This window comes from Diadema antillarum, unplaced genomic scaffold, assembly GCF_040938485.1.
Source record: "Diadema antillarum isolate AM-2024a unplaced genomic scaffold, OU_Dant_1.0 scf00000109, whole genome shotgun sequence".
Lineage (NCBI taxonomy): Eukaryota > Metazoa > Echinodermata > Echinoidea > Diadematoida > Diadematidae > Diadema > Diadema antillarum.
Genome location: NW_027270998.1, coordinates 1,485,010 through 1,555,778, shown reverse-complemented (window position 1 = coordinate 1,555,778; position 70,769 = coordinate 1,485,010). Strand labels below are relative to the sequence as shown.

At 40.0% G+C, this 70,769-nt stretch overlaps 1 protein-coding gene across 1 annotated transcript; it reads right to left on the bottom strand.

Annotated features, from left to right (window-relative positions):
• Nucleotides 1–10,223: 10,223 nt before the first annotated feature.
• On the bottom strand, nt 10,224–54,699 carry LOC139719363 (uncharacterized). Its single transcript, XM_071630778.1, has 6 exons — nt 54,569–54,699; nt 54,085–54,364; nt 50,354–50,423; nt 49,120–49,595; nt 39,860–39,928; nt 10,224–11,016 (listed from the first exon to the last, which is right to left on the bottom strand). Exons 1-6 carry the CDS (start codon nt 54,697–54,699, stop codon nt 10,891–10,893), a joined length of 1,152 nt encoding a protein of 383 aa, XP_071486879.1. The 3' UTR covers nt 10,224–10,890.
• Between the last annotated feature and the right edge of the window lie 16,070 nt (nt 54,700–70,769).

The window sequence follows — 70,769 nt, the reverse complement described above, 5'->3', positions numbered from 1 at the left end:
TGGCCGCGCGCACACGTGTGCATGAGATCCACTGACCTCCGTTAAAACGTAAGAAACCCTGACATGAGGTGCAGCGCCGATTGGGATCCAGCTGTTATTGTTGAGATATAATTGGGATGTTTTCGTAGCTCTTCCACCGTAGAATCTCTAAGCTCTGGTTCCCTTTCAACGTCTCTGCATCAGCAGCAGGACAAACAAATCATTAGCTGAAGTTCGACATTAAGGCATTAAAGTTCTTGACAGTAACACATTGATTTTTAAATGACACACTGCTTACCTTTACATTTGAAAGACTACTGCATTGAGATCATACATAATCTGAGTAGTATTAGATAGCTAAATTCAAGCAGAATGTCACATATGATTATATACATGCATGCTAATGATCAGAGCTCCAAACAAGTTCATGTTTTGTGAGAGATGTGCCATGAATGTCCAATGTCTTTCGTGCCACTAGTGTTAATATCTCTCTCAACTTTTTTGATCATCATATCTGGAGTTTTCAGTAATTGTTACTATCTAAAGTCTTCCAGGTGCCCAAATACCATGAAAAACTCATTCCATGTGATTGTACAATTACAGTTGTTGTTTGTTTGTTTTTTTTGTGGTGGTGGTTATTCAATTCTTGAGACATTTTGATACATGCCAATGACTAAGAGACCATGCAATAGTAGATGACCCTGAGTTGTTGTTTTCTGTTTAATTTTGATATGTGTGTTGTTGTTGTTGTTTGTTTGTTTGTTTGTTTGTTTGTTTAGGGTGGAGGGGAATGATCAGAGGGCAATACAGTATTCATCGCATAATCGGGACAGGTTGGGAGTAGCAAACACGGCCCCTTTAAGCGAGGTGCCCGATTTCGCGATGAGTACTCACCATACACTAACGGCATACGACATGTACATGTAGTGCACACACACACACACACACATGCATACTGACGTACTGTACATGTTCATGAATACACAACACGCTACCCCTCGGCGCGACCCTCCCGCTCTCCCTGCATTCTCGCAATGATGTAGAGTAATCGCAACCGGGTTCGATTCTTCTGTCAAACACGCGTGTACACGTAATCAATGTCAGCTCATAGTCTAGATTCATAAAACGTTACGTATTCGCACATACATTGAACCCTTCTCATCTTTCACGCTCTCCCTCCCACTCTCTCCCCCATTTCACTGAATACGTAACTGTTCATAGCCCATTTCAATCACGTAACTTTTGCCCAGTCACAACTGAGGAAGATTGTGACGTACACACAGATCACAGTGTACAGCTGTATTGAAAGTTGAAACCAAAGACAGTAGATAACAAGATACGAAGGCGCGCGATAACAATGGACTTTGCCCTCAGAGTGTATGACTGAGATTAAACAACGCACACAGCCTGGGCTGTATGAGCGAGGCATGTTTTTTATTAGATGTGAGTCGAGTAGGAATTGCAAGCGAGCACATGGCTTTGCTTATGTAGGGGAGAAGAATGTTCGCGAAGGCATGTGCTTTGCAATGGCATGGATACTTATACACGGCGCTTTCGTGGCTATGCATGTACATGTACTGGATGGACGGAGGTCAAAACACACCAATCCGAAGCTTGCTTTGTAAGTTTGTTGTAAACGACAACTGATACGGAATCTTTGAAATATTGTTGTGGTATTTTGGTAGATTTTTTGTGTAAAATATTAACAAAATCAAAGATCGCTTGAAGAAAAATTGTCCCGTTTATCAGAGGTCCCCGCCCGATTATCCAGTGAAAATAACGTGCGTTGGAAATGTTTCTGGGAAGCGTATATCATTTAAGCGAGGATCCCGATTATCAGATGCCCGATTATGCGATGAATACTGTACTGCCACTGTGTGTATTGCTTACACTCACAATGCTATTGATTGGAACTGAAAAGTCCCATGACAGTAAGATGAACAGAATCAGTCCATAAAAATTGCCCGGACATGTTCATCTCAAGTGAAAAGGATGTTGGCCTGCTAGTGTAATTGATATCAATGTTCACTCTTCCAAATCTCCTTACCCAGAGGCAGGCATGCACAAAGACACCGCACACATACACACACAAAAGAACAGACACACACATGTTATACACATTCACACACACACACACACCCATGCACACACACAGATACATACACACATACAAACATGAACATTTTAATATTAATAGACGCTCTCACCTGCTCCACAACATTCCAAGCAGCAATAAAATGCATTCATATCACCCCATTATTTTGGAGGCACGTTCAAACTCTTTTCTCATCAGTGTCCATTGTTTTAAAGGCTACATTTACCACGGAATCACATCATGTCAGCCCATTTAAAATCTATTTTGACAGAGCAGAGAAAAGCTTTCAATATTTTTTTTAAATTCTTGGTGTAGTTTTAGATGAGTGCTTGATGTATCTTCCATGTAATTACCCTACAAAGGACACGAGTCAAATTCCTGTGTACTTGTGGAATGATAACCACAAATTGGCATTTATTCTATGCCATTACCAGCCCCCTCTTCCACATTTTAATTTTTATATGCTTCATTATAACTGCAGTAATGTCAGAGCCCAGCATCAGTGACTCCTGTATACATCTTTTTTTTTTAATTCAACACTTTCTGTTCTGCAATTATGAAACAAAAGCAGTAAACACATTACAAAAGCAATGAACACATTACAAAATATGTTTTTTAAAGTGGTTTCAGTATACTCAACACTAAGGTAGAACTTTAATGAGTACCAATTTTTTTTTTTTTTTTTTTGTTGTTGTAAATGTCAGCTCTTTTATTCCCACGCATCTCTAAGTGGGTGGATGCTTAAAAAGTATTAAAAAAAAACTAAACAACACAAAAATGAGGCAAAACAGTTCCGCATTGTGTTGAGAAGAATCTGGCCAATGAGATATACTACGTGCCTTTTGAACATAGAGCTTCCTTGTGACGTACGGAAGCTAGATCGGACGAGATATCTTCTTGGCCTTGTGAATCTACCGGAGGGCCCCTCAGCGCTCCCTTATCTTATCGCCGCATCAATCAGAGGAAAGAATGCAAGCAATGACCTCTTGTGAAGTGGAAGATTCCTACGGCCTCTTTATCCTTCCCCCTACACAATATATGAAAGCCACGCTTCCTCTTTGTTTTTCTTTTTCTTTTCTTCATCTATTTTTTTTTTGGCCAAACTTCTCCATTATATAGGTTGAACCTCTCCAAAATGTGAACTCAGAAACAGATAATGCACTTATTGAAAGTTCCTGGTGAAAGTGCAGGCAGAAATGATGAATATGACTTCAGGAATGGTTGGGAACCTTCATGAATATAGATACAGGTTATGTTAGATGTAGCATGATTATATCACTTTGGTTGTGTTCATTTACTTTGCTGTGACATTTTCAGTCTGAATATGTTCAAAGATATATGTAAGTTTGAAAATCGCCTCTTGGCAAGTGGTAGATTGGTTTGTTTGTTTGTTTGTGTGTGTGTGTGTGTGTGTGTGTGTGTGTGTGTGTGTGTGTGTGTGTGTGTGTGTGAGTGGTGCATTTTCATTTCCATCTTGTTAAAACTGATTCACAGCTTTGAAATTCTTGTCATCTTGTGGTTTTAGAAAATTTTACAGGATCTTGAACATTTCTTTCTTAAGTCCAACAATATTAATTTCTTTTTATTTTCATTCTAACCTCTCTCATTCTATCTCTCCAACTCTCTTCATCTATCTATTTTTCTATCTATCTATCCACGTATCTATGTATCTATCTATTGCTCTTTCACTCTCTCAACTCAATGCATATACACTCCAAACCTTGCTAATTGAGATGGCCGGCTACGCTGTACATATTTCAAACTGATGGCCACTCTTCGTTCACTCTCTCCCCGCTCTCAAAAGGAAATTATTTATGGCGGCATGCAATGTTCTGGCCGCTTTCTCAGCTTTGGTTTGGTTGTTATTTGAGGGGACTTCAACTAGATCGACTGGCACCTCGATGAGCTTGGCTATGCAGCCCCAGCCCGACTGCATGCCTGAGGCAGTTTGCAAACAAAATATTATATGTATAATATATTATGCTTTTCAAGACTCTAGAGAACAAGTCTTCGGATAAGAGACTGGACTCTTGCTGCGTATTAATTCTTGTCTCGCATCGTATTCTGTCATTGGGCGTACCATAGAATTGTGGTTTTAGTAATTCAGATGGGAAATGGCTGTACTTCAAATTCTCTAAATCGCCTACCCACAGAAAGAGAGAGAGAGAGAAAAAAAAGAGAAAAGGATGAGGTGAGGAAGGGGGAGAGGAAAAAAAACGTAGCACCTTAGTTACATGTTTGTGAGGTCAAATCTCATAGCTTTAAAATGAAATCTATTTTTGTCGTTCTTCCTTCACACTTGTTGCACTGCTATAGTAAAAGGATTTTCAGGTGCTGATGGAAGAAGGAAGGGGCAAGGAGGGTTGGACTATCTATAAAGTAGGTTATGATGGCTTGTATAACACCCAATACACCCAACGCTATCGACAGCCATTCACGCTCTGAATAATGTCTTTGGAACTGGCTACTGATCGTTCAGCAGTGATACCATCCAGCATGTAATCCAATCACCAACCATGCACTCTGTTCCCCCACAGATCACAACCAGACACTACGACAGAGAGACATCACTGACCAGATGAGCAAAAATTTCATTAAATATTTCTTTCTTTATTTGTGACTTGCGTCACAGTTCAAACATATCTGGAAAAATAGGTTGATATAGTGACAAATCACTGTACCCACGCCCAAGTGACTGTCATCAGCTACACCAAATGACATCTCAGTACCATAGAAAACTTCTTTCATCTTTTATTTACTTTTTTTTTGTAAAACCTGAAGTAACGATTATGAAACATCTCGATCATTCTTCGGCTCTCCGCCATCAAAATCAATACACAACTGCTTTCCCTCACACACTATCACACACCCTCTTGTGTCGCCCTCTCGAGTTCAGGCACTGTAAAGCGTTGTTCTACGACATCTCCGCCGATATCAAACACAAAATATTCTCACCGGCAAAGACAAGATAAAAACAAAGAACAAGATATGCATTTATATATCTCCAATAACAATCTCCCTCCAAAGAAGTGACATAAAAAATATGAATGCAAATTCATTTTTGTCTTCTTTCATAAAAAATTTCAGCTCCAGACTGACCCACTGTCACTCCACGGTCGATCAGTTTAGAAGGGAGAAACTACACAAATAAATAAGATTTTCTCATCCAATGGCAGTATACAAACATCATTCACAATGTAAAATGCAATGTAGGTATTAACAGACCTATACCACATGTAGCTCATGTAGTCAATTCAAATGGATTGTTTGTTAGAATACACTGTGTGCAAGGAGCACTCTCAAAAATCTTCAGAAATTGGCACCAATGACACTCACACATACATTTGATTGTTAGTCAACTCGGAACACCATTGCCTTCCTTCCTTCAAAAACTTGATTGGAAAAAAAAAAAGTTATGCAAATTTCAACTCGTACAATAAATATATGATTCAACATGTTTTCAGTTATCACAAGAATGTGCCAAAAACTTGCCTAGAAATGTGATATTAAGAAACAAAAACAGACATCACCCAATTTGCACTGGTCAAATTGGACCACAGTCCCACAATTGGGCAGGTAAAACTGCACATTTCTGTGACTAAGAAGACTTGGAAATTGCCAAGATGTGTGAAGAAAAATAAGTACCAGTCTCTCCCAAGTACAGGGGAGCTGAAACTCCAAACAATGCATTGCTGCTGGCATAAATACAAATTGCAAAGCCTTGTGCTCGGTATTAAAGCAACTGCCTCAAAAAATGGAAAGCTTGGGCGTAATCAAACCCATGTGTGTCTGTCGCCTTCAGTCATACAAAATCGACAAAATAAGTCTGTATAATGCACAGCAAACTCTTTGACATGAATTAGTTCACTTGAACAGAGCCAGATGAAGTTAATCTTTGTACAGCGGATACATACTGAATGTACACTTCTTACAAGATTTGCAATTAAGTAATATAATAGGAATATCACGTGAGGCAGAGAGAAAGAACAGGCACTCCCTTCTCACACAGTAAATTTACTCTTGTACATAGCCAATTAAATGATTTGTAAAGATTTCTCTTAAAAACCTACGGTAGGTAATTATAAAAAAAAATACAGATGTCTTGCAAAACATTTTACCCACATCATAATTCAATCAGAAATAAGCACAGGTTTAAGAAGAGAAGAAAAAAATAGGGGAAAAAATGACATTGCCAAGTTAAGAGATAACGTAACAGCTGCAGGTTCTACACAGTAATAGCTTTCCTACAGAGAACATGCACTACGCACATTCTCTTGCGGCATTTAGAGTGAATACTGTCTCCTGTCAGAGAAGAGGAATTTACAGTACATCAGCTGTAGACCAGAAGTGTGGCCTCAAACAAAACTGTGCACATCAGACACCGACACAAAGTGACTAAATTCAACAGCAAAATACATCAACAAAACCACACCCAACTCGCACCGTCAGAGACCTCCCGATCAGAGGGATGTCGCCGGCTTGCATCATCGCCGACGGCAACGGGAGATGTGTGCATCCACATTTGCGAATCAAATAAATATTTTTGCTGCTTTCTTTTGAGGCTTCTTTACTCAACTCACACTGATATTATTCTTTAAAACATATTTCACACATCAAAGGAAAGTTTGCAAAGCATCGGTAGTCTACTCAACACAGAAACAAAACTTAATAGTTGGTCCTTGCTCACTTGCATCTACATAATAGTATTCGATGACCCTTCATTCTCTCTTTCTCTCTCCCTTTCTCTCTAGCTCTCTCTCTCCCCCTCTCACTATACATCAGCCTCACAGATTCAATACATAGGACACCACTCATGGTCAAATCATGTCTTGCAAAAATTTGTAAAATAATTCTTCAAACATTACAAAAGAAAAAAAAACTAACTGGAAACATCATAGGCATGGAATCTTTGCATTGCCACATGCATTTTGACATACACATATCCATGGGGGTTAAAAACAAAACAATGAAGGAACATTGCCTGCTATTATGTGCACAGAACCCCCATGCATTACTTAAATATATTTGTTCTAACATCTGCATATATAGCAAGCCATGTGTTGTGTAACGCATCATTTCGTCTTCACAAAAAGTCAGAGAACTCAACTTTGACGAGTCAAAAAGCTAGAAAATCATGGCATCGATTCGGCGATGCCACGGAATATCACGTTTCCATCTACGAAATCTCCTGCTTGATCACTACTCAATAGGGGCACTACCATTTCATCTTCAGGCACAATGGTACGTAAAATTTGGGGAAATACATTATACGAGAAACGCAAAGCACCACCAAGATCACTGTACAAGCCATGTTTGCTGTGCAGCAGTGGAATGAGAATCGTGTGCAGGTAACAGCGGTGCGGAATACTGACTGCATTGCTGCAGTCCACTCTCCCAAGAGCAAAACAAAAGCACAGACACAGTGAAAAAAAAAAAAAATGCAAATACAGCACAATAGGCACAAAAGGATTCTGGCCCTTGTCTATTAGTTATACCTCTTCTTCCCCCTGGGAAAAACTCCCATTTGGTGAGATAAGACATTTTTTAATGCTTTTCGTCATGCTCTACTTTTTGGCTTTCTGTTTTCTTTTTTAACTTCTCTATTTTCTGTCTTTGTTTTGTTGTTTCGGAGGGGGGGGGGGGTTAAAATCACCAATGCACAATAATAGTGATCCATACAATATGGAGAACACCAGAAAGCAAAATCCGTGATGGAAGTAAATAATACAATCAACAGGACACCATTACCCACTCATCTTTTACAATGTGCTCTCCCACAACAATTCAGGATTGAGCAATTTCTTTGGTGTCCCGTTTGGCTCTTTCCAGGTATGAGAAAAGCAACCAAATAAACAGAGCGAATTAACAAAGAACTCAATCCAGTGTCAAAGTTTCTACAAAGGGGCGAATACAGAATGGTGAGGTGCAGTTTCTCACACTGTAATTCCACGTATGCTTTGATGCTATGAATATGATATGTGAAGTGATAGAAAGACACACAAATATAATCAACAAGGACTTGGTTGGAGTCTCCTGAGACCATTACCGCCATTGCCTCTGAGAGAAAACAAAAAACAAACGAACCAGCAATGTGCCTGTGAGCTGTGTTACATTAGGATTATGCTGACACTCAAACGCATACAAAAGTTATCCAACCTTGGCAGAATGCAATGCTCTGCCTTTCCATACAACTGTGAAGTAGTCAGCATAAATAATGTGTGCTTTGTGTGCTCCTTGGAAGTGGGTGTTGTAGACTTTGAAATCCAAGAGAATGTTCCCATCATTCCACATCTACACAGGAAGCATGCCTCATTCCAGCCTTCACACACCACACCGTGCCCCATCAATGTTTCGCCCTTCAACAGGTCTCACATTCCGACACTCCCTGCCACCTTTCTGGTTGTCGGTATTTCTCATATCTTTGATGATTGCATCAAACAGACATTACCCCACTCACTTTATAAAAAGTTGCGATCCACCCCTTAATCAATCACAACTTTGCGACTGATTTCAGATCCATCATATACAAAAGTTGTGATTGATACTGATTACAACTCTTAGGACTGAATTGATTGCAGATCTGTCAAAAGTTGGGGTTAATTCTAAATCAGTAACAAAAAGTTAAAAATCAATCACAAATGTTAGGTTACCACGGAATTTGCAAGTAAGAGGTCATTGTTTACATCAAACTTATGAACAGGGTATTATCAATGGAGATATGACTCTTTACCACTGGGGTAATTTCAGGGTCACTGGGAATTCAGATTTGAAATATGAAGATACCAAAGTTAGGTTTAATTTTGGGTCAGAGTTATAAAATTAGTGCAATTCATACAGATTGATCACAATTTGAGTTTGATTTTAATATTTTGATGGATATTTGCTATAAATGCAAGTTGAAATCAATCCCAAGTTTTATGATATTTTAAATCGATTTTAATCACAACTTCTACAACACAGGACCAGATGCAAACATCCTTTCTGCCACAGATTTGGTTTTGCTCTAGATAGCACATTTCCTGCATCAGTCATGATGTGTACAGGACCCAAGCACAGCCATGGAGATTGGTGTGACTAGAGAGGCCGTCTCGGAAATTTGGGAAATATCTCAAAACTATTTTACAGGTCAACATGGGCAACAAAAACCAAATTTTGCACATTATACACGTAGGTCTTTAGGGATTCTTTGGAGATTACTTTGGGGATTCTTTTCAGGATCATTTTCCTTTCCAAATCTGCTGACACTTTCATCATTTCTTGTCCGATATTACCCAATCTTTCTACATTCCCCTGCATTTAACCAGTCCATGCCATCAACTTGCGCTTGCTCAATCACAGTGGAATGCCTTCTGATGAATGTTAAAAGAGTTAAGTTGGTAGAAACTTGGAGCACCCATTCTAGGCAAACCTGAGTCCTACTTGGTCTCTTAAGAAAGCCTTGCATCATATTTTGCAACAGATAAAAAATATGAAAATCATCACTTTTGCAATTTTGTCCCTCCAAGAAGTAGTGACATGCGAGCATGTGTGGACAGATGTAATGTATGGTGTCTGGGCTCTATTAGCCTTTTACATTTTCACTAGTTCGGGATACACGTTTGCATTCAAGAAATGTGCATATGATATCATTTTACGAAATATGTATGTATTGCTGGCTACAAAGGACCATAGAGGAGTATAGATTGTATTTCCAATTTGCTTTGTTCTACTGCCCAGGTTTTGGCCAGGATTTGCAATGATTTATCGGGCCCGAGAAACGTTGGTCGTTACCCTTCAATCCAAACAAAAATTCCTTGTACTTCCCAGGACAGAAAGGACATTCCAGATTGCATTTCACGAATCCCCTCGGAAACCAGTTCGGTCTCTCTCTCTCTCCCCCTTTCTTGCTCGTTCCCACCATCTCTCTTCCTGTTTTTCGTTCTTTCTATCTCTCTGATCCCTGTCCATCTGAAGAACAGGCTTAGCATGGCAAAGGATTGTACCATCTCGGTTATGCATCTAATCTGTCTCCTTCAGGATGTTGGCATCAATTTACCCTCTCCCATTACAAAGGGAAAAGAAAATAGGGAAGGATTTTCAGGAGATGGGTGGTGGGGGTGGGTTGGTGGGAGCAGGGGGTTAGGGACAGAGGTCAAGCAAATGAGTCAAGATCTAGGATATTCCAAAGGGGGGAGGGGAGAGGAGGAGGGGCGCTACTCAGGAGTGCTCTGAATGAAGACGTGACACAATCTACACAATGACATGAACCCGATTGTCAATAAATGATTAGAGGTCTGATGGAAGAACTACCAATATCACTCAGATATACCTGAGAGAGACTCTCTCGATGAAAGCTCTGTAAATCATAGTCAAGACGAAAAAGTAGAGGAAAAAAATAAAACCACAAAGCAATCAAATACACAAGCCACATTTTGAAATATGCGGCTGTTGCTTTCGCCACAATACAGGTGCATCATTCCAGAGTACATTGTAAAAAGATTCTCCTGTTACGACAAAAAAAGAGGTAGTTGAAAAGGTCAACTGCGTCTCGTAGTTGCTGCGATGCGTCGTCGACCACAGCGCTCGCGAGTGACATAAGAGGCGACCACATCTCATGCACGCATATTCGCAATGCAGCCACACCGAGGATGCCCTCCGTACCGCGCCACCTGGAAATAGCAGCACCACTATGTCTCTTCATGCGTCCGATGCAACGGAGTGGGATGGGAGCTCCACCTGGCTTTAGCGAGAACTTGGTGTTCACATCAAAGGACCACGGGAGACACGGCGGATAGCTCCTCCTTCCAGGGACCAGGGCCGGAGCCAGCAGCCAGGCCTCAGTATGCGGCCAGCGAGGGATCCTCCACTGGCGTCATCGGGTTGATGCTGATGGACCTGAAGGAGCAGATGGTGGGATCGCTCAGGAGCCGCGGGGGACCTCGGTTGTTGTTCAGCGCGATGCTCTGCACAATGTGGAAAGTGAAATAGGAAAAATATCGAAATGGTCAGACACAACTCAAAACTTACAAAATCAAAATCAGTATTTTTGATATTATAACTTGATATGGGAGGATTTTCAATACATATCCATTGAGATACAAGGTCTTGTCACCCCAGGGACGACATCATATATACAGAAACAAAATGCTACATATGAATATGGTACTGGTAGCATATAAAGTGCTACCTTGGAATGATGCTCATGTCTTTCATTGATGATCAGGTTCAAACATGTTTGGACAAATTAACCAAAAAGACATAAAAATATCCAAACAGTTTAAATATATGCAGACAATGTGATTTTCACATGGAAACATGCTTACTGTACCGGATGCATACTTCCTGTCATAGCAAGGACATGGTATGCGAGTTGTGTGAAGATAAAGGCACATTCATACAAATGTACCCCCCTCCAAAAAAAAAAATGAATAGATAAATAAAAGCAAAAAAAAAAAAAAAGAATGAAAATCACAGGCTTTATACGGCTCTACCAACACCACTATAGTGTATTCAAATTGTCTGTCATGCACACACACAGAATGTGCATTGACACACATGTATGGAGAGTAGAGTATATTCAGGACTATAATGATAATAAAGATCTATGCATCTTTCATTAAAGTCTTCATTCGCATTTTGTTGTTATCAATTGCACTCTTTAAAACTTCTCAATACAGCAATCAGTCCAGCGACAAAATTTGACGAGGGGAACGCGGGGATGTCAGTGTAAGATTGTTCACCCTTCAAACTGCCACAAACTTCTTCTCCATTTACATCCCTGGAGGGTCATCACAGGAACTGCAGGTATACAATCCTCAGGTTGAACAAGGTCAGTGTTACTTTCGTTGCACTCGCCCTACCTCCAACCCCACTCTCATTGGCTCTTGAACGAGCAAGTGAACCTGTTTGGACTACGTGCTATCCACTGGGGGCCCTCTGATTAAATAACAGACACAGGAAGGTGAATCCCAGTAAAAGTATATGACAATCTGCACCCAGGAATAGAATATAGTTTTAGGTTCAAAGGGACAAATACGGCTCTTGCAACTCTTGAAATGATAGGCCTATACCTAAATTTGCTCAATTGCAACTTCTCCCTCAGATTGTTCGAAGGGAGACAAGGATAAAAATCTCAGACATCCATGCAGTCAAGGCAATTTGCTTCAACAGGCAAAAATTACACTTTTTGCAAGTATTCCCACTGCAAGAGTGAGAATAGTCAAGCTGACATGCTAAATATCTCAACAACAGTTGACAACCAGTGCAGCAATCATTTCCATCCATCATGGCTACGTCGGAATATAATAGGCTATACAGTGACTTATGATCTTTCTTTCCCTCTCACAAACAGAGTCCTACACTTAAATATTGGCCCTACTGGCACTTGTTTGAAAAAAAAGTCCTAATTTTGAACCATCAATAGTAACTATTTTCACTGAAGTGAAAATTCAATTTTTTTTCTATTCTTCTTATTATTTTTTGTCAGATATGTAAGCCCCTAAATGAAAAAAAAATCTGATTATCAGAGTTATCAATTTTGATTAAAATTGGCTCTCCATCTAGACAAAGAAGGTTCACTTATTTCCTTCAATTGTCTTCAGAATAGAAATTGATATTAATGAGTGGGTGGTACGTGATTGGGTATCGGCTAACAAACACATCAAATTTAATGTGACAATGTTTTCCGGCCCTCTCATTTTGTTTCAATTTCTACTTTGTTATGTTCCATACTTGAGGCAGGCAGCAAGGGGGGGGGGGGGGGGGGGAGGGGGGAAGAAAGCAGTGAGCACTCACGATTCTGCACTGCCTGTAAACTACTACAAAAAACTGTACAGCCATGCCAGGCCTATACGTAGTGCCGAAACGACACTCTCAGGCAGGCGCAAGACAATAGGCGATTCCCTGCCCTGTCCACGTCCTGAATTGCAAATGGAAACCAGAATGAGGCCGTTTGCATCCTCTGCCCAGCGGACAAAATTCAATCCCTGTGAAAAGGTCTGCTCGTATCACATTACCACTTGATGTCATCATCGGCATATGGCCCCACTCACGATAATGAATACATAACAGATCTCTTCTCTACCCCCCCCCCTTTTTCTTTCACCTTTTCCAACAATAGGGCAATGGTATGAACATAATAGTGTTCTGATATGCCAAATCAACCAGGAAAACAATGGCGTCAGACCATTCTTTATGCATCGAATGCGTGTACAGTCCAAAAATCGTCTACAGGAGTAAAACGCAATTATGCTATAATCCACTGCAAGAATGAGTGATATTTCCTAACATTTTTATTCTTACCCCGACAAAATACAAAGGATGGAAAAAGAAGATGCACGATACAATGGTGATATTCACAGGCTACTCAAATCTTTGTTTATGTGGGAAGGGGGAACACTCTCATACAAAAATACTGAAGTTTTTTCTCAAATGAACCTCCTAATCATTTCTATTTCATTTTGCCCCCAAACTCTGAAACATTGTCATCTCAGGAAACTGTTGGGGTGTTTTTTTCACGGAAATTGCATAAGTACAACTTAAAAGATATTTCCTTTTTTTTTAATGGAACATTGCAAAACAATATGGCAACCTGATCTCACAACTTTAAGCACCCATGTTTCCGGTGCTGAAACTTTGCCGCGTGCTTGAGGTCGAGTCAAAGCCAGTCTCTTGGTTTTTTATCATGGCAACTAATTTCAAGGCAATGATCTTCCCCAAGTCCTTGGCAAACATACTGACACAGAACACAGTATTTTGCTTTCTCGTACTGTGCCTAGTATACACATTAACCTCTGGATTGTGCCCAAATATACACAGCCACCAAGCAAGGAATTAGTCTCCATCCTGTTGTTTTGAAGAAGACCAAAAAAAAAAAAAATGTTGCACAAACTGAACAAAAAAAATTTAACAAATGCTTTTGTGTAGAAAGGTTTGGGGAAAGTACAATGCACCTTTTAAAAGCACCTCAGCCACAAACATACTACCACGAGTGGTCATGATTTGCAGCCTATTTCCAGCTTGTAAATCAGACCAAAAAAATAAAAATAAATAAAATAAAAGCGGATGCTGTACGGACAATCGCATATGTTTCAGTTATTGGATCTGGGGAAGTACCAGTAAGTTGGTCTGTTGGCAATAACATGATGTATCATGTTTTGTCTATTACCTGGTATTTAATGGTTTGTGGATACAAGAAGGGGCCCACACACAATACTAAAAAAATATTGTGGGCAAAACTGTCAAGGTTTTTTTGAGGAGAACTGCCCCATGTGAAGAAACTGTGACAAAGATAAAGGTAAAATCATGGTTTATAAACCCACAAGTATTCTTTCTGTTCACAAGAGCTTTTTTCTTTGAATGAAGCATTGATTTTTTGTACCCCTCTAAATCCCTTCCTCATACCTTTCCCTCGTCCCTTACCCTCCTTCTTCACCTCTAAACCTCCCTCATCCCTTATCCTTCCTCCTTCATCTCTCTCCCTCCTCCATTCACCGCATTACTCCTCCCCCTCTCCCCTCTCCCCTTATCCCACCCACTTCACCTCCCCTCCCCCTTATCCCACCCCCATATCCATCTCCCCTCTTCCCCCTTCCTCATACTCACTGACATTATAATCATGCTATCACCAAACGTTAGTCAAATTAAATTGGTATACGACATGCTACTACTGCAATTTTTTTTATGCAATATCTATAAATGGGATAGATTTCGCCCGGAAACCTCATAAATTTGCACATAATACAAATTTCTTAAAGATGAACATTGTCATGGATATAAGGCTGTATGGTACCTTTTATCATCAATGAACTTTTTCATGCTAAATTGTTATACACATGACAATGAAATGCCTTAACACTGATGAGAAAAAAAAAAGTTCCCTCAATACATGTCACTGTAATCATATTGCTACATAATACCACAGAATGTAAAGCTAGCAGGTTGAATGTTTCAAAATGTACACGGTACACATATCTTTGAAGTACTATAGCATTGCAAGGGTATTGTTCCTTCTTCCTGACATACTTGCACTGTGTGCGAGGCTGTTGAAACTGGCAATCAAAACTGATAACAAACATCAAAGGGATTTTAATTGCATGCAGGAAGCAGTGTTAGCATTCACTCGCACGAAACAGCACGAAGGGAGAGAGCTCTGCTCTGCTTCGCATAATGACAAGATTCGGGCATCGCGAGTGAAATATTTGCTATGCACTTCATAACAACTAAAAAAAAAAGGGCCTACTGTAAACCCCCCCTACACACACACACACTCACCACAATTCTGGCAGCTGACCATTCATTCAAGCTGTTGCTTCCACACTTGCCACTCAATCACCACAGTGTACACACACACACACACACACACACATATATGCACTCAAATGCACATAAACCTACACACATACAGAAATACACACTTACACACATACATACATACACACATAATGGTACCCAGAGAAGAGCACAATGAAAATAGGTTGCTAGGATTAGCCACTATCCCTGGGCTGCTGCCAGGCTGCCAAGAAGAGAATGTAGCGGGGATAGGAATTGGGACCTGGGAGATAGCTCTGTGCCAAGGTGTTGCCAGTTTATCAAGGAGATGAGAGTGGTAGTAGGAGTGTGTGTATATGTATGGGGGTGGGGGGGGGGGGGGGGGTAAGGGAAAATGATAATTGATAAAGGGCTATTACATACAGTATGTCTGTGTGGGTGTCTGTGTGTACAAGAGAATACACACAGACTTGTATGCTTGCTTCTGTGTGCATCTGTGTATACGTGTGTACAAGGGTTTCTGCTTCTTTGTATTATAAGCCTTATGCTTGTGTAAATTGCATCTGAGATGTGACTTCATAGTGCATACAGGTCTGTGTTTGTGTGTTTGCTTTAGAATGTGTTTCAAGGATGCTGGTCAATGTATCTTTGCGTGGCCTAGTTTCATACGATCTGTCCGAGTCATTCTGTAAATCTAACTTCCTGGGAAATTATCTAAATCTGCCTCACCGATTCACCTCTATCTCAACCAACGCATGTCTTTCATTGATATGTTTTGCTCTGATCAATCATTGCGTGCAGCACAAAAGTTAGTTCTTTTGAAGTTGACCAAGCTTTCACTTCAGCAATTCGTATGGATAGCCTCCTGTCGAGGCAACAGCAAAAGTTTACATACAGACTGAAAATTGTTCATTTAATCTATGCTCAAAAGGAAAACAGAATATGGATAGACCACCTCATATCTAGAATGCAACCTCCTTTTCAGGCACCAAGTCAAGAATACTGTAAATAGCAGAAACGGGCAGGCACTTCTTCGAGGGAAGGGCAGCATCCAACACCTGAAAGAAAGACTAGTTCTGTCAGTGATGGTCTCCTTTAAACAAGTCTTTGGAGGACAAAGGCCAGGATGTGCCAATTGTAAAGCAAGTTGTCAGGGCACCCACTGATCCCCTACCCAGCCACAACACAATGCGCTGCCATGTCACAGCACCCTTGCCCATTCTACCTGCCTTTTGTACATTTTAAGATGCCATAATCTAGATGCCACAATAAAGAGGGGCACTACATCAAATCATACGTGTTTATGATCAATGCCGCTAAGAATTAAATCCAGGATTCATTTTGTACGTACGGAAATGCTTGCCATGTGACCCACATACAGCTTTTTCTTTCCTTTTTTTCAGTGGAAACATTGAAAAAAGATGAGACGAGAAGAATGAAAAGTGTTTGTGGTGGCTTATAGTTGTTCCTCATCCCCCCCCCCAAAAAAAAAGGTCACAAAACTCAAACTAAAATGACTGAATCTTTCAAGCAAATACAAAATTGGCAAAGAATACAGTAAGTACAGGAAGTACCAGTGTGGCAGTTACCTGCTATGTTTAACCTAGGGTGGCTTAAAGCATAATAATGCAGTCACGGGCGTAACAGTACGACATAATCCCTTGGAGGCCAGTTAGTGGCTCATAGTATTAATGGAAATGAATGCATTTAACCTGTTGAGGACTAGCAGACTTTGCTACAACACATATTTCCCATAGACACCTATCTGAATATAAGAGGGACTAGTCTTCAAAGGGTTAACATACTAGCCTTCGTGGGTAGGCCCTACAGTGTGATGCCTGTTGAAAATTCTGCTCCACTGTACCTGCCCTTTCTCTTTCTTTTCTTGGTATTATTATTTTTGAGGAGTTGTTAATGATTCATATGTCTTCTTCTTTTTTTTTTCCTTTTTTTTTTTGGGGGGGGGGGAGAAGGTCATTCTGTCACAATTAAAGTTTTAGGCCCAATCAGAGTATGACTTGAATGGCAAGATGTAGATAATAATCCATGGTGCAACAATATGTGAATGGCTGAAAGCCTATATAGTGCATATATGGAATACCATATAAAGCACAAAAAGAATTGACCCACACTGTAACATAGGGACACACTATGACTATGTACACAAACTCATACATACACACACACAAACAAACATGCAGTGTGTATGAGAACATACAGCTGACTTCACTGCAAACCATTTCGCACTGAAAAGCACAGTGGTTTAAACAGCCTAAGGATGACAGGAAAAGACACTACTTCATCAACTGCCAAGTTTTATTTGGCTATTACTTTTAATGTGCCTGGGTTGAGAAAGGAGTCATATATACAGGAAATGGAAGAATTGTGAACACACGCACACACACACACACATGCATACAAACACACACTCATACACTAGCTAGCAGTGGATGAGTACGTGAGCCCTTGCTCATGATGCACTATCAATAATTATGGCCCTGGCATAATGTTTACTTCAAGGCACACTCCACCAGTGAGCCAGAGGGCACAGGAGTGCACTTTAGCTGCTTTTCAATTGCTGCACATCCCTCCCCTTACACACATACAGCAAGCACACACACACGCACACACACACACACACACACTCAATTTAAAAGCATAAAGAGAAATGAATCCCCCCCCCCCCCTCCTTTAAACACACATGCACACACTTACACACTCGCTCTGCTTCGTACAGTAAAGTACTCGGTACAATGAAGAGTTGCTTAGCACTTCTGCTTCTCACACTGGCATTGGGCAAGCATCAATTGTGACTATTGATTTATACAAGACCAGGAGGTTTACCGAAGCCTCTGAGGAAGACTGAGCAAAAGAAAGGAAAAGTGTGGGGGGGGGAGGGGAGGGGGAAGGAACGGTAAAAGCGACAAACCATGATGGCAGGGAGGAAAAGGCTAATAAGATGGAGTGGCAAACAGCGCTCATAGGAGCACAAAGCAATTTGATGTCCATGTGGCCCCTCTCTCAAAGCTCCTAATGGCTGGGGAGCCTGGGCTGAACAGGCCAATAGACAAAGAGACAGCAAATCTGATTACTACAACCATCTTCAACTACCCAGAAGAAGGCAAAAAAGAAAATAAAAAAAAGAGAGAAAATCACTTCAGAGCCTTGCTGCAAAATGTAGGCCAGTAACACCCATCCTTGGCGAAAATGAAATCATTTTAAAGGGTCACAATCACTAATTCAGTTGTACAGTATATGACCGTATAAACAGAATTTTTTTTTTTCGCGAACTTCACGAGTCAGGTGCTATTTGCGAAATTAAAGACACATGAAAATAATGACTCTGATCCGGATATGAATGTGACACACACGTATACATTTCTCCATTCAGTACAGTATTCCATTATCGTGACTTTAACCGCTCTGAAATAGTCAAGAAGTTCCTATTCACGACTTGCAAAATATATTGCGTATACAGTATTTCAAAACACCCCCATCACACCAAGAATGAGTAAATTCTCTTGTAAATTCAAAACAGGAAAAGGGAATGGAACAGATCCTGTGATGGGGATAGAGAGATAGACGGATTGACAGAAAGATAGATAGCCCAATGAGATAATCAGAAAGACAAATACAATGTAGATAGATAGACAGACACTGTACAGACAGGTCACCGATGGACAGCCACATAATTAACAGGATGGAAGATGGGAGGGAGGGATCGAGAGAAGAAAACTTCTCAATATTTCTCTGCCAATAACAAGGACCATCAAATCATACTTGTCCAAGTATGCACACATCACGCCACAGAAAAGACAAAGCTACCTTCTGTCACAGGGCAGCGATGTTGAAACAACTTCCTCGTTGGATTGTTCATTTTCTGTAATGCCGTAATAGCGTTGAAATCTGGGATTCACTGCAACATACACTATTTGTGTTGAATTTTGTTTAAAACATTACTAAATCGATCCAGGGCTTTGAGTTCAGCAATGTGTATAAAAGAGATTTTGTGGAACACCCTGTGATATGTATGCCCTTGGTGTTGTTTACATTGTGCTCATGCTGTATGTGTCTAGATATAAAATTACATCACTACTGAAATGTAGCACAAAGCTTTATATCACGGCTACCTCTTTATTAACGTTTGCACTCGTTCAAGTTTTACATTAAAGGTTTCTATCACAACAAAGCTTTTCTCAGGGAAAAAGGAAAACTGTAGAACACCTGGGACAAAAAAAAAAAGTTTAGTGTACAGTTGATAACAAAGACATTTTTCATGTACGGTAGGGCATACTTTAGCATGCACTTCAGCATGTACAGAATACAGGCAAGCTTCTAACAGAAGCGCAAACTCATAAATGAAACATATAAATGCTTTGTCATTTATCTGGCTTTACCAAAGTATATCCATATTTCATCACCAAAAAGAAATGCCGATGTTGGACCCGAGTTCAATCTGCAGTGTGTGTTCATGTTTGGCCAAATGCCCCGGGCGTATTCAAGAATGTAAGATAACTGGCACAGTAATATTAACCACACAGAGACATACACAGGCACAGGCACACACACACACACACACACACATACAAAAGGATATTTAAATGGCAGCCTTATAGATTCTGGAAAGCCCTAAATTACGGCCCTTTAAAGAGTGAAAGCTGGGTGGGGGAAAAAAAAGAACAATAAAGAGAATTTTTAAAATCCACTATTCCCAAGGGTCACATTGGGCTGAACAGAAAGCTCTGTACCTGCTCAGTAATTGAGTACATGGCGAAGATGTATCCACCTGTATGTAAATGAGGCTTTATTTGCCAACAAAAAAAGACGGGAGCCTGGCGACGTATAAGGGATAAAGAAAAAGCCAATTGGGCATTGCCGGAGGAACAGGCTCTGGCCTAGTGGGCGAATCAAAGTCCAGGTCACACTTCTCAACAAAAGCGGCCCATATATTTTTTTTCTCTCTTCCTTTTCATTTCTCTTTTTTTTTTCTCTCCCTTTAAACTGTGAGCCACACGACTGGTCTGGTGCGGACATGTGGCAGAATTAGTGAAAGGAAGCAGAAATTGGCCCTAATATGATATCTGTGACAAGAGAATTGCGGCTGTCTTTGTGTCATGCCGGTGGAAAAACACACTGGCAGAAAAGGGGAGACAGGCCCCTTTGTCACACACTTAAATACACAACCGAAGATCAAATGACAAATATCACTTCCACCCCCCCCCCCCCCCACACACACACACACATTTTAGCTGACCACTTGGGAGCGAGGAATTCCCATACACTTAGCTTCACAGATGTCATATTCTGGCTTTTATATGACTTCTACAAAGCGGAAGAAATCATGTACGCTTTCCATTTCCGATGTGTGTAGGTGCAGTAATTACTGCATGGTCAGAAATAACAGAAATGTTCAGAGTTTGTAACAAAATTTACATTCCCATAATACAAAGCATCATCTCACGGCAAACATGCATGAAATGTACATAGCCCTCAAAGACCCAGTTAAGGTGATGGAATGTCGTCCTTGCGGATACTCACCAGTAATTGATTCACAAACGCAACGACACAATATTGCTAATGATGTTGATGAACGCATCTCTGACGGACAGGTTACCTTCATACATGATCAATGGCTCTAGTGACCTTTTACCACTGACATTACTGGTGTCATGAAAGCAACATTCAGTTATGTCACAGCTTCCCAAACTTGAAGTCATACAGACCCTTCACCGGTCTATATGCGGAGCAGAGCATAAGAGAGTTCCCCACAGATCGAGGCATCTCAATCACAGACGTCACGCATATCATTTTACGAACATTGATCAATTAACTGGGTAATCTACTGCGGGACAGCCCACAAACAAGCCTCTGCCGGGAGTGGGAGCGTCAAATGCTATTCGGATGCTTGCCAGCTGAGTCACTGCAATTGGTGCTAGGCACCCCATACATTCTACTACTACCTTTACAGATAGTATGTGACTATTAATGTCACTCACACTGCTTTAATAGAATAATACAGGCCTGGTCAAAGAACTGGTTAAGGTTAGTGATTGATTCTTTTTTTTTTTTTTTTTTTTTTTGGGGGGGGGGGGGGTGGCTGCTTGACCCCAAATGCCAAAATGATCATTATATCAGAGCATAAATGATATATTTCAAATTGTCATACTATTCAAAGATTGGCTTCATGTCCATTTTAAACTCTTGAATCCATATTTTGTCGTGGCTAATCAGCCACTGCGCGTGAGACGGAAAGACTCGGGTTTCATCGTTTCACATCACGAGTGCATGATCATTATAGTTTCCCTCTTCTCTGCATGAGCATGAATACTACTAGAATGGCTTCACTGCTACATTTCTGCAGATAACCTTGGGAGAAACTGCAATGGTGTCTTTATCACAGTGAAAAAGGAAAAGATGAATTTTTCCCCTCACATTCAGAATATTCCAGAAATCGTCCTTGTGTCATTGAATATTTCCAACTGACTATCAAAGGAAATGCAATTCACCATTCTACAAGGTAAATTATCAAACATACAGTTAAGTGGTCAATGTATACCAAGTTGTTCTACTTCTGTCAATAGCGGCAAGGCAGCTAGCCAGATGCGGATGCCCTTGAAATCCTGTGTGCAGTTATGCTTGCCTTTTTCCAACTGAATAAAAAGAAAATTCTGAATCAAGTCCATTGCCAGATCATTTTCTCACAGAATCTCAAGGCACTGATGCCTGAACGTTTGATACTATCTTCTACAAGTGCATTGATATGTCATTTTGTAAATTCTCTCAGCATGCATGGCCCATTGTGCTGCAACTGTGTACGCCCAACTCCTTGGTACAGCTTTGAAGAGAGCATAGGAAATTTGGTATCAAGAAATCATTGCTGCAGTGCACACACTGTACTGCGCAAACATTGTGTAGTGCTACTTATCTCACCAGGTATCTTCTAAAATGTGTGCCATTTTTGGAAGAAAGTGAAATGTTTACCATTGGTTATGAGCAATGCACATTGCATAGCGGCTGGAGATAATGACTCCCTAGAGGGCGTCCCCCCTTGACAAATCCTATCTCCACAATGTCTACAAACTTTGGCTGAAAATGACACTTGCCATGATAACAGCAATCTGTGACAGATTCCTGTACTCTGACTGGCTACTGTACTGTCAGTCACAGGTGCGTGTCATGTTGTCTACCACTGTGAGACCTTGACACTACATGGTCTGCCACTTTTTAGTATACCACACCTTTGACCCCTAAACCCTGACATGAATAGTTTGATGTGATTCAATTGGCCAATTGACATTATTTAGTATGACGATAAAGGTAGCTTATGACAATAGTGGTTTCCGTGGCAACTGGCAGAAATGCAAGGATTGATGGGCTCTTGCAATATTTACAGAGACCACAACTCAGCTGCATGTATACACGTACATGTTGAAAGGGGAAGTCTTTTCTGCAATGGGGTCAAGATTTACACAGTGTATACATGCAACAACTATGGTTGGTCCCCAGTTGATGGGTGTCAACAGATCGCATGGATGTATTTATTGCTTTCATCCAAATTTCAATGAGGCTTCAAGCTATACGTGAAAATACAGACACTTCAGTACACACACACACACCCCTGCACACACACACATACACACACATGCATACACAGGGCACACATGCAAAGGAGAAAAACACATCCCACACACTTTTGTACATGTATGCACAAAGGCATCCACAGCTGAACTGGAAGAGGCTACTGTCCTCATCTCCCTGAAGAGATGCACCAATTCACACATTATCAGCATTATTGGCCTCATCAATCACTTTCCATGCCCCCCTCAGCCATAATTGCAGGGCATGGACCACCCCGTCCTGCCACATTCTCGGCAGCCAGCCCCCTTCAGAAGATGGCGCGCGGGCTTTCTGCAGATTTAGACATATCTTTGGAAGGAGTCACACGTTGTTTTCGAGCAGAAGGATATATCATTAGGTGCTCATCTTGTTGTCAACATGTCAGGCCTGATTAATTGCAGGTTGGGCCTGATAGTTCGCAGCCCGGTGCCCATCTCCCAACAAAAATAAAGCTGTTTGGATTTCTGGGCAACAAACCGCGGGGCGGGTGCCCAGCCATGGAACGTTGATCTTGTTACAGTAATGCACTCGAGTCGCGAAATGTTTGGAAGTTTTGTCTATACTTCAGCTGACAGGTTTTATACACATCTCCACCCGGCATTCCGGGCCAAATTGATAAATATTTCAGCACTCTGGATGTGGCACAGATTGCTTCCCACCGGCAGCTTGGCAGCTTGAACGGGCGGCGCTGCTGCGGCTCGGGGCAGCTGCCTGCACAATATGACGTGATTAGGGCTGCTTGAAGCGCAAGAGGAGCATATAAGAGAGATGGAGAGCGAGCGAGAGAGAGAGAGAAGGAGAAAGAGAGGGAGAGAGGAGAAGTGGGCTGCTTTGACGAAGAAATCCTTCTCTGATGATGATCAATAGAGGCCCTTTCCCCGAATCTTGGCGCCTTCTGCATGGGTGCGCGAAAAACAAACACCACGTTGCCATCTCGTGATTGAAATTAACATTAACGCATAATCCTCCACTGTTAGTATCCCAATGACGTTGAAATGTCGGTAGTTGTCCACTTACTTTTTTTTTTCTGAACTGCTCTGCTCCATCAAGCATGCTGAATTTAGAGGATGCTGTGTGACAGCTTGACCCACTGTTCTGGGTCATCTTTTTTTTGCCAGCTATGGTACGTCCTGCACAGATGCTTGACCATCCTTTACACTTGGCACCACCTTGTTGCCTCATGGAAACCTCCTACACTCTTACCGCCTAGCAGGACTGCTGATCACTGAATGAGACACAAATTTCTAGCATTACCATACCCCTCCCCCCCCCCACTTTATCCTTGTCAAAAACAGACAACAATCACATATGATCATGCACTGCCACACAATGTGCTATCTTTAAAAACTTACACGGCCAAGAAGAAATGAACCATTAACCACTACTTAACATTTAAGTGGTGGCCGAAAGTTTCTATAAAGTCTGTTCCTCTCAAAAAAACATAACAGCAACACAATCAAACACAAAATAGACAAGAGAATAATGAAAAATGATTAGCCCTACAAGTGTACAGCAAATGAGATGGGGAAAGGGAGAACTGAACACAATTGCAGCACTCCAATAATTTCCTGAACAGATGCTCTGCTCACATCTTAAAGACTTCTTCCAAGATCAACTTTTGGGGTTTCCCTGCAATCATAAAGTGATGTGAAAAATCACATCATGAGTTATGCAGAAGATTACACTGATGTCAACATACATGTGTACCTTACGACCTTGGCATGTCGTTTAGATTTTCATTTTGATCGCCTGAAATTTCTTGGGGATATGAGAAATTGCTCATGAAACAGATCATGTGGCTTACTCTGGCATCACTTGGCAAATAGTTGATTTCACCTGTGAGTCAAGCATTTGCTTTCTCGAAAGCTGTCTCCATTTTCAAGAACCATTGGGAAAATGTAGGTCTACACGTATAAGCTAGGCAGTACGGTCGCATTGTTTTCATGCATACATTCAGAAAGAGGAGAAAAGGCACTTTAGTTATGTGCACATAATTATCTCAAATGAAATCACACACATACAGCCAATATCATTTAATGACTTGCCTGTGCGTGCCATCGTCAGTCACAATAGGCAACAGAAAATGGATACGAAAACAATACATGACCCGCACTCGTTCCCAGGCTTTGTTTTTCACCTGCCAGTCATCAGAACTAATATTTCCTGCAATCATACTCTTTGACATGAGGTGCAGCTCTAAAGAAAAAAAAAGACCTCAAAAAGCCCCAACAAAAACATCGAGCTTCAAAATAGATCATCTCTATCCTCTTGAGGACCTGTCCTGTCATCCAGGAAAAACAAATTCCTAAGTATTTGCTTACTTTTCATACCCACAAAAAAGAGACAGAGAAGAGAGACAGAAAGAAAAAGACTTTGATCCGAATCCTCTCAGCAATTTCCAATGACAAACGAAACCTTCTCAGCTCTTACATGCTGGCAAATTGCCAGGGAAGGATCACTTATCTGTAATACATACAGCCACTATTGTCAGGCTGGCTTGTTTGTACATGAATGGCAAACTCTCCTTTTTACATCTTGCTATAGCGATGTTTTGTTTAGGTGTCATACACGTCAATAAGAAAGTAGGGGGATTTAGAGAGAGAGAGAGAGAGACAGATAGACAGATAGACAGACAGACAGACAGAGTCACAGGGACAAGTGTATTAAAGAAAGAGAGAAATGACACAGAACAAGAGAAAGAGACACAAAAGGAGACACGAAAGATGATTATCGGCACCAGTGATCAATTTCTCTCAGTTTACCCTGGACAAAGAACAAAAATCAACCACCCACACATAGGAGCACTGAAATAATAATCAGCTGCCTGTGGGTATCTTAATTAAAGGGGGAATGCAACCCAAAAAAATACATGTGGATCAAATAAATGCAGCAGTATTCATAGAATACATCAGTGAAAGTTTGAGGAAAGTAGGAAACTCTATTCAGAAGTTATCAATTTTTAAAATTTTGGTGCTGCCATCTCAAAACATACTCATATCAAATAGAGTTGGAGAGAGAGAGGGATAAAGGGGGGAAAATGGAATTTGCACACAGTGTCGAAAATATGGACATCTTGTCATTTATTACGCGAGGAAACACGCTGGGCATGTACCCAAACATTTCTGGCTAGAGCATGGGGAGGCAGGCAGGATGACTGGCACCCAGGGGAGTGATTGACGCTGCCCACTATCTGCAGTATTTCACTCTCTTTAATGCCAAGGTTTGGGCTCTTCCTGCTCTGGGGGGTGCGTTCACACTCGACCCCCCAACTGTACTGAATGTGACATGTGCACGCACAATGCGACACAGGTGACATTTCCAGGACTATGATTCTTTACCGAAGGCTCACAAGGGAGGAAAAAAAAGGGAGCAGCCAAAAAAAGGCCACTCATTGCAAGTGACCCCCATCACACTGAAGACTACAAAGTATAATGGTAGCCTACAATCAGCAAAGGGTGTGACTACATGTATCCTAGCAACAAGAACCAATTTGCTGTCAGGATTTCAAGCAGTTGCCCTGGAGGCTATAATTACTTTACTTGACTGCTTACTACCAGGCAATACCAGTATTTGATATCAGCGTGAGAAGACTAGGTGTGAGAATGACCAACATGCATTCCACGTTCACAATGAATGCTACGTTGCAACAAAGATGACAGATATTCAATCCCGCTCCCATATTGCATATTCTTTATATCATGTTTGGATAGAAAGCTACCAAGGGAGGTAATTCTTGTCAGTGGCAAACTCTGAGTACAACAAAATAGGATGCACTGACCACTACTAGAATCATTAGATTAGAACAGTAATAGCAGGAGGAGCAAATTCTTAGGTGAACATAGTGAAATGAAGGCAACTATCAGAAAATGTTGCATGTTTACCAAATTTGTCTGAGATGAAAGCAGTGGTTGGAACACTCTTTTCTGTTACTTTTTACTGCTTCAGGTATCTTTCAGTAATGTTACGCTGGAATAGTTTGAATAATCAAGTAAATTACAAAAGTAATACTTCCCTCAGGCAAAGCAAATTTCAAGAGGTACACCCGGCAAATCTATGTGGCTACATTTTCATGCTTCTAATTTAAAAAAAAAAATTCACCAGGCTTCACCAGGCTTCATCACCTGTAGATCTGAAAGGGAAGTGGAACAATTCCTAGCTGCTTAACAATCAGAAGTTTCTGGGAAGAATCCACTGGGTACTTGATGGGTTACCAACTGGTGAAGGACTTCACGTCCATAAACAGCATGGTTAGGTTTTGAATCAAGATTTACACAGTTAGGCAAATATGAGCTTACTCATATTGTACTTTTGTAAAATTACAGATGGTTTACATCAATGCAAATAATCACATAACAGTAGGGGCATATCACTTCATATGCATACTATTGAAAACACAGACATTTTTGCAGTACATTGATTTTCATGTGTTTTGCGCTACTTCTGGCTGGCATGAATTCTAAACCCCGCAAAAATATCTTCACCATTTTCTCTGCACATGATGAATGGGTTGAAAATTGCACAGCTCGAATTGAAGAACTCGTGAACATGTTTCTGAGCTGCTTAGTGCAAAAAATTAATCGCACAAAAAATATTGACGTTTAGGGCCTACAATATTGGTTCTACCATTGGGATTTCATAGAGAACATTTGGTGAGGTGAAAAAATAAGATGGCTTTGATGCATGCATGTATATAGGCCTATGCTTTTTACATCATTCATTGGAGGCCAGAGAGGATGAGTAAAAAAGTGCAAAAGACAGGTTGTGCCTTCTGCCCATGCTATATCAATCCCAGATCAGTCCCTGAATAACCTTAAAGGCTTATCTCTCCTTACCCTTCCCTAGCCTGGTTGCTAAAATAATCACAGTAGGCGTGTCTTCATCAGCCCGAAGTTCAAACTAGCGGGACATTTTGCGGTCTTAGAAAATAGCCCGATACAGCGAATGTGCGTCTTCATCAGCTCGAACAGCCTGCTTCGGGAAATTAGTCCGAAAATTGACGCATGCGCACTTTGCAATATTACTCTGCCTGGCTCGCGGTTCGAAAGTGGATTTCCCCGCTCAAAATCTCCTATATCACCGTATGTACGATTCTACAACCAGGGAGGTGAGCAGTACAGCAAATTCTCTCCACAGGGATATTAATAACGCTACTCTTTCTTCTGTCCAGTGAGGCATCTTATATGAAATTAACGAATTGCAATGTTTAAACAAATCCAAAATGCACACAATCTGCAAGAATCTTCAGCTAAGGTAGAGTGGACCAGAAGAAGAAGTTTACAAAAGAACAGCTAGCATGCACGGCACTGAGTTTTAATAGGGAGGTGAGAGAAATCACCTCCCTGGTTCTAAAGATGACAACAACAGTAGGCCTATAGTACACACATGTGATCCTTGAATACACCGTGCGTGTAATGTACTATACACAATCACTAGCTGCTTGTACATGCGCTTTCCATTGCCAGCTGGCTAACCAGAAGCGTGGAGGGATCGAGAAAATTTCGGGCTGATGGAGACGCACCCAAGATAGCGCGCTATTTCACGAATTAGCGCTCTAGTTGACGAACTAGACCAAGATTTTGGGGGAAATTTTCCCGATCAAATAGCGCGCTATCTGCGTCTTCACTACACAGATAGCGCGCTATTTTGACATCGGACTAGTTTGGTAACCGCAAGATAACGCGCTATTTTGAAACTTCGGGCTGATGAAGACACGCCTTATGTTGGCCTTGAGAGCAGACTAGGAGGCCATGCTGGTGCACAGGGATAAACATGTGCCGAGACTGTTCCTGATTGGGGCCATGTCTACATTATCACCTCCACTACCTTTTTATTCTGTCTACATAATTATACTCACCAATAGGACTATACTCATACATGTTATGCAATGCGATTGTTTGACTTGTTGTTGGAAGATAACCCAAAATATATGAAATGGACTTTGTACGCCATAATGTATGGATGCTGCTCAAATTGTTGGTACATGGTGTACCTAGTGCAGGGAGAAAGAAAGAAAGAAAAGACTATCTATAGAAAGACAAGTTTCAAGCAAAAACATTGCTTTCAATAGCTACATAAACAGCCCCAGAACAATGACCGAAATATCGACTTTTACCTGAATGCCTGTCACACACACACAGGTGCACTGAATGAGTGTTTTTCACTCTAGCCACATTTCAGACAAAGCGGGCATTCTGTCCTTATTTTTGTGCCCACAAAAAAGCAAAAAATCTATAAGTGGGTATAAAGATCTATTGTATGCCTCTGCTACACTAGGAGTGAGACCCTGGATTGAGCAGCCAAGGCCAGCCCACAGTACGCTGCTAATGGACACGTTGGAGGGAGGGAGGGAGGGAGGGAGGGGAGAGAGAAGTGGAGGGTGAAAGAAGAGAACTGTATTTGCTGTAGTCATGGCCAACTGCTTATATATAAAGTAGAAAACAGGTCAGAGTCAAATTCTAATTACGGAGATAATGCTTATGCAAGTGTATCAGACACAGACCATCAGTGCAGCAACAGTAATGCAGTAAAAAATGTATACCTGTTCCTAAGTACAGGTACATGTACCATGATGTCATAATCTGTTTCTGATGCATGCGTGCGATGTGTCACACAGCCTGTCAGTGTTATCGGTGTAAAAATACGCTACAAACATACAAAGGACTTCGCACACGGTGCCACTGAGTCGATAGATACGTTCCCAGTGTTACATAGCCCTGGGCATCGAGGCACTAATGAGGTTCTGCCTTGTTCTTCTGCACCCACACCTATCATACTTAATTCATGCAGGTAGGTCCCGCAAGTCAATGGTTCACTAAACATTACGGATCAGGGTACAAAGAAAGTGTTTGCAAACTTGCAGATTACATCACCTCCTAGGATACGGTGTATGTCACAGTGTGTGCTAAAGACAATCATTCCAAGCCATTATAAAAGAAGCGACAATTTGTCACAAAGCAAATGTGAGGATTTTTTTTTTCTCGTACTTGGAAACAAGTTGGCATTCATTAAAGCACAACACACTCTCGAATGCTCTTAACGAATGATAAATGAGATGATTGCGTGGCTGCCACTAACATATTCCACATTTGCAACACATAATTTTAATCTAGATAGGGCATAGAGATGCATCATGACAACCTTCGGGCATTTCCTGGAAAGCTCCACGCATAGATCAATATCATTACAACACCCACAGCACCAGGAAACTTCATCAAAATATGAAACGAACTCCCCTGTAGATACACAGAGATTACAATACAAGTAGAAGCAATAGCAATGATGATACCACCTACAGAGTAACAACTAGCAATGATAATAATGATTATGATGGCAATGATTACCTCAATATCAACAAGAGACCCGCGGGTCTAGCGCTCACCTGAGTATCGCAAGTTCACCTTTCACGCAGTCACTAATCTAAATTAAAATTTGACCAGGCATTCTCAAGTAGAAGATGAAAATGTACAATAAGGGCCCAATTTTTTTAAGATTCCTTAATTTGGGGGGATTGGGGCCCCCTGGGGCCCTCTGGGTGGGGCATGGTGCCCATTTTGATAAATTGAGATCCTGACCCCCTAGGGATGCTACCTGCCAAGTTTGACAAAAATCCATCATGAGGTTTTCAGGAAGAAGATGAAAATGTACAATTCAGGCCCCCATTTGGACCCTTCCAACCACCCCCCCCCCTACCCAAGAGGGGCACCCCTGGATCTCCTATGAACAAACTTGAAACTACAGTCATTAATGTACTCACTCATGATATTATCTCAGCTCTATAACTTCTGATTCTAGAGATTTATAAAGATTCCTTCATTTGGGGGGTTTGGGACCCCTGGGGGCCCCCTGGGTTGGGCATGGTGCCCATTTTAACAAATTGAGATCCTAACCCCCTAAGGATGCTACCTGCCAAGTTTGGTGAAAATGGGTCATGGGGTTTTCAAGAAGAAGATAAAAATGTACAATTTAGGCCCCATTAGGACCCCTCCTCACCCCCTCCCCTGGGTCCCAAGGGGGGCACCCCTGATTCTGCCATGAACAAACTTGAAACTACAGTCATCAATGTACTAACTCATAGTATTAACTTAGCTCTATCACTTCTGGTTCTAGAGAAGAAGATTTTTGCGGATTCCTTAATTTTGGGGGGTTTGGGCCCCCTGGGGGCCCCCTAGGAGGGGCATGGTGCCCATTTTAACAAATTGAGTTCCTAACCCCCTAGGGATGCTACCTGCCAAGTTTGGTGAAAATGGGTCATGGGGTTCTCAAGAAGAAGATGAAAATGTACAATTTAGGCCCCATTAGAACCCTTCCCCACCCCCCTCCCCTGGGTCCCAAGGGGGGCACCCCTGATTCTGCCATGAACAAACTTGAAACTACAGTCATCAATGTACTAACTCATAGTATTAACTTAGCTCTATCACTTCTGGTTCTAGAGAAGAAGATTTTTACAGATTCCTTAATTTTGGGGGGTTTGGGCCCCCCTGGGGGCCCCCTGGGTGGGGCATGGTGCCCATTTTAACAAATTGAGTTCCTAACCCCCTAGGGATGCTACCTGCCAAGTTTGATGAAAATCGGTCTTGGGGTTTTCAAGAAGAAGATGAAAATGTAAAAAGTTTACGCACGACGCACGACGGACGACGGACGACGGACGACGGACGACGCACGACGCACGACGCACGACGCACGACGCACGACGGACGCCGGACGAAGGGCGATCGCAATAGCTCACTTGAGCCTTTGGCTCAGGTGAGCTAACAATAAAAACAACAAAAACTAGAACCATCACTCAATGTGATTAACACCCCCACCTATTAAACACTCAGGGGATTTGCTCAACCAGCAATTGCTTTGTATGCGAACCCCCCTATTGCGTTTTATTGAAAAACTGAACCACACAAATAAGAAGGATGCAGGAAAATATAATGTAGGTTTGTCACATCCTGGGGATGTTGGAATACAAGACTACCGCAGAAAGAGTTGCTATAACTGTTTGAAAACCAAAACCCATTACCTGCTGCATGCGCTGCTTGGAGGAGGAAATGAAAAAAACAAAGGAGGCAAATGTGTTCACGTGTAACACTCCCCCCTTTGCCATACCATTATCAAACCACCTGAAGTTATATCAGGGCGAAACTGGAAAACAGCAATACTAACAAACAAATGAGAATCATTATCTACACATCCGCAAATTCATGGCCAAGATATATTTGGGTACTTAATGACTGATGGCCAGAAGGGATCTTAGACTAGCGTCGTCTTTAGAAGAGAGAGATACATATCAGTATGAGCGAAGAAGCCCAAATCGATCTCTGCCCCTTATGAATTCAACGACGATGAAAGGTGAACAAGAACTGGTACACGTAGTGTAACTTCTCTATGATCAATCAAGCATTCTTCATGACAAATTAATGCAAAGACCTGGATGCTGATCAGTCTTTGGGGCTTTAAACAGCATTCTTCTTTCTGCAGATTACAAAATTTGGCACGTCAGTCAGACTTTAGACGTCCATTCTCAGTTTGAGTGTCTGAGGCATATCAGCAGCAATATCTTATTCGTTACAATACGTACAACCCCACTAACCTTAGGCATTAGTGCTCCAAGGTAAGTCATCTTTACACCTTAGGAAGATAGACAAACAAGGTGTAGTCAACTTGTTGTGGCAGTACATCAGTACACCAGGGGATAGGGTGGGTAGAGAAACAGAGTAAAGAAGTAGGAGCCATTCCCCCCCCCCCCCCCCCCCCCCCACTATTGTGTTTGCCCCAACCATGAATCATTGATTCACTGCACCTTACAACACAGGTTGTAATCTGCTCCCAAGCGCAGTGAGAGGGGTTTCAGACTATCAATCAAAGACTTTATTTGTAATCATGTGTTTTGACTGCATTCCTATACACGTTCACATCACTGCATGAAGACACTGACAGGAGTCCCCACTCTGACCGATTAGTGCAAACAACATTCATCATGCATGCAAGTTCGTTTTCAGACTTTGATGCAAAAACTGCTTCATTAGCTATATGTAGCATCTGAAAGATGATGATCTAAGAGGGCTCATTTGGGAGGCGTTATCTTGGCAGGAAGGGTTACAGCCAGCCCCCCTCCCATCTCCTCTTTTCCTATTGAACCAAGATACCCAGTATCCCATCCACTCTTACAAAGGGTGGTCTGTGCAGGATTAACACTTTCCTTGGAGTTCACTACTATGAGCCATTCTGACCTAAACTCTTTGGCGAGGAAAAGAGAGCAATGTTTTGTATAGATCATAGACTCATTACAAATGCAGTCCTACCATGCCCAAGCAGTTTTGGTGACAGAGATCTGTACTAGTATATATTTTCTGGTGTGAACAGGGTCAGAGGGTCTTGGCATGCGGGTTGTACATTCTCCTGGAAGCACATTTCCACTCAAAAGGCACAAACCGTGGGCTGTCAAAAGAGAGCTTTAGTCACGTCTGAACATCCGTTTTCAGAGCCCAGCCAGTCACGTCTAGCACAATGTGGCATACCAGCGTGTTTTACTATTTCTTATACATTTTTTTAAAACCATCACTTCTACAAGAGCATTGACTCCTTCCACCAATGTTTGCCCGACTTCCTTCAGAAACATTCAACACAATTTGACTGTCTGTCTACCTATTGAACGCTCCTTTATTTGACAAGAAGGTGTTCACTCATTACATACAGTGTAATTCTTTTTTCTTTTTTTTTTTTGTGTAATGCATCGTGCATCGATGTAGCCTCTACTACATTAATAAAACAAAATCAATTAAAGGACAAGTTCACCTTCATAAACATAAGGATTGAGAAAATGCAGCAATATTAGTAGAACACATCAGTGAAAGTTTGAGGAAAATTGGACAATTGATGCAAAAGTTATGAATTTTTAAAATTTTTGTGTTGGAACTGCTGGACGAGGAGACTACTACAGCTTGTGATGTCATATGAGTACAACAGTATAAAGAAAATGTAAAGAAAATTCAACATATTTTCATTTTTTTCGCATAATAAAAGAGCATTTGACTTGCCTCTTTCTAAAGGTAGGGGGAATAATATTACCCATGACATATGTCAGTAACGAGTCAAGGGAATGTGTACTTTTTTCAAAAGATGAAATTTTGTGAAATTCTCTTTTTATTTTCCTTATATTGTTGTACGCATGTGACATCGTGCACTGCAGTAGTCTTCTCATCCAGCGGTTACTGCACAAAAACTTCAAAAATTCATAACTTTTGAACGGATTGACCGATTTTCCTCAAACTTTCAATGATGTGTTCTACTAATATTGCTACATTTTCTCAATCCTTATGTTTATGAGGGTGAACTTGTCCTTTAAAAGGCATGGCAGCAAAAAATAATGGATACATACAGGATATGATGATTATGGTTCTGTGTGGGTGATTTCTTGCTAGTACTGAATTGAGCAATGTTGTGCATAATGGGAGCTAGAATTGGATATCTCTTCATGTGACTGCGACAAATTACTGTTTGTTTGTTTTTTCATGTGTGTGTTTTCTTATCCGCAAGTTTGTATCTCCACAATTTCCCCTACTTTTTCCTGATGCAATATCACAGAACTATCATATAAAAAAATTCCATGAGTAATTTTTACGAGGGAGAAAATCCAAGTTAAAAGAACAAAAACAACAGCAACAAAGTCCAGAGAAATTCATGTGTGGGAGGGGTAGAGTGGCCATTATAATATCACGCAGTCCTGAAACATGCCAGGCAATATGTTAATGAATATTAAAGACAATACAAGAGAATGAATACTATAAACCAGGCAACTAAATCAGAATGTGAATTATAGATATTCTGCATTGTATGTTTACACTCTGTAAAGTTCATGCCTTCACAAGCTACCACATGGTCAATACAAAGACAGTCAACCAGCAATTCAATCCTGATTTACTTTTGAGTGTTATGAGTTCATCATATCTGCAAAGCACTTCCCCATTCCTGTTTCTTCCATGAACATGTGTACCATACCTGATCCTAACTCTAGTCTCAGTATTTTGTGCACAACAATCCACATATTGTAATTGTATCTCGTCCTCTGTCTAGCAGACTGTGGTCCCAAGGAACATTGTGCAACGATGCAGGAAGGAAATGGATGCCGACACAGGCAAACAAATAAACCGGTAATGTAGGCACTTAATCATGTGCAGAAAGATTTTTTTTTTCTTCTTCTTCGTCTTCTTCTTCTTCATCTGTCTGGTGGTTGACTGAATTGTTATATACAGCTTGGAAATCTGATACCGCAAGAAATTCCACAAGCAATCATCACATGTCATGTATACATTTATTTGTTTGCACACTGATGGAATGATAGGGTACCTAAGGCAATACAGCCATGGAAACTACTACCACAAAATGATATGACATTGCCAGAATTGCCGCCCAAAATTGATGACTCATATGTATAAATACATATATTCGACCTAAAGAATCATGATCATCACTCAACAATTCCATTTAAAAAAATACATCCTTCTCTCGAGACTACTGGAGGGTATTTTTAAAAACAGTCACCCAGGAAATGAAAGGAAAATCATCCATTTCTAACTCCCTTAAAGGGGAAGCCCATAGACTGACGGAAGCACAGACCTATTCATTCACGCACACAGAGCAACGAAAAATGCTCGAAACTCAAATTTATGAAATGGGGGCATATCAAAGCGGGCTTCTGGAGTTGCTGTTTTGCACACAGGAGAATGCTTCTTGCTAGAATAACAGAGGTTGAAAAGCTTGACCTGCACAACCAACTTCCCTCAGCAATGGGAGAGTACGACAGAGAAAAGGAAATCAAGAATGGGAATGCAGCGAAGAGAATAGCACAGGAAGGGCAGAGAAGACTCACACAAACGGGCAAAACACAGACAACGGTTTGTCGATTTGATTGTTCTTACGACAATAAGTTCTCTGTATTTGTAATGAGGCTTTAATTGGGGCCCTCAAAAGAGTCTACTTTAGCAGTTTATAGAGTCTCACAAACATGATCCATACAGGCTATACACTAGGCAATACTTCTCACTTTGCTTTGCTCATGAAGTACCAATACTGTCCATGTTCTTCAGAAGACATTCATTCTTCAAAATGGTGACTCTTTCACAATATACCGTACGTCCAAAAAAAAAATTACAATGGGACCTTCCGGAATGATATCTTTATAAATAGTGAATCAATCTAAATACAAATTCAGGGTATGAAACTATAACTCATTGCCCACATATCAAAGAAAACCCCATTCGATTTGCTTCAGTGGTCAAAGAAAAATGAGGAATTTTGTAGAGGATGTCAGGAATCTCTTCCCTCCAAGTTCTGTCTATTGTGTTCACACACAAGAGCATCGAAGTGCTAAACTTCGAAGAATCAGACTCATGACATGCTTTACAAGAATCCACATTTCTCTGTGACCGCTTAACCAAATTGAATGGGGTTTTCTGCAAAATAGAGCTAAGATGTTATATCTTAAGACCCTGAAGTAGCATTTAAATAGTTTAATCATATTGGGTGTTATCAATGCGAAAATCTGATTGTAATTTTTTTGGGGGACATACTGTACAATGTAAGTCCTATATCACCGAAGATACATTATCATACCTTCTCCACACTAACTGACATGATTCCTTCATGAAAATTCATGCAGGAGCATACATGAAGGTCGGTATCTTTTGTGGATGCATCAAGTGGTAAATTCCTTACAAGTGATGTCAAGGTCATGTCCAGTGAGACGGGCTATTCCAAGATCTCCATGGATGCTCACTAAAGTAAAATGATGCAGGAACTTTTCTACTGTCACCAGTATAGAAAGTCACTCTAATTAAACTTTCACTGATAAGTTTGTTACTACTACACTGTACGCTTTAATCAGTTTCATTCAAATGATTTTTTCCCCCCATAATTTATTCAAGTTTCCCAACACATTTGATAGTAATGAATGTCATCCAATCTTCAGCTCTACTCAAGCACACATTAACCCGTTGAGGATGGGCTGTTTATGCAACAACACGCATTTCCATAGACAAATGCCGGAGTATAGGCCTACTTGGGATTCGTCCTCAATGGGTTAAAGACCCTATAGCAGATGTACAACTTACTGCAACTGGGAAAAAATATTGCCAGCTTTCATCAGTTTGTAGTATGGTATCATAGCTTTGACCTTCTTTCACTCAAATACCTGCTCCATATTCCTGTTCCCACTCCCTCCCCTCCTCCCCCCTCCCCCATCCCTCCCACCCCCTCCCTCCTCCCTTTGAATTAAAGGGCAAGTTCACCTTCATAAACATAAGGATTGAGAGAATGCAACAATATTAGTAGAACACATCAGTGAAAGTTTGAGGAAAATTGGACAATCGATGCAAAAGTTATGAATTTTTAAAATTTTTGTGTTGGAACCGCTGGATGAGGAGACTACTACAGCTTGTGAGTCATATGCGTACAACAGTATAAAGAAAATGTAAAGAAAATTCAACATATTTTCACTTTTTTCGCATAATAAAAGAGCACTTGACTTGCCTCTTTCTAAAGGCAGGGGGAATAATATTACCCATAACATTTGTCGATAACGAGTCGGGGGAATGTGTACTTTTTTCAAAAGATGAAATTTTGTGAAATTCTCTTTATATTTTCTGTATATTGTTGTACGCATGTGACATCTAAGTTATTCACACATTGCAGTAGTCTTCTCATCCAGCGGTTACTGCACAAAAACTTCAAAAATGCATAACTTTTGAACGGATTGTCCGATTTTCCTCAAACTTTCAATGATGTGTTCTACTAATATTGCTACATTCTCTCAATCCTTATGTTTATGAAGGTGAACTTGTCCTTTAAAGACCTTGTAGCTCTATCATGGTGATACCATGCAATGGGAAGACTGGCCTGACTTGGATACGTTTCAGGAATCCCCCTAACGAATTGTGTACAGCCGTATCAGTGATCTTTATGCAAGTACACACGCAGCCTGGGAATATTGACTGGAGTCGAACGTTACCAATGAGCGTATGCTTCGATGCACATGGGCCTATTCGCTGATGGGCAATTCTATTCTGGCAGATCTGCATTATAAATGGTTTTCCAATGTACCCAGAAGACAGCGAAAGAAGATCAATTCAGCCGGACCACCTCTCTCTCCACATACTATTGGTTCTTATAAAGACCCTATAGTGCGGGATTCATGGGTGGCCCAATTCGCTGCTCACCGGGGTACATTAGAAAACTATGAATAGCACTGGTCAGCAAATACATGCACCAAAGAGTACACTCATCGGTAACGGTCGACTCCAGTGGAGATTCTTCGGTTGTGTGAGTACTTACTGAGAGATCAGTGATAAGCTGTACACAGTTTCGTACGGGCGATTCTCGAATATATATCGAAGTTGGGCCAGCCTTCCTGCTCCACGGATCCCAACGCCATAGGGTCTTTAAGACTTTGTTTGTGAGTGAGCAGTGTGTATCACTTGGGCCTCCTCGCCAGCTGCCTCCTGTTAGTCGGGATGGAATATCATGAACCTGGCAAGAGACCCCCAGAGCCGGGCACCCACACAACTATATCCATCACCCTTGATGACAGGGGATGGTGTCACAAGGGCAACATCGACTTGTTTGTCAATCATGGGAGGAGGAAGAAAGACATCTGATGCAAACTGCATGGAGCTCAGGAGGTCAGGGTCCCGCCCACTCTTTGTTGCTTTTGTTGTTGTTGGTTTGTTTTTTTGTTTGCTTCTGCATTTTTCCAAAACCCATATGATAAGCCCATTTTGGGCACTTCACAGAGGTTGGCATGAAGTTCAGAGAGGCATGTATGTTGGTTCATTCATTTAGCGGCAGCAGATGCTCAGGAATGCTTTTACTGCCAAATTCAGAGCCTTGACGGGCAGAAAAAAGAGCCAACAGGAAATCGTCAAGTGTTCACAGGTATTCGTTTAAAGAGGATGTGCACATTAAGACCACAGAGAGAATACGTTGGTGCAGTGCACAGACACAGCAGGGAGTAATAGAATAAATATTTATATGATCCATTTACTTTCAGTTCTTGGATGAACTGCTCATCAGCCATCACATATTGCATGCGACAAACTCCTTCTCACAAAGTCGTCCTCATGTTGGGGTGAGTGACAGGCCAGACGGCCATATTGAGCACCGGTCCTTGTCCTACTATCATGGACTAACATTCACAAAGCCTGGGTCTCATCGTTATGATGTGATTGGCCGTCTGGAAATCACAACGGGCACTAACCCCAGCATTGCTATAAATATCATCATTTAACGCCTGTCTGGCTTTCATGTTAAGAATGGCGCTCCACAAAAGAGGCGCTCATTTCTTAGCCTTCATGTTCATTGCCCTCGTTGTGAACCTGAGGTTGGCATTCCAGCCTTGAAGTCCCCGACTCAAATAGTCCCCGTACGACACACAATACAGTAACAGATGCAAGCATTTTAATAGCATAAGAACACATTACCACACAAGACACATCTTCGGCCTTTCTTTGAACATATCTCTTTAAATATTGTCATGAACAATCGGTGGCTTTGATATCTGGCAAATGCCTCAAACTAAAATCAGGGTTATAGTGCTACTTTTTTTTAATGATATTCATCAGTTGGAAATACATAAATTGTACCTCTTACTATCACACTGCAGTTTAATCTCTTCTTTCACTTCAGCGCAAATGTTGAATTTCACACATCCAGTTCATTTCCATCGCCATTTTTGCCTCACAGCTTGAATTTTCACACAGCTTTTACAGTAATGCTTCCCTAATTCTTTTTTTTTTTTTTTCATCTGCATTACTCAGATGAACACCCTGGGAGAAATAACAAAGTAATTTCCCCCAGCCATAATGAGAAGAGAGACTGAATCTCCAAGAAATGCATGAGCAAACAAATTATGATGAGAGTGTAGTCCAATCGTTTTTTTACCTTTATTCTCACCAGCTTGGCCGACTTCATTCCTCGCCCGTGCATTGAATGCCGCTTCGCCAACATTTTCTGCAAAGGGAGGAAGGGAAAATAAAAGAGGAAAAAGCTCACATTAGAAAAGCAGCTTTGTCACACTTAAGCTGAAGTACTTCTCTAAAAGTCAACGATCCCAAGTAACATGAGCTTGTCATGGCCATGCATCAAACCTTGAGTGTTCAGCATAAGCAGGGACAGTTATTTTTTTCCAAGGACTCCACAGTCCAGGCAGGGTTACAAATCAAACATTTGGTCTGTAAATTTATGCATCCACAATACTTTCGATGCACATCGCGTAGTCTCACCGTACACGTATGGTGGAAAGTGCCACTGAAATACGACAAAGGATACCAAATGCTTTCTGCAATGATTACAAAAAGGACAAACTACTCTTCCGTAACATTAGTCCATTTTCATTCAATCAGGCTAATGATCATAGTGAAAGCAATAGCCTACTGAATAACAAATGCCAAACTACAGCTACAGAACTGTATCTTCAACAATTTGAAAGGCTACAGTGTATGTGTACATTATTCATATGTTTTGATATACATTAATCTGATGAAGAGGGACAGATTAACAGGGGGTGGGTGGCAAGAATGGACAAACAACAATTTATAATTGCTACATCAACTATTTAATGCAGATCCAATCAGATTATCAAACAACCTTTTCATTACCTAGCAATTCTATAATTTGTTCCTAAATACACGTTGTAGGAAAGTTCTGACTTGTTTGTTCTGAATGATTCACTATTGCAATTTACTGTGATATCATGGAAATTATGAATTACAGAAATTGATTTATTATAAGAACATAATGTAACAATTCCACTTTCTTCTTCTAGATGATTATGTAGGCCTACTAAACAATTAAAGAGTACCATAGGACCTACTGTACATAGTGTGTACATATCGTCGGTTGAGAATGATAAGGGCGTTAAGTTGTCACAAAACCCATAGTGTTCGAGACAACTTACAGTGTAGCGCCCTTCTCATTCTCAACAGACGATATGAGGACTATTTTGTAGTATATTGTACCGTTGTTTTTGTGCTGATTTTGTTTTCTTATATGCACCTTGGTAGTCAAGCTTATGATCTTGACATAAATTTCCCAGCAGAATTATACATCCTCTTCTTTACATAATGTAGTCAATACAATGGTGCAAAAATTAGCATATCAAAATCCTATTCCATGTGATTTAATTGTTGTTGTGTTTTAAAGAAAGAAGAGAAAGAAAAAAATTGGGGCCCTATACAACAAATAATTTTTTGTATCAAAATGATTTAATTGCCTGGGGCTTTCTGTAGTAGTGCATATAACTATGTACTGTACATGCGAACTCACATTGTCTACTTTTTTATGGACATGAACTATAAATGCTGTACAATCAACGTCTGCAGCATGTCCAAGTTTATTTTGTCCACGACAAGAAATGGTGATTTTTCTGTTTTAGATTGTCTATAAAGAGCTTATATCAGGCACTTTCTCTACATAACATCATCAAAACTGAACATCATCGAAACAATGTACAATACAATGTAGAATGCAGTTCTACGGTATTATGCCAAATGCAGTCTTCGTGTACACATGTTAATGGACAAATCTTGGCTTAGAATCTGCACTGGTAATCTGTTTTTCACTCCACTAAATCTGCTCGAAAAACTCTCCCGCTGAAGTTCACACCCTCGTCAAATGGGCCACCGAGGAGGGTTTGTAGGCTTTGGCAGAGAAATTCCCCTCACAATACAAGAATGAGGAAATCTGACGATGTGTTGTGTGGGTAAGCTAAAGCATTTCACGCATCAAAAACATTGGACAAGCCATGCTGCTGCATGGGTGCATACAACCCTCAAATTCTCATTTGAAACTACATGTATTTGTTTACACAAAGTTTTTTTTTTTTTTAATATGTCCAACAACCACAATAACTGAAAATCTACAGACAGTGACGGCTGCATGTTACAGTTGACAGAGAAAACACTTTCTTCTGCAGTTGTCCTAACCATTTTGCTCCTGCGATGAATCATCATGCAATTGTACACCCACAATCACAAACAACACACGGCACATGTGGATACAACTATGCAAGCCGCTCAAAGACAATGTTGCTGCCAAAACCTCCAGCAGAAATTATGCCGGAGGAGAAAGTATAGTCGTCAATATCAATCTACTATATACGTATGCTACTCGTATGGGGTGTACGGCAGGGTACAGCTTGGCTTCGCGCCAAGCAGGTCATTAATACTGCACGCTTCCTTTATAGGGAGAGAGAAAAGGACAGTGCTTGGCACTGATCCCAGTAGTGGCAAAGTTGTGGTGTGTCACAATTAATAACACTCGCAGATGTGCCAAGCGCCACATTGTAAACATGAACTAATGGGACAGGTATCTGTGTACATGGAGCACACATTTTCCACTGAGTTTGTATTTCACCCATGTTCTTATCAATACTGGCTCTCACGTACATTGTACTCTTCCACTTAAAACTGTCTATACTAGGTACATGTACATTTCTGGTTTTGAGCAGTATAGTGCTATGTCGCGTGCAAATAATGCCTTCTTAATGGGCATTACTCAAAGCACCCTTAGCCCATCTTCAGAGGGCTACTACATATGTGGTCTGAAAAGTAATTCTTGTAAACTGTATCATCCAGAACAACATTTGCTTCATCAATACTGCTTTTTCTGTGTAGCATTATCTACAGTTCGTAAATCGTAGGCCTACATGTGTACAGTACAATGTTGCCTAATGCATGTACTGTACTTTGTTAAAAAACAACAACAAACACAAAACAATAAATATCCATAATATTTACAATGTGTGTTGCATTGGAACAGACATATATAATCTCTATGTAGGCCTATGCAGGTAGCGTTTTATATTGATCAACAATTCTATCTTGTATGAATATATTGTCCAAGTATGATACAGATATATCCAGCTCTAAAATGGGATTGCAGCTATAGTGTATTTTCAAAACAGGAAGTGTGCACAAAGAGTTGACAAATACATTGCATTTCCATTCAACTACTTGTAAACCAGATTACCCCTCTGTATGAGTTATACTTACTATTTAGATAGTTAAATCTGGATGTCACTGTACATTCATTTTCATCATATGCATCTAAAGAAAACAAAGAATTTCTCTCAAAATAATTCTAAGACATGCACAAATTCATACAACTGATTGGGTATCGTTGATTCTGTGGGATTATAATAATGGCATTTTATGATAATGATGGACTATATAGTCCATCATTATCATAGTAAATTATGTAATCAAAACTAGTTATTTATACTTCAATGTCCGTGGTAATTATTCATGCACATGTGTACATACCTAATTACATATACTGTAGATGAAATTGCATTCTACAAATGAAGTTTATGTACGTGCAGTAATAAATCATTGCAGCTCTTGCGCCATCACAGTTTCAGGGACCAGTACAGGTAGTGTACATCTGCCTACAGCTATTACCAGACCACTTCTTACATCTCTGCATTCCATCAGGAATACCTCAGATCATGGGGTACGATGCACATAAACAGCTTGTTCAAGTTGTAGATAATTGCTTAAACACCGTGTAAACAAATTACTGCATGAAGTTCACTGCTCTCTCCACTCTGTACTGGAAGGTGAAATTGCTGTAAAATTGCAGCATGCCTCCAGGTTTCTTCTCACAAACAACCCCTTGTACTCGGGTTGCAATGAACCACCTTTCTTATTCATCTCTATCAGTGAGAGAAGGGAAGTACATTGTAAGTGAAATTGATTTTGACAATACTTGCGCTCATGCCACTGGCGGGCCTTTCCATCTCACCCTCCCTCTCCCCTCCCCCCCCCCCCCCCCCACCCCATGTCTGTTTTTTGCCTCCACAGTTTCTCTGTCTCTTTGTATCTTTCTTTCTCCTCCCTCCTTCTCTGTCATGCTCTATCTTTATCTGAATGTCTGTCCGTCAGTCTGTCTCTCCTCTCTCTGTACATTATCATATATCCTCTCTAGTTTGGAACCCATTGTCCACTGCCCTGCATGCACGCAGTGTGATGTGATTATACTCCCCGACTCCCACTTGTGCATCTGGCGGGGGCTGGCTGCTTAGGATATGAAGGGAAGACCCATTTTCTATGACCCAGGTCGACGAAAAAAGGGCACTTCAGTGATCCCATCCCCCCAACTCCCCCCTCCCTCCCCTCCCCCCCCCCCCACCCCCCCACCCACCCCACCACCACTTTCATCCTCTCGGACCAAACAAAGGAATGCCTCTAGATGGACTCTGTTGTCATGAAGAACGGCCAGGGTATGAAATTCAGGAAGTGAGAATTGGATTGTCAAATGCACTAGTCAAATATGCCCCTTAGAAGAAAATTCTGTGTCAGTTCGGGAAGAGAGAGATCAGAGGGTGTTTGTGTCTTTCATGCTAACCGACACAAATGAAGGCTTTGTAAACATACCAATAGTGTCTTCATCAGAGCATGCAATTTAAATCACATTTACAAGTAGGGGATTCCGAGTGGAGGAAATATCATCAAATATAGGCCTAAAGTATGTTTTATTGCACACAAATGTACAAAACATAGAGTGACTATGACTTACTTCCACAAGTTTTGAATGTAATGTGGGCAAACTATTACATAATGGGGGGGGGGGGTGTAAGTAAATTGTCACATTCCCTTTGATATCATTCAAGTTGTAGAGTACATGTAATTCATACTCAGAAAATAAATATATGTTCCTATAGATATAATGCGATGCCAGTAATATTTTACACATGGAACACTGCCAAAAAAAAATAAGCTGCATGTACATAAATTGTACATCCATAATATTCATACCAACAATTGGGATATCATCACATTTTCTAATGTGAGCATGCACAAATGCACAACTGTACAGTATACATGCCAGTCCCAACATGAATATGTCTCTACAAGGAATGTTTCTGCATACATGTACATTGTACATGAGTCATTGGCATTAATGACATGCTTCTGTAATTTATTCGATTAAATGTGTTCATCCACATGATCAAACTACACATGATTGAAACAGTTTGCACACAAACCATTCTGCAAAACATTAGTTAAATGTGTCTTGTCTTTTAATCGCTGAAACCTAAACATGGATGATAGGCCTACACTTGAAAATTGTGTCTTTAAAATTTCGCAGTCAGTACCAGAGACAAAGGAAAAATAATGGGAGCTACATGTAGATTCAACACAAATATAAATGGAAATATTATTTCAAACAGGACAGACTGTTCATTGACTGCTACAGTAATTGTTGAAAGTTGACACCCTGGTGGGGAGAAAGCATGCTATTTCTTGTACATAATTGGCATATTATGAATGACATGATTTGCATAATAATATACACAATGATGTAAATTGCACACTTCATATTTCCACTGCTTGCCTTGGGCTATATCACTATAAATTGCAACAAGACACACCGAGGTGTGATCAGTAGCCCACTATCTGACACTGTATGTTTGCTATTAAAGGATAATGAATGTGGTAGCAACATTGTTACAATGCAATAAATGATGTTCTACAGTGTTAACAACAAGCAAATTGATTTGATCTCTTTAAAACATGTACAGTATACTTTTCGCGTATCTACGAATATATTCTACAGGTGTAATATGTCAGCCTAATTGAATGGTAGTGCATACAATGTACTCTCAAACAGAATGTACAATCCTACATCATGCTTGTACGTAGGTGTGTACAGTGACTAGAACTGTACAAACCACAAACCACAGTGTACACAGCACCACAGTCAATGTGGCATGCCTTGCATTGCAAGCTACAGTTGTGCGAATGGGAACTTCTAACATTAAACCCCGCATCCTGCGCAATATGTACGAACTGGGCTTCCCTGCCACTGTGAGTTGGATGCATTCTCAACTTCATGACATTATCGTCATAGGGAAGTGGCTCTTAGGACTCAATTAGAAAGGAAGGTACACGTGGCATTGGGGGGGGGGCATTTTTTTTTTTAATGTGACCGTTGATATTATACGAATGGAAGGGCCTGAATTTGTTTTGAACACTACCAGTGTAACTCCCAGCAAGTGGCAAATAAAAATTGTCAGAAAACCTGCATGATGACCGAGTAAACAACTTTAGTACTGATGAAATATACACATTGTGCTTTATAATGACAAGCTACAGGTACGTACAGTAGCATAGTAAAATGCAGGCATACAATTCAAATCTGCAGCAGTACCCGGTGGTGATCAGCATTGGTACACTGCAAGCGATTTTCTTTTTTCTTTTTTCTTTTTTCTTTTAACTTGAAAAGCTCTCTCTCTCTCTCTCTCTCTCTCTCAGAGGCGAAATAGGAAATGTAAATGAATTAAAACACTTGAATGAATAAAAGCAGTCATACAAATACCTGGTGAAAAAAAAAGAGTTGGATAAAAAAAAATGACAATCTACATTTGTGCATAACACTTACAGCTGCTAGTGTGGGTGTAACAACCCTCCCTGTAGTCAGGGAGTGAGAGGACACCTCCCTGCTGTAGTTCAGATCTTATCAAATAAAAGTTCTCAAATGAAGGCCATAGTATTGATATGTTTCCATTACTCTAATACTTTGATCTGTTTGTTTTTATTCTACTGTTGAGCTTCTCCTGAATCTATGCTCTTTAATATCTTTACTTGTATTATAGAAGGATAACAAATTCATTGAAACATTCATAAATCAATATGACTTCACTGGTAATTCCTTTTTTTTTCCCTTTTTTCCTATACAAACAGTGAAAAGTTCTATCAAATTCATTGTGGGTCCAAAAGAAGAGTTAAACACAAACAAATCACGACAAAAAGCTATAAGAATAGCATGAACACTAGCTAGAACTGAATATCAAAGTTTTGCAAGAAGCAAGGACGCAAGTAGGTCATAGGTAAATTGATCTAATGTGGTCAAGCATGCATGGCCTTCCCACTGAATTTTTTTAGGAATTCTTAACTCCCCCCCCCCCCCCCCCCTTCATGGTTCTCATGTGTTTTCATCTCAAATCTTGCCATGGTGAGCAAGCACTGGCCACCCAGGGGAAAATGCTTCATTGCCCAAGCAGCAAGAAGTAAGGTACTGGTACATTTAATTCCCCCTCAGAGGTTTGTAGGCGGTGGTTCAGCAAACAAAACACACAAATTTACATACACATTACACATGAAATACCTATCTATATTCCAAAATGATTGCAAGTATGCGAGTATCGATAAACACACAACAGTAAACATGGCTTTGTCCTTTATGTCCTGTAGAGGCACAAGCCTCCATCCTACGATGTATTCTGTGGTTTCCTACTGCGCCCAATGATACGGCGCCCAATGATACTTCATCAAACAAAGTTAGAGACGTGTTCATTGTTTGGCACTGGAGGAGTGTCACAATAAAATTATTAGATTCTAAGGAAAGGTGGTATCAGGAAAATTTTCTGTACTCAGTCCTCAGTCAAAAGCCTAAAAGGTGCTGTGCACACTGCATGCTGACGTAAGAGTCTTATGGAACAATTTTTTTTTTCTGTGTCCTTAATTACCACACATTCCAATGTGGTGAAGATAAGTCACAGTGCTGGTACTCAGCTTTTATTGGGACAGTGTACTGCAGTCAACTTTTACCTATGTTTTCATGGATCTGCTGATAAATCACGCTCACATTTAGTTGCTTTGGTATGTGTTTCTTTGCTTTGTGTTAAAAATAAAACAGCATTTCCTTTCAGGAATAATTCTCCTTTAAGCCTAGATGCACACACACACACACACACACACACACACACACACAAATATGATACATACAGTATTCGGTACACAAACACACACATACACACACATACAGCAGTAAATGCTGAGTGTATGTATCTACAATACAATATCTGTACCATACTGGCAATCCCTCACATTGCCACATGGGTAACAAACATGCAGAGGACTGGTACTCAGTTAGTACATGTTGAAGGCATTATCAAATCAAATTATACATGGCAATCCCTGGCAATAATATGAAACAGCTCGGATTTATGGCAACGTTCCTGCCCCACCTATCAGTTATTTCCTGTGTTCAGCTAGCAAGGCACAGGGACAAAATGGACATTGCTGTATAGCCCAGAGCACAGCATGGGAGGGTTACACCATACACATACAACTGTACCAGTAGTCTCTTGAACTGTAAACAGCTATTTATAACTCTGGTCAGTAATATCTCACCATACTGCCCATATGATGAGACCACATCCTTTTCCTCTCTCTTTTTAAAAAGTCTTTTATTTTTGATACCCATTTTGTGACACTTTGGACATTAAAGGTGTGTACAGTTCTGGTCGAGGTGAGGATTCAGCTTTTAACATTTTGCGAGATATTCAGAAACTACTCTATGAGATGTCACAGAGCATGCATTTCTAAAAGGTATCAAAAGTTGATTTGATGAAAATCAGTTTTGAATTGGCTGAGATATCCAAAAACAAGGTGAAACAAAGCGATCGTAATAAAGTTGTGGCATGTCGCCTTTTATTATCATCACTTTTTTGGATATCTCGGCCATTTCAAAACCAATTTTCATCAAATAAACGTTGAATCCTTTTTAAAATTACATGCTCTTTCATATTTCATAAGAGGTTTCTCATTATCTCACTTAGAAATGTTCAAAACATGAATCCCTTACCTCAATCAGTACTGTACAGTCCCTTTAAAGACACTTCATCAATTCATGGTAATGTATACAAATATTGTGCATTTAAGGGAGGTTTTATTTATAAATTTACTCTTTTTTTTTGGTGAAAGTTAAGAGTCAACTGATACGTTATATTTACAAACTTTCAACATGCTAAGATACAAATTTGTGCAATGGATAACATATCCTGAGTAGCAAATCAGCAAGTTTTCTTCTCTGAAAGAAATGTAGGGCCTACTTATTTCTCCTTCCATCTCTGAGAATATTGATTGTGAAATGAAACACTTGCGAGACTGCATTGCTAGTTCTAGATACCCAAATTATACCACCGCGTACATGTATATATTGTACAGTTCTTTGTTTGTTTTGTTACTATTTTTCTCTTTGCTCTTGTTCTCCACTGCCACCACAAACCTATAACTGAGGCCAGATGCTGTTTTGGCATTTGCATTGTGTGAGCCCTAAGTACACATGTATACAGTATTCCATTCTCAGGCCCTAAGTGGTTCACAGAGATAAACAAGGAAATGTGCATAATTTACCTGCTGCATCTTCTCGAAGTCTATTCGCCTCCCGCTCTGGATGTGACCGTCGTAGTGAACGTGCCGGTGCCTCTTCCGAGGTGACGTATAGTCCCCGGCGGGGCCAACGTTGGCAACAAAGTGGATTTTATTGTCTATTCTCTTTGGGGAGAGTCTGCAGAGGTGCTTTGGCGGTGAAGTACTAAACTGTAGAGGCGACGACGACTTTGTGAATAACTCCTTAACCTCCTCGTCACTGGAGCTGGACACTTCCCCGTTCCTGTTCCAGTGGTTCACCTGTGACCACTTCCGTTTCTCCGGCAACTGTCTCTCTATGCAGGCCAGCTCCTCCTCCGAGCTGTGCCTGTCTGGCGCGGAAACGAGGATGTTCTCCGAGGAATTGTCCTCCAGCGGTCTCGGTTTTGTGGCAAGCGATGGGTACTGGTGGTGCAGGGGGCCGGAGTTCGGGGCCATGGTGCCAATGCACATTCTCCTCTCTACACAAAAAAAAAATTAGGAAACAACATTTATCTTTTTAAAAGACATATAGCTTCTATGTATTACAGATTCTATGAGTGAGTGGGCGTGTCAAGCACTTACTGAAACTTCATGGCCGCTGAAATTTGGTTTTAAGAGCAATTCCACACTACAGCTGTAGTTCAAGTTGGTTTTGATGACCAGGGTAAAATACACAAAATATAAACAAAACAAAACAAAACCCCGAATGGTTGAGGTTTCACCAAAATTGGTCTTACAGTCAGAAAGTTCTTATATTCAAATTTTCGCTCAACAGTGGTATTGATAGCACTCAGCAGTCACACACAATCCACCATGACAACTGTTTTTTTCCAAATGTTGATGGAATTTCAGCTACATTGTATTCCATACATGTCTGATTTAATACTTCTATGAATTCATTAAAGCCAATTTGAAACACTGTATGGAATTTCACTCTTTAATCAGTGAATTCTCATCACTGAATACGCATTCAATTGGCTAGAAGAACAGTGATCCAGTGTGTATAGTACATCATTTGCTCGAAACAACAGGGGGCTGTGCCAAATGCAGCAATACATGTCACTGTGTCCCTGAACCTCAATCATGATACTGTCAGCAAATTTTGGGATTAATCAATTTACAATAACTAGGAGGAAATGATGAATGATCGTGACTGTGCGCATCATTTTGTCTAGTTTAAAATAGTGAGATCATTTGTCACTCTAGATTACAATGCAGAGGAACAGATAAAATGTACCTTTGAAAAGTTGTTCAACTTCTTGGTTTTCCTCTTCAGAATCAGTATTTTCCGTCTCTTCTGCTGTGATCTGTTTGGGCAGAAAAATGATAACAAAAACAGCAATATTAGGTCAATCATTAGAAACCATAAAAGTCTGTAAAATTGAAGGTTGGAACTACAGCAGTTACAACAGTAAGCTTTACACTAATTACGGCATAACACAGTGGAGGAGTTGCCATGCCCTCTGGATTTGAATAATTACGCACGTAGGGTGATCGAGAACCACGCATAACTACCTGCATCATTTGTGGGGAATTTATTCAGCATTAGAGCATCATAATCACCAGTTTCACAATACAAGGAAACGCTTTTCTGACCACAGTGGCAATGGCACCACCAGCGCCTGCCCGCCCTCCCTCCCATCAACTTCACAACAAAGGACGTAATCAAAAGGGTCACTCTTGTTGAGAGGCATCAACTGCGAGAGAGAGTAACAGCACCGTAGGTCCATTATGGGGCCTAGGAGCAATTTAAAGGCCTATGCTAACAGAGTAGAGGCAAATTACAGGATGCCAAGCAGTTTGTACCTGTCTTGTAAACAAGTCACATCCCTAACAACTGCAATTTATATGAAGGAATAAACAGACCAAGAGGGGTATACTTCTGTACAAAAGAAAAAGGATAGAGAATGGGGTACAAACTATTGTCTGTTTCATAAGCTTTAATACTCTAAAAGTGGATACCAAGCCCTACAAAGAACAAAACAACAATACAAAATTCCCAAGTGATGAGTTTGTATGCATAATATTACTCCCTCACTTTAAATTCAGCGACTGCATAGAAATCCCCTTAACTCAAGCCCAGGCAGAGGGATTTAATAGCACTGTGGAAAGTGTGGCAGCTTTTCATGTCTACGCTCCCCTGTTTTCCCTTTCCTCACTCTCCAAAGAGCAGCTTATTGCAGATTTATAGTAGCTCCGTGGATGGCATGAAGCACGGACTGAATGAATAACATTGAGGTCCATGGCACTTGTTTTTTGATGGGGCTGAAGTAAAAGCCTCTTTCCTTGCCAAGATCTGACCTCTGTAAATCAACTGCTGATGAAAAGAAATCAAAACAGGCCTCTTCTCTGAGATAGAGCTCCTTGGCATCTTAGGCATGGAGGCCAAATTTACCCTTGGTTGTGAGCATGGATACTTCCTGCTATCAATAATTACAATGTACCCACTATTTGTAATGTTGTAAACTTCACAGGGAGTTTGTAGGCACTGAACATTCTCTATCACCATGCTTGACGTAATGCATTTGCCTTTTGCATGATATTGTCAGTAAGATGATATTCCGCCACAGCTTATCAAACAGGAAATGTTATTTAGCAGTTCCTAATCCAGATGACCTCTGCACCATGCAAATTTTTCTTTTGAACTATTAAAGGCAATTGTCACACACTTTGCATATTGATTTGCAAAAGTCTTTAAATACAGTAGTTGGTGATGGCGTTCATGTAAGTTGTATAGTTGATAGTGATTGGGCGCATAAAGTAATTTACCAGTTTCTCTAAAAAGAAAAAAAGACCAAAAAAAAAAAAAAGACAAAAGAAAACATTGATCGACTACCATACAATAGGTTCCTAAAACCAAAACCCTTGCTGAAAAGCTTCATTGGGTGCGTTCATGCCACACTACATGGGCTTGCATGAACAGTGAGCATGTTGAAAGAGGAGGGGGGAAAAAATCAATGGACAAGTCGAAGTCTTGGGTATCTAGGCTGCATGCTAACAATGCATTGTAGCTGCATACCATTGTACTAGATCTCATTTACATAGCATCCCAGTGGGAGCAAACACCAAGCTGTTCATGGCAACTGGTAGAAATTAAGAACAGCATCAAACAGATTTGCTTATAACAGCATCATGGTAATACCCTAGTCCTTCCACACATTCAATGAAAGACAGGTGAGGCATAGAAAAACTAGGATATTATGTAATTACAAAAAAGGAAAAACTTAAATCTGACAAACTTCAAAACATCACTACAGCATTTCTAATATATGAGCTCTCCTTAATAGGTTATGAATACGAATAGGCCTACAAAGCAAGTGAAAATTTCTCTGGAAAATTTCAGTGCTGTATTAATTATGTCCTTACATTTACAAGTCAGATAGAGGTACAGGTGTTGGTACATGTTGGCTACCCACACTATTCTGATTTTGCCTTAATTGAAGTAAAATTGAGGTAAAAATGAAGAACAGAACAAGAATTGTGATTTAAATTATCAAAACGTAGCATTAAATTCAACTACAATATAAAGTACATGTATGCCTACAATGTACATAATGTGTACAGGCTCACAACTAAAAGAAAAAAATAGAAAGGGCAATATTTGATGACGAACACAAAACATGAAAAGCCACATGTTTGCTGACCAATTTTGCAAAGTCAACACACAGACACACATTTCAAGACCACAGGTCTTTGTTAGTACATGGCTCACACGTCATGGGTCTCTCCGCTGTTCCATATAAACTGATTCCTTTTGAATCGGGGATTGGGCAGGTGGTTGTTTCTCCAGCCTGCCTTTGCACAAATGTAAATGGCTGTCATTCCTGGCCCTGGCATGCCTTTGTTGCTAGCCTATAGTATACCGGTAGTCACTAGTACTATAGTAGCAGGAGGGCTTACCGAACCATTGCCAGGATTGTACATACATGTATACACTTCCTGATGCCCCAATATGTGAGTATGATACAATGGGAATGTCCAGGCCAGGTATGAAAACTCGTACACACAATCAATTCCCAGTCTCGAATATCTAAATTTTCTGGAAGCAAGCCATCTCTGACAGCTGTTGGTATTGTTAATCCAACCCAGAGAGGGGGTGGGATGGGTCTAAATTTACCTTGTGTTTGTGCACACAAAGTGTATCGAGAACTACTTGGTGCGGGTGAAGGGGAGACATTGCAGTACCATACTTATGGGCAAACTCAGCCCCAAAGTAATGAGATCATATATAGGGCCTGAGTTTACCCATAAATACAGTAGGGCCCTATGGCTATGTGTTCACAAAATTATTGTTAGACTGTACGGTACTACACACATTGCTGCTGCACGATATGCTTGGTACACCTCTAAAAACAGCGAAGAAGGTACAATGGCAAGTAGCACAATTACATGTAATCCATGTTTGTTAACACTTAACACAATTATAGGTCAACGATTCCTAAAAATGTAACCACCATGATGGAAATGATATTATCATTCATAGCGTTTAGTTGTTACTGACTCAATCATCACCATGATCAGCATGTTTTCCATAGGATGCTGCAATGCCCACTGGCACTGCACAGCCACTGCCCAAATAGCAGTATTTATAGCACTGCCATTGGTTAGTGGTTTCTTGGACTCTGGTGTTTACAATTACAGATGTAACTTAGATCTACATTAAGAGCTTTAAATTATTTTGTACCAGTTAGCCAAATTTTGTCATAACCCTATGCCTATGGGTAGTAATATGGTTAAAAGATTTTAGAGGTACCGTACCTAGAAACCACAGAGGGCCTATAGACTAACGGTTAGACCCCTCTCACGGTGTTATGCATCCTTAAGTGTAACATTCCTCTCCAGTAAAAAAAAAAAAAAAGAAAAGAAAAAAGTAACATGTTCAAAGTTAAAAAAAAAAACTTTTCCAACAAGTGTTACCCACATGACAACTCAGTCACAAAAGGAACTGAAATTGAATTTGTCACTTACCTTCGCTTCAAACGGTTGAACGTCATTCAGAGATTGAGCTCGAAATTTTTGGGTTAGAAATCTAATCATCATTTCCAGAGAGTGGTGATGAGCTGCTGACCAGAGAATTGTTAAACCCTGTTTTATATCCTCCAAGCTAACCAAGTGAGGACCGTGCATGAACAACAGGTCCGCTGAACTCAGCTGATCAGAGATTATAGAGTCTAATCGTGTGGATGTGGCCCGCACTTCTGGCTTGGTCACGTACTCCCGAAAGACTCCTTTCCTCTTGATCCTCTTTCTATTTCATTTTGAGCGTTCATGTGCCTGATTTTGCTCAGACACAGAGTTTGTTTTGCTCTTATTTGGGTATTTCTGAGACATCAGTACAGTGGCCAACCTCCGCTCAATCACATATACACACCACTGTGCATCTACTCGATCCTATGCCTCCCGTGTACTCTGCTGCTAGTTGCAACATGAACAGCAGACTATAGAAATTTACACGGCGACATTCACTGTCAGAAGGCAGTTGAGCTCCTCTTCGACGGAGATGCTCCTCCTCCGATAATGCGTGTGGACGGCAGGCGGCACAGCCAAGAACGACAACAGATCGGAGTAATGTCTTTGTTGCATGCTATTCCTCCTGCTAGCGCGCTAGCTACACACAGCGAGCTCGATAAGGGTGACACACACGCACGGAGGAAGTACTGTACGAGTACGTACAGGGGGGCTAGGGAGCGCAAGAACGAACACGAGAAATTGTGCATTCGACCGGTCCGAAAGGCATAATTCACACGACTACCGTAGTAAACAAGCACTAGACGGCACATGAAACAAGGCTTTTCATTGGACTGTCCGCAAATTGCGTCATGGTAATGACCTCTTGCCACGCGAGGGGCGGGGCCTAGTGACACGTGCGTGCAAATCGTGCCAGCCAGCGAGTGTCCTCGTGTTGGTTGCGAGAATAGAGAAAATTGACTGCCATCCGGAGAAACGAACACAGTGGTATGCGAAAAGCACAATGCGTGCAAAGTGAAATTCTGATTGAAGAAGAGATGTGGTTCGATCGTTGTATGTTGGGGACCAAAAATGGTTGCCTGGTGTGCAACAAAAACCCCTTTTCTTGGACCACCTGCCCAAGAATGATACCGTGCATGCAAATAATTTTAGATATGCATGGAAAATACACAACTATTTTCCATTTAATCAAGTTTAAAGGGATCGTATAGTTTGGGTTGAGACCAAATTTCAGGTTTCTAACATTTGTGTGTGTGTGTGTGTGTGTGTGTGTGTGTGTGTGTGTGAGATGATGAGAAACCTCTTATGAAATATGAAAGAGTGTGTAATTCCATGAGGAATTCAACGTTTATTTTATGAAAATTGATTTTGAAACGGCTTAGAAATCCAAAACAGAGTGATTCTAATAAAGTGTGGGACCCACATTCTATTACGATCGCTTTGTTTTACTTTGTTTTTGGATGTTCCAGTCATTCCAAACCCGATTTCATCAAATAAATTTTGAATTCCTCTTAAAATGGTATGCTCTGTACTTGTGTTTTCTTGGTATCTCGCAAAAAGTAAAAAGCCCAATTCTCATCTCCACCAATACTGTGCCATCCCTTTAAAGAATGACTCGGCCAACACTGTTCAAATTATAATACATTATTAAAGGAACACTCAGGGAGGAGAAAGGATGTTCTACACACGAACATATACACACACTCACATAATGGAGACACTGTTGTTCATCGATATCTCTGGGTTTGCTTCGGGATTTGTGTGTGTGTTTGTGTCTGTCTGTGTGCGTGTGTCTGTGTGTGTGTGTCTCTGTCTGTGTATTTGTGTGTGTATATGTGTTTTTATCAAATCCCCGAAAGCAGCAGAATATGGGCAAAATCGAATACTAGTGTTGTATGAGTTACTACTGTAATAGATTTTAGTAGGTCAATTAATGTGGTAATCTATGGCGTTTTCGTCAGTAGATGAAACCATCTCTCATGAAGGACGATGTCGCCAATTCCTAGGTTTTCTAGAAAGGCAATGAATGACTCGAACCGAAGATACGGGAACGATCCCAATCTGTTGGTGCTTATCATCCGAGAAAATGTTTGCTCTAAATTCAGCGTCGAGAAAAAACACTGCATCACCCATCTGTATGCGCCGAGGATTTCTGAGCAAGCGACGTGACAGGAACTCACAACGCAATTTCACTCCATATGGACTTTTCTAATAAGAGTACAATTTAGTATTTTTTGAAAAAGAAGAAAATAGTAGCAGTTGAATAAACTCAAGCAAAATGACAAAGGCAAATTGCGCTAAAGTGACCAAGACGATCATTCAAAGGTCGCCATTGGGTGCCAAGATCGACTACTTCCTGGCAATCAAACATGCAGTCGTGCATATTCTACATGCAACTCTGACAATCAACACTTTTCTTTTTTTCCTTTTTTTTTCCACTGCCTGGAGTCATTATACTGGGTTCTCCGATGCAGGCATTTTATTACGTATTTACGTGCTCCTATCATTTTTTTTCACTGATCTTGCGCGCTGATCTCCCAATGTTGATAGACCCGCAGAACGATATGTGTATATTATAACATGGACTCCCTTACAGGTTGACTTCGCTCGTTTATTTTTTGCTATGTCTTAATTTTGTGAGAGATGAAAAGTTCACCCTTTTTCGTTTGGAGACTCGATTCTTTTTCCGGACATGGCTGCATGAAATTATAGTAACTTTACAATTCATGGTAACTCTGCAATTGATTAATTAGCCATTACTGATTTTTTTTTTTTTTTTTTTGCTTTGATCGGCTAATTAATAATGTTGCCATTTGCAGAATTACCAATGATTGTAAAGTTCTTCTCCCGTGAGAGTGACCACAATCAACTTGCTGATTATTCTGTCATGTTTAGTTTTATGCAATGGGACCCTGGTATACCTATTCGCCTTTTTAGTGAAAATATAAACCGAACAATCCAAGAATTAGAAAAAAAAACACAAAGACAAAATTTAATACGGACGTTCTGTACTCAGAGCGTTATAGGCCTATATGTGGCTGTATACTGCAGTCAAAACAATGGCTGTCATTACAGCTTCTCTTTTTGTTTCTTTCTTCTCGAGTAGAGGGTAAATGTACCCTTTATTGAGATATGTGTATAGGCCTATTGCTTCGCTTGTATCATACAGTTTCCAACAAACAATTCTCATATCTATAAATACGAATATCAAGTTATAAGTAATCTGGTACGTATAAAAAAGGTATAGGCCTATACTGGAAAAGTGCAAAATTTCAGGGGCGCATTTCGCGCAACCAGATACTAGCCCGAAAATAAAAGCACGCGAATATTTTTACTTGCCGTATGTTCCAGTAATTAATGTCTTGATTCCACGAAATTAAAATCATGCGATATTTACTTTACCCCACCGAGCGCGAAATTTTACCATCCACTTGTCCAGTAAATCACTAATGACTATGTTATAAAAATAATACTGCTTTATGCTATATGTTTAACTACTTTTACTGTCACCACTATAGTACTACTTATACTACTACTACTACTACTACTACTACTACTACTACTACTACTACTACTACTACTACTACTATCTACTACTACTACTGCTATACTACATCTACTACTATACTACAATAATAGTACCACTACCACTGCTACTACTACTACTATAAGTTTACTACTAAATTCCTATACTACTACTACTACTACTACTGCTACTACTACTACTACTACTACTACTACTTCTGCTACAACTACTGCTACACTAGTACCAACATTCCATTACATGTCCTATTATCTCAACGATATCTATTTCCTTTTCTGGTAACATAAGGGTAATTGATATTATGATAAACAAAAATGCTGCAACGTCATGTATATCAGCAACATCTTCTTGATAATATATAATATTCACTGTTACCTTCAAATTGAGAATATACCCATTAACACGAATAAGATTTAAAATTATACGAGTTTTTGGGCAATCAAATCAAAAGGCAATGTCAAAGTGAATTAAAATGTATCGATATCCCCATCCCTCCCTCCCTTTCGCTCCCTCCTGCTCCTTTTTTTTTTCTTTCTTTCATTTTTTCAAGTGGTGACGACCAATGCAATTAACTTCCTGTCGACATTTGTGATTATGTGTGAAATTCAGATCGCATTAATCAAGTAGTTCTGTGTTGGGTATGCCTTAGACAAATCGTGACAAAACTTTGTGGTTGCCGCATTGGCTTCAGTCTTAAAAATGTAGAAATATGATACATGAATGCGAAACCCAACTGCTACACTGCTGTACTATGACAAACACCGTTACCACTGCATGTGTGTTTGAGAGAGTTCAACATCTGCTCAGAATGCATTGTCCCTTTCATCATTTAGACGATCAACAATCGTCGCTTTCCACTTCAGATTGATTCAGAATTTCCTGAAAGAATGATAACGGTATAGCAGTTCGTTTTTGTTGTGCTGAACAGGTCTGGTATTCGTTCATTAATTTTGTTCAAACACTGGCGCCTTGCAAAACGCCCTCATCGTTGAAGTCGTTACACAGCGACCTCTTCCCTCCTACCATCCCTGATCTACAATAGAGATCAGTGGGCCCTTAACATTGTGTGCTATCGTGTTAATGACATTAATTTTATTACTTCAATCATATTTCCATCTCCAATCTGACGCCGATAAGAGTGTCAATTTCAGTTTACTTTCTAAACCAGGATCCCAAAAGACTATAGACGACCTGCATGAGACTAATATACCCTTATTTTTTTCTTCTTCTTCTTCATCTTCTTTTTTTTTTTCAGGTTGTATCTTCAAGTTATTAGCTTATTTAACGAAAACCTTCTGCATTCTTATCCCACAATACATTTTACCACAATTCAGTCAGATCCATGCTTGTTACTTTACCCCGAACAGCAATATACCAACATGTATTTTTTTTCTCAGTCAGTTATTAGTCTATATTGTACACGTAAAATGTTAGTTATGTTCGAATGTACTAGTAGTACGCCTTATTGTTTTCGAAAAAAAAAAGTATTTTATTAAAGTTTGTATGTTCAATGGAAAAAAAAATATGAATAACAACTGAACGTGACTTGAACTGAAATTGAGATGAAGATATTTCTATAGATATTAAGTCGCAATTATAATGGCATTTGCATTTTATTTATTTATTCATTTATATACTTCCTTACTTGCTTATTTATTCATTCATCTATTCATTTATTTATATATCTATCTATCTTATTTATTCATTTATTATTTCTCTTTTCGTAATCAAAATTAATCCAAGACATATCATTATCTTCCAAGAAATTTGATAGTAGTGTTTATGGTCCTATAATGATGAGAACCTCGCCCCGGAATATCGCTGATCACAGCAAGCAATCGCGATTTCCAACTCTCATCTTAAAGGGGAAATCCAGTCCAAATATAAGTTAGTCTGACAAGAAAGAGTAAAATATTACGAGTTCAATGGTAAAATCTTGATCGAAATTGTAAAAAATAAAAAGTTATATGACATTTTGAAGTTTCACCAATTTTTGAGGAAACAGTTCTTGAACAGTCAATATGAATATGCAAATGGCAAAGTGAGCATGTCATCTCCTCACAACTTGCCATATAGTTTGTACATAAAATATCAAAATTTCCAGTTTTTCATTCAAACGCAATTATGCCCGAAGCTCATATCCTGATATATCTAACTGATCACTCTTCTGTGTTAAGTTATTCATCCAGGAATAACATCATGTTTCAGACTTCAATGACAGAAACATTGAATTTCCGTCATCTTTTTTGTACACGATCAATGGAAAATTGTGAGGTTATGACATGTCAGCTCTCATTGGCATATTCATATCCACTGTACAAGAACTGTTTTGCAGAAATTAGCAAAACTTCAAAATGTCATAACCTCGTTATTTTTCATCCGATTTTAGTCCAATTTTTACCGTTGAACTTGTATGATTTTACTCTTTTTTTTTTAAATAAGACTAACTTATTTTTGGACTGGATTTCCTCTTTAATTTCTCGATGTAGAATAACAACCAATAATGACCCTGATAAATTCATCTTGATTTGAATCATCAAACAGATACTGATTTGCCCCTTTGCTTCATGATTATAAATCAATTATAATCATGATAACTAGACTGTCATCTTATACAACAGCAGAATGCACCAAAACAAACTGATTGATTGACTGATTGATTTTCTTCGTTATCATAGTATATCTTCATCGTGCAATAGAATGGTTATTCATTAACATTTTGGTAAACTTTACATTCATTATATTAATAACCTGTTCCGTCCGTTTGTTATGCACGCATTCCACTGACTTATGGTGTGTGTATTTGCTTATGCCAATATCATGCCTTTGTTACAATTTTTGATATCTGGAAAGTGAGCCCTTTTCACTGAAGTGCAGAAAATGATGAAATACAGTAAATCGTATAAATGAAGGATTATTGATTTGGATTATCATAATGTGCAGTAAACGTGACACTGTTCTTGTGGGACTGTTGTAATCGAGTGAAAACGACTAATATCGGATTACGATAACTACAAAGAATCATGGTTAGGCTTTTGCGGTGTTTTCTACTTTTGTTGTAAAGATTGTAAAGCGGAACACCGACAGAATAGAGGTATACACAACTATATTCATGTCATGAAATTAGCCTCCAATAATGAATAAGCAAAACGATTAAAAAACAGACACAGACAATTATATACTGTTTTTGCGTTTACATTTCAGCTTTGGTTGTTTTTTTCTTAGCTTAACAGATAAAAGATCGTAAAACAAAAGCCCGTGTGGCACCGCATCGCGGTCAAAACAAATCTCGTAATTCAATACATGTATTTTATCTCACGCTCTTCCCTTTTTTATTTATTTTTATTTTTTACTTGCGATGTTTGAATCTACCTTGTTCCTCTTTTTCTTTTTGATTTCTTTAAGAATGTAACTTGATAACCACAAAGCAATTTCATCTGTATAATGTTATGGTGGAACGGATGATCACAAAGCAGTTCCAAGCGAGACGAAACTTAAGATTGTGATGGGGATTTTTTTTCCTTTGGCGTACTTTCTTTAGTCGTGTTATTTTTTTTTCTGAGATTATATACATATACGTAATGTCTTCCGCGCATGCCGTCGTCAAGTAAACAACCGGATAAAGCTTTTCGCCAAGCTTTCTCAAATCGAAAGAGGAGAGCGCGTGCTATATAAGTTTATCTCGAGAGCAACGACCTTGGTGTAGACGATGCCTCAGTACCTTACCGCTGCAACGTGATGAAAATTACTGTTCAGTTGTAATTCATTACCCTTTCCTCCTTAAATGATACATCGCGAGAGAAAAAGAAATGATTTATACATAGGAGGGGGATATGCACTCAAATATGATTCTGTAAACATTGTATAGAGCTTCAATGTGAGCGGAATTATTCCCACCGTATACTCTTTTTGTTGAATAATGGGTGAGGTAAAAGTCTGTTGCATCTGTACGCACTATATATTTACACCACGGGCGAAATAGAGTAAACAGATCCTATATAATTATGTAAACTATTCACAGAATTTCGAAAATTGAATAATTCTCTTCCATGCTACAGGGCAAGGAATTCCAAATTCTTAGACCTGTATGGTGACTATATCATTGATCCCTTCTATTTGTTGTGCTTCTAGTTTTAGGGCTATTATTTCGTTGTTTTTGTTTGTAAACGGTTTGTTTTGTGATTTGTTTTTCTTTTGCCAAAATGTGACTTTCAAGTAAGTTTCAGGTATGTATGATAATCATAGTAAATATGGAATAGCACATTACTAGTATGTTTACCCAATCTGACACATTGCAGAGTGGTTTATGAAGATATTCCAAGACTGTAAATCATAAAGATAGAACAGATGCTTTGCTGGGGGTACAGAATAGATAAATCGGAGAAGTTTCTTCTAAACAAAGACGATCAATTAAGACATCCATGCAGATGCAGCTCCCAAAAATGAAACCATAGGACACTATGTCATGATATAAGCTGTAACAGGCCTGTAAAGACATTAAAATTTATTACAATGTACTTTATATATCTTATACGGAATTGCATTACATTCTAATATATGAACTGATATTCTTAATTATTCAAATCATTATTATGACTTTCATTCTGACATTCATGCCTCGATTCAATTCCATAATCATATATTCTAATTTTATTCATAATATCAAATTTGTTTCCGATATAACAACTGCAACAAGTCGATGTAATGCCAAAAAATGGTTTAAACATACATTTTTTATTTGAAGTATACAAACAAAGAAAATAAGCAAGTGCATAATGTATATCTGAGACTATTTGTTCAACATCAATGCGTTATTGAAAAAGAGGGGCCTATGTTACATAGCCTGTAGAGATATATATGTGTCATTCACTGAATTACATAGGAGAAAAGTGAAGAAATAGATATAAGGCACACAGAAGCGCGCACACACACACACACACACACACACGTATACAGGCACACAAAATGTAACAAAGACGTAGACAGGAGAAACAGCGAGAGACGTATATAGAAGAGGTATAGTCCGAAATTGATTGCTTTCATGTCTGCATTCCTTTTTCATACATAACACAAAGTCAATTGAGTACGATATGAATCTAACAGTTGAAACAGGTAATTGATTAATTCAAGTACACAACATTTTTTCCATGATTATGCAAAATGAAGACGAGCAAGTGTAATTTCATGCATATGCAAACTTAAGAATCACAATAGTCATGTACCTGCCGTTCAAGAGACAAATTAAGCAACTCTATATATAATCACAACAGAAATACAGGAGACCAACGCGTGATGAGGAAAAAGTGACCTCGGAAATTGTCGTGTAGAGCTGAGAGATATATCGCCAAACACTATCCACTGGCATGGGCACAGTAATTGACATAGAATTTATAAGCTGATATAAACAAACACAAAAATATAATACCGCCAGCGCTTTTAGCTCTGAAATTTTTACCTTTTGCATTTTTATCTTTGGCAGTTTTGCCTGTGACTTTAGCTAAGTCTGACACTTTCACTCCAACATACTTACTTCTGATGTTTACCTCTGACCCTTTATCCCTGACATGTATATCTCTGACATTTTTACCTCTGACCCTTTACCTCTGACCCGTTACCCCTGACATGTTTACCTCTTACATGTTCACCTCTTACCCTTTGCCCCTGACATGTATACCTCTGACAATTTTACCTCTGACCCTTTACCCCTGACATGTATACCTCTGACATGTTTACCTCTGACCCTTTACCCCTGACCTGTATATCTCTGACATTTTACCCTTGACATTTTTTGTTCTTTTCCCCCTCTTACATGTTCACTTCTTGTGTCATAACTTCTGACATTTGTATTTCCGACATTTCGCACGCTATAACAACTTTTCGTTTTACACTGTTACTATGGTATATTTACGCCTGACCTTTTTACCTGGCATCAGTTAGAGCCCTTTGGAAATACTTATTGCACATTGATTTTATACATTACAATCACAATTTGAGTCACAATGAGTCGATGCAAAACTGTAAACATTGATCTACAAGAATCCCAGAGTACAAAATTATGCTATTGTCATTTTGACCACTTAGCTACTGTAGATGTTAAAACACTAGGTTTATATGGACTATAATGTGATTCTTGGTTAACCGTTTTGATTTTCGTGTGATGATTTATAGGGTAATGTAAACATATAAATGTAAAATAAGTGAAGATAACCACAGAATGACAGAGACAAGAAAGCCTATCTATAAGGGGAAAATATCTCTCAACTTGTACAATATCTATATCGTATGGGGGTGTAAAAATGCATATCATTTAATGGCTAATTCCACTTGAGGCATTTTTATCAGAGAAGCTAGAGCGTAATCATAATTCGGAAGTGTGTGTTATCATTGTATTATATGAAACTATTTTCAACTGATCCACTTTACTATGAAATTCAGCAAATGTTTGTTCGTTTGTTTGTCTTTTGTTGTATTCAGCTAGTCAGAACGAAATTTGTGATTTGATTTTAGTAAAACGACAATGAAGTAAGAAGCATGTATGTTATCAAGATTCTTATGATGAAGAAGTGTGGTTGGAAAGTATAATTCATTCGATGATTATTGATACATTGTTACATACAGAAGAAAACTAGGTATTCTAAATGCATATCTTGATAATTTCGCATCCTATTCGCGTACAGCATGTACTAGGAGTGCATGTCGTATGTCGTGCTAATATGTTTCAAGTTTCCTTCACAAAAAATTAAGAACACATTTAGATGACTGGAATTAGGCTGATTAAGAAATGCATTTTGAAAAATGTCTGAAATGTACAGAGTTGCACCCGTAAAAGTGCTACCAGTGTGACATTAGTCAGCACTTTAAAGGTGCAAAGTCGAACCTATTTTCTCTCAGTGTGAAGGGGGGGGGGACTGCCCCCCCCCCCCCCGTATCCCTCCGGTTCTGATGTGGCCCCTACTAATCATCTCTTGTAATGGTATCCAAGAGGAAAGACGGGGATATGGAATGAATGCAACTATGTCTTGTTGTTTTTTGTTGTGGCTTGAAAAGGAGCAATGAACGATAATAAATTGTGAGCAAGCACCCACGGCTAGACGTCCCCATTACCGAAGGACTAAAGGTATGAGAATTGAGTGCCTTGCCGAGGGGCGTAACCACTGCAGCCAGGGGACACGAACCAGGGACTTTTTGACTGATAGCCCACGGTCATAAACCAGGCAGTTTCCGCGAGAGGCATTTATACAAACTATTGGCAATCGGTCTGGTGCGTCTTTTGTACACATCATTTTGAGAATATAATTCGAAATTGCTATTATGAAATGTAAACGCGAATGAAGTAGAGGCCCAGTAAAATTGTCGGGAGACGCTTAATGATAGATCTGTTGTGATAAGAGTTTCACGATCTGCAGTTTTCGCGAGAATTTGTTGGCGGCTTGCTGGGACCTGGATGGGTTACATTGCGTATCAGCCATCTTATGTCGTCATAATCTGCCCAGGTGTGTCCAGAACAATGGACGCCAGTTCCCTCCCTCCCTCTCCATCTCCCTTCTCTCTCCCTCTCTCTCTCTCTCTCTTTACCTCGCTTTCTCTCTGAAGCCATTTTCCCTTTCAGGTCGTTGTCCTGTCAATTTTACTGCAGCTTTTGTTTTTCATACAGGTATAGCTCTTAAGCGTCGATTAAACCGACGGATGGGCTGTGATACATAATCTAATCGACGTTATGTTTCAAAGCAATCAAGGAACTAGTGCATGTCGCTCGTTAATTTACAACGTACTTGTTTGTGTGTTTTTATTTTGTTGTTGTTGTTATTGTTGTTGGTTTTTTTCTTTTTTTTTGGGGGGGGGGGGAGGGACACAGTTTCTGTCAACGTTTCAATTACACGGCTTCTGCCGGCAGCTTCATGTTGGAAAATCGTGCTGAAAATGGTTCATGCATTCATGATTTCTCCCTTCAAAGCATGTCGTTTAACAAGCCAGGCAGGAGCAAGCGGAGTTCCATGCATGCTGACGGGCGAAATACATGTCACTGTCCGACCCGCCTGCACTTTTCCTCGGCGGGAAGAGCTTAACGTTGTCTTGATGCCGATAATCTAATTCGGACGGACACGCAACGCATAGAGAGGGCCTTTTTAGATCGGTTGATGGCATGCACGTGGTAAAGAACGCTGCAATCTCCAATCTAATATGATCTACTGGCTCTGGTATGCCCCCGGACACGACATTTCATCGTGAGAAGTGACTCCGCTGCAGCTCAGCACCCGGGAGAAACCCTTAGCCAGGCACATGGGGGTCAACGTACTTGAGAGTTCCGACCATCTCCCCCAGCGATGCCGGGGCACCCCAGCGGTGATCGAAAATAGTCTGACTCAAAGTAAATTAAGTGGTATGGTTATTTCTGTTATGCAGAACTGCAACTGTACAATTTATACCAGCCCCGGAATCAAGACAAAATAAAAATGAGGCAGTTCCAAAGGATGCAAAAACAACACCTCGACTACTTCCAAATTCTTATAAATCAGACTATGTTATATAGGCCTATATTCCTTACACTAATTCTTTCAAGAAATTATTCCTATCTAAGAGCTATAGTTTGACTCATGCAAATTTGGCAAGGTTCTCCACATTCCCACTGGTTAAATATGAGGACAGAAAGTAATAAAACCCCCTGAAAGTCAGACTAACCAAATGGGAAAAGCAAAACCCTGTCTATGCTGGTTTTAAAAAGCATCCAAGTGTACGACAGCCATTTCAGAGATCGATCGCCGAGGAGGTCAGAGTAAATTTATTGAAATGCCTTGCCAATATATTATGAGCTTTCCGCGTAAAGCTAATTTCGAAACTGTCCTTGAGGCGAATCCTCCATCCTCCACGCTCACCAACCATTATATCAAAAATGCTTTCAGCTTGTGGATTTTACAAGTCACTGGATTGTGCTATCACAGTCGCGATAAGTCATGGCGTATTTCTGCGTGAACACACAGCTCAGGATTACTTGACTTAGTCCCCAACCTGGGTAGAAAAAAAAAATGTCAAGTGTGCTTCACAGACTGAAATCCAAATTTAATCAGGTCTATTTAATTCCTGATATCAAGGCTTCTAAACACACTCACATACTCACACACGCACACAGACACACACACACACACACACACACACACGCACACACACACATATACATAAATATGTTATATATCTATATCCATATATTTTATGTCACTATAATGTAAAGGTATACGCGTGTATTCAGATGTTATTCTGTAGATTCTGTCTTTTGACGATACTGTGACATGAGTTTGTTATTTATTTGTGTGTGTGTGTGTGTGTGTGAGTGTGTGTGTGTGTGTGTGTGTGAGTGAGAGTGTCTGTGCCTTGTGTCTCCTGCTTATTCCAGCTGACAACATAGACTTTGCATGTTACATTGTTTACTGACATAACAAAGAATGTTGAACAACAACAAAATTCGTTGTTGTTCAACATTCTTTATTAGCTACATTAATGTAATTATATATAACATAATATATATATATATATATATATATATATCTGTGTATGTGTGTGTGTGTGTGTGTGTGTGTGTGTGTGTGTGTGTGTGTATGTAGGAGGGAGGACAAGCGATAGACAGAAAGAGAGAGAGGGAGAGAGAGAAGCCTGGATATGATTGCTGGTATGGTAGATATGTCAGATGTGTAAGCAAAGGTCAGGCTTGTATACATTCCATCGATGTTCGACAGATTATTTAAGATACAATGCATTACCTCGACGGTATACAGCGATATTGACTTACACGTGGGTGCAATTAACAAAACGGCGCCTGGAGGACAAATTGTTGGAGCCGAGCCGAGTATGTACCAATATTTAGTTCTATATGTATAGTTCTATAATTGATCTTTAAAAAAAAAAATCAGTACATATGATGGGTCGGGCAGTCGGAACAATCAGATCAGTGTTAATCAAATAATGATGTTCAAGGCTGTCATTAAGAAAAATGATAATTTCAATAATGTATGATAAAGTTGTTAGCCAAGTCTTTCTTCCACGAATCAATGAGAACAATATTATCATATCCAATTCTTGTCAAACAAACTTGCATTCATCCGCGTATGCAGTCAAAGGTTGTAAATATAGCATTACGATTGCCTATTGTTCTTCACGTGTTAGTATATTCGATTTTCACTAACGTCAACATATTACACACAAACACTTACACATGTACAAAACAATAACGCACACGGATACTAAAGTTTTGATGCTTACACTACACAAACAAATGCCTGCATTGAGCAATGATTGTAGTTCTCCACAGTCTCCCGCGTACTCTAATAGACTAATCTCCGTGTTTTAGCGTTAAAAAAAAATTATGGACGTGACGCAAAAGAAGCACTTTGATAAATGCTTTTGGCACCTTACCCAAGCACAGAGAAAAGCAGTTAATCACTCCACGGTTTTTGAAGACAAACATCCATCACTAATATTTCTTGCTGCAGCGTAAGAATGTTCGTTCTCTTCTCACACTTTCTCTTTCCTTCTTTTCTTCTTTTTTCCAATCTTTCTGTTCATTCATTCATTCATTCATTCATTCATTCATTCATTCATTCATTCATTCATTCATTCATTTATCCATTCATTAATTGATTCATTTTCCATCTCCAACAAAACTTTCTTTCTTTTATGTAGTTTTATGTAGTTTCTTCTTTCTTTTATGTAGCTTTAATCAAAACACATGCACAAAACACACTCCATTTGGTCAATACACACTCTTTGCCCAAGATGATGGTGCCTTCCGTATATCTCCTCAACTGTCAGGAAAGCTGGGGAGACCTTTATGTTAATCAGACGAACGCTCAAACCATGGACCCTATAGGGTTCATGCTCAAACGCAGGATTTTGTTTTTCACTATGCATTGTGGAAATTTACTATTTCTATATTTTAAGTGTAGAATGCTGTGAGAGTTTTCTTCTTTTGTTTTGCTTTTTTTAAAGGTTTGAGATTGTTTGTTATAATAGTGCAATTTTTGTACCATATTACATTCATCACAATGATTGCACACTGATATTTCTGAGCTCTAAACGACGAGAAACGGAAACTGATGAAAATCGCGCAGTCTGATCAAGGAGCCTGTAGATTTCTATCTTCTTCTTCTTCTTTGTCAAAAAAAAAGAGAGAAAAAGATATTTCAATACTTTTACATGGTATGGAGGATGGCATTTCTGCCTAAATTTGATAATGCCTTCTCTCTGGTCATTCTCCCCAGAGAACCCCATTATCTTCTCGTCGTCTCTCGCAGAGATAACGACAGGCCTGCGCTTTCATACCATGAATGCACGTCGTGTGTGGACTACTTCACTTGTTTACGCAACAAGGCACTGAGCATTTAATTACGCACGCTAATAAAGCACGAGTGCCGTACTAGGATCTACTTGTCCGTAGCCGGGTAGCGCTGGTATAGGTCCCTGCTGTAATGATGCTTTTTGGAATGGAAGCGAAGGAGAGAGAGTCGTCGCATATTACCATCGCAGAATGCTAATGAAGAGATGGGTTCTCTAGCTGATGGCGGGGTGAGCGGAGGGAAACCCCCTGCCACGTGGCTCCGGATTACGTGGGCGTAGCTCTGTCGCATATAGCAGCATTCCAAAGTTAGAAGATGACTCATCCTCAGTCTCTTCAGTACTGTCTCTCAATCTGTGTGTATATTATGTGTGTGTGTCTCCCTGGGTCTATCTCTCCCTCCCTCTCTTTCTTTTATCTCTATCTGTCTCTTGGGTTTCTCTACTGCGGCGCCACACTAGTTCCACCTAAAGTGTGTAGCGAACGTGTCTTAATGAACGATTGACGCGCACAGATTCGCAACCACGGCAAACAGTAATGGCATAAGTGCGAAAACATTTTAAAACTGCAAATAGAAAACCAAGGATAGTTTCATCTAAAGCTTAAATTTCACAGGGCTCACGTACGGCAAGTGTTTTGTAGGTCACACGCAAGCTAGTATGAATTATTTCACATGATTTATTGATGTGAAAGAGACAGAAGAATCAAACAATCATATAACATCATTTAATTTCTGTGCCTGAATTGCAAGGTCATATTGACCAATTTCGTAAACATTTTTATACAGATGATTGAGTAAATGTCTGGGCTTTGAAGAGCACATCGAGATGAGGATAGATCCATTACAGAAAGGCAGATAAGGAGAAATCAAGACAGGGTGAAGTGTTTGTTTGAGCATGGAGCTAACTCTGTGGTTTGAGAGTGAGCGAGTGTGTGTGTGTGTGTGTGTGTGTGTGTGTGTGTGTGTGTGTGTGTGTGTGTGTGCGTGTGCGTGTGTGCGTGTGTGTGTGTGCGTCTGTCTGTCTGTGTCTGTCTGTCTGTCTGTCTGTCTGTCTGTCTGTCTGTCGGTCTGTCTGTCTGTGAAGAGTTTGGACTATACACAATGCCCTGTTGAATGTCTGGCGCCGCTATTGATTTCAGGCAATAGAAGTTTTAAGGTAGAAAGGGTTGATCGAGACTTGCCGAACGCTGCTAATTCTTCTTCTTCTCAAGCTCCGTATATAGCACTTTGTGCCTGTTTTCTCCAATTGACAATGAGCTATGCAGCTGCGAGGGATCGGGATCATTCACCCCCATTTTCTGGTGCATCTTCTAGGCAGATCACTTCGCCGGGTTTGCACTCCGCTTTGGGCGAGATGTTGAGTGGTGTCTTTTTCATGCACATGAGTAAACTGTTGTTGGTCTCTATATTGGAGACACCAAATTTCCATGTGCTATATTCGAAGCCGAGACCCGAGGGACATATCTTTTTTTTTGTCTCTTCAACAAGCATCATGTTCGACCCCCTTCGACCTCCTTTGTTTTACTGTATCGATGTTATGTATTATCGGTTAACAGTCAAGATTTTGCTTATTGTTCTGAATCATTCCGATGGAAATAGAAATGTATAATACACGTAATTACATTACATTACAACTGCAGATGTAGGCCTTTATAACCATATGCATGTGTGTGTGTTGTATATATATATATATATATATATATATATATATATATATGCAACCCAACATCACAGCCACGAATCTGTGCAAGTTTTGCTGTCAATATATATATATATATATATATATATATATATATATATATATAGATATATATGCA

Coding starts and splice junctions, on each gene's coding strand:
- LOC139719363 (XM_071630778.1), bottom strand. CDS start 54,699: ATGCAACAAAGACATTACTCCGATCTGTTGTCGTTCTTGGCTGTGCCG. Junction 50,424..54,084: donor TTCAACCGTTTGAAGCGAAG/GTAAGTGACAAA, acceptor CTGCCCAAACAG/ATCACAGCAGAAGAGACGGA. Junction 39,929..49,119: donor ACTTCGAGAAGATGCAGCAG/GTAAATTATGCA, acceptor CTCCCTTTGCAG/AAAATGTTGGCGAAGCGGCA.